Source organism: Lissotriton helveticus, chromosome 9 (assembly GCF_964261635.1).
Source record: "Lissotriton helveticus chromosome 9, aLisHel1.1, whole genome shotgun sequence".
In the NCBI taxonomy this organism is placed as follows: domain Eukaryota; kingdom Metazoa; phylum Chordata; class Amphibia; order Caudata; family Salamandridae; genus Lissotriton; species Lissotriton helveticus.
In genome coordinates, this window is record NC_136070.1 from 84,528,267 (window position 1) to 84,600,355 (window position 72,089).

A 72,089-nucleotide genomic window follows, 5' to 3' on the forward strand; every position below is an offset into this window, starting at 1 on the left:
CGCATTCCCTCGAGCCACATCATCCGTAACCTTCTTATGCGCACTACACTTTACTTTCGCAATTTGGGTCGGCAAAGTAAGTGATTCAAGAAGTTCACTCACTAATTGTCCATGCTGAATTTTCGTACCATGGGAAGTAAGAAATCTTCTCTCTTTCCACAAACGACCAAAGCTGTGAGCCACGCCAAATGCGTATTGGCTATCCATAAAAACATACACTCTCTTTCCTTTTGACAACACACACGCTCTAGTTAATGCTATCAACTCCGCTGCCTGCGCTGAATTCTGTGCAATACGTGCTGTTTCAACAATCGTGTGCAAAGTTGTGACAGCATATGCTGCAGTTGTCTCTCCATTCGGAAGCTTAAAGCACGAACCATCTACCCATAGGGTACCATCAGGATTCGAAAGAGGAGTATCTTTCAGATCAACTCTACCCTTCGTTTCCTCCTCTGTCCGGAGAAAACAGTCATGCTGTTCCTGAGCATCGGTCTCTACAAAAATTGGCAACAATGTAGCTGGATTCAATGTGTTGCACCGCTTGATGTGCACATGGCTAGCCAAAAACTTCAACTCATAACCTGATAAACGTGCACTGGTAAGATGTTGAGTCTTTGTTCTATTCAATAGGGTATCCACTGCATGTGGGACTCTCACAATCAATGTATTATCCAATACCAAACCAGCAGACTGTCGGATAGAAACAGCCGCTGCCGCTGTTGCTCTTAGACAACTAGGCAATGCCCTAGCTACCGGATCTAAAGTGGCTGAAAAATACGCACATGGGCGCTGCTTGTCTCCAAATTGTTGCGTCAATACTGACAACGCACAACCTTCTCTCTCGTGTACATAAAGTGTAAAAGGTTTTCTATAGTATGGGGTACCCAACACCGGAACAGAACACAATGTATCACACAATTCAGAAAAACTCTTCTGACATTCGTCAGACCAAGGAAGAGGGTGTGGTGTGTCCTTAAGAGTAAGTGCCAACAAAGGTTTCGCTAGCAAAGAAAAATTCAGAATCCACTGTCTACAATACGAGGTGATACCTAAGAAGGCACGCACCTCTCTCTGTGTGCATGGCACAGTCATTTGGGCAATCGCTTGAATACGCTCTGGGGTCAATCGTCTTCCCTCCTTCGACAAGAGATGACCTAAGTAGGTTACTTCTTGTCGGCAATATTGCAACATCGAAGGTGACACTTTATGATGAAGGTCAGACAGGTGTCGCAACAAAGAAAGAGTAACTTCTTTACAAATCTCTTCATCATCAGCAGCAACCAACAGATCATCAACATACTGGATAAGAGTAGCACCAGAAGGCAATGCAAAAGTATCAAGCTGAGTTTTCAAAGCCTGACTATAAATGGAGGGACTCTCACAATAACCTTGAGAAGCGCGTTTAAACCGGAAACTGCGGCCTCCTAAAGAGAAGCCAAAAATATCCCTACTTTCCTCAGCAATCGGAATACTGAAGAAAGCGTTCTTCAGATCTTTAACAGAAAACCAAGCAGCTGAGGCAGGGATCATAGTCAATAAAGCAGTAATGTCTGGGACAACAGGAAACTTTGGCACAACAATCTTATTGACCTCTCGAAGGTCGATCACAAACCGATACACAGGTGGCTGAGAAGAGTCAGTACGCTTAAGGACAGGCAGAACAAGACTATTACACACATTGCCTCTCGTTTCTTTAACCACACCTTTCTCAACCAAATCATAGATAATCGCTAAAAGAGCTCTTTCGCCATCACTGGAAATGTTGTATTGAGGAATGCGGGGTAATTTAGCATTCGACTTAAGGGTAACAACGTATCTGCAAAAGACCAACATCATTAGGACCTGTAGCCCAAAATGTATCAGGGAGAGAAGTGGAAGGCGATCCTTAGACAGATTCATCGGGGGAAATCACTTTCTTACGCACCGTAAGATGTACTCCCAAAGGAGAACAATATAATGTTGCATGCAATCTTTTCAACAAGTCCAAACCCAATAAATTCTCGCCATAGCCAGTCGTTAGAATAAGGGGAGCCTCCAATTCACAAGGACCAATAGAAAGGGGCAAAGGACAAGAAACCGGGTTACGAACTGGGGCGCCAGAAAATCCTACCGAAACATTAGTCAAGCCAGACAAGGGTGCGCCAGGGAGTTTAGAGTGCATGATAGAACTCTTTGCTGCACCAGTATCCAAAAGAAAAGGTTCTGCCACACCTGATGTAATCACTTCAACATAAGGTCCAGTCTGGTCTACTGGAACTGACACTACTCCCTCCCTTTGTCCATGGCTGTCCTAACTATCATTAAAACCAGCACTGTCACTTCCAACATAATATTCATCAGTGTAGTACTGAGTGGACTGGAGGGTCGGAACATTCTGTTGGTCAAAATAATTTATAGAATTCTGAGGGGAAAAGGAACGTTCATTCTGGGGAAACGTATCACGTCCCCTACCCCTAGGTACTTGTTGGAAACCACCATGACCTCTCAGACTAGACATACCATTCGTGCGCTGTAGCAAGATCGGGCAACTATTCTTGAAGTGACCTTCCTCTTTACAATAAGCACACTGATTAGGACCTAGCGGGAGTCGCGAAGCAAAAGACTCAGGCTTCTGCAACAGTTTCTGACACTGTGGGGGTTGCTGAAACTGACGCTGATTAGGCCGAGGCGGATAAGCCTGCTGCAGAAGAACTTTCGTTTTTAATTCTCTAGTCTTCTTCTCTACTTTATCCTTCTCATCTTTATCTCTATTCTCATAGTATTGTGCAGTAGCCAATATCTGGGCCGAAGAAGAAACAGCCCATGAAATCTCAGAATCCTTTAACTTATTAGAAAGTTCAGGATGTAAATTAAAAACAAACTTATCTACAAGCAACCTCTGACAACCTTCTGTACTCATGTCCTTCTGACCACTATGATCAATGAATGTTTCCTCAAACCTAGTGAAGAAATCAGACACACTCTCATCTTTCTTTTCTTTGCATGCTGCTAACTTGTCCCAATTCACCCGCAGAGGAGGCATCATAGTTTTCATTAAATTAATAATTCTACCCGGTAGTTCTGCAACTAAGGGTTCAGGTTTGGCACCTCCTACCTGCCGACCATCTGCAGCAGTAATATCAACCCACGTATCTCCTAACTGTGGCGCGTGATCCTCGTGACGGATCTTCGCCCACAAGGGTTGAGGAACTACATTACCCATCAACATATCTATGTCAGCTAAATTCATAACACATGCATCAACTGTCTGAGACAATTCCTTGTAATAACCAGCAGGATTTTTACGGGGGTCAGGCAAGGTCTGCTTAAGAGCCAGGACCTCAGCTCTCTTCCAAGGGACATGCACCCACACTCGCTGAAAATGAGCCGGTGCAGCCACAATACCATGAGCGGCATCAGCCACAACTGCCTCTCTCCATACAGGGGGAAACTCTCTCATAGGATACTGCTTCACTTTTCTCCTAACAGAAGGGTCAGGTTCGAACAATGACTGAGGTAGAAGTCTAGACCTAAAAGTGATTAGTGTCTCTACCGCTTCCTCAACATCGGAACCTACTATCGTTCCTTTAGCAAATTCAGACTGAACATTAATCAATTCCAGTGGAATTGAACCCAACTCATTATCTTCCCACTCATGACGAAGGAAGGTACACATGACATCAAAAACATACCTTTGTTTTGGTGCCTCCAACTGTAGGAAGATATCTATAACCACTTGTGGACCGTACTTGGAAGCATTCGAAACCCATCTACGAGCAAGGAGATCTAACACTGCCCGCTCCTCGGGACCAGGAAGCTGATACGTCTCTGCTTACGTTCAGAAACAGGGGTCATATTCAGTGACCCAAAGAAAGGAGACAAAAGACTAGTGTCAGTCTCAGTCATTCGTTGCCGAGCAGAAGGAGAAGAAGCTGACATGAGGACAGGAGACAAAGTGTTTTGAGGCAGGAGAGACGTAGGGACAGAAATAAGAGAAGTCGAAGATAAAGGAGTGTAAGGCAAAGGAGTTTGAGGCCAGGCTGGTGGCAAAGCTGGCGGCCCTGGAGGGAGCTGCGCCACGGAAGGAAGAACCACCTGTGAAGCAACAGGTGGCGGAACAACAACAGGGGGTTGAACGACAACAAGGGGTGCACAACTGGAGGTAACGGAGGTGCAGTAGCTCCCTGCACATAAGGGGGTGGTAATCTCAGTAAATGTGACATCAAAGGATCCTTTTCAGGGTCTTCAGTCACATCTGAAAGGGGAGGTGGCAAAGCCGGGTAACATTTGACAATAGCCATACAATGTTGTCTATCTAACACTTCAATCGCACGATCTTCTTCATCTTCCTTAAACTGCCTAGCAGCTTGCATAAACGACATATTCCTTTCCTTCCTATCTCTCTTAGCTTGCTTAATTTCTCGCTGTTTGGCTTCCTTACGCCAAAGGCGGAAAGAGTCAAACATCGCAGGCCGGGCTTTATTCTTAAATAGCGCAACTTCTAGGTTATCTAAAACATCTGATTCAAAACTACCATGTTGGGGCCATCGTAAAACACCATCTTTCCTTGTATAACGGACCCATACTTCATTAAAGGTAATGGGACCCACACCATGCTTTGAATAGAGCTCATAGGTTGGCGTTCCAACCGGAGGTATCGGACACGAGTCGTCCAATTGGGAATCCTTATTACAACTACAACAAAGCCATTTCCCAATTTTGCCAAAACCAGGCATCTTTAGCTCACTAGTCTTGCTTCAAACTTCAAGGGGTTATCAAAAATGATACACTCGTAAATATATACGAACCCCTCGGCTTCGACTATTGCAATGGCCGGATCAAAACCAAGAAACAAAACAAAGTTGTGGGAGCGACCCACTTATACTTAACCAAAATGTCTGTCACGCCACCAGAAGACCGTCTAACGTCTCGCCTTACAAATCATCACAAGAGGGTCCAAGACAGGGCGACAGTCAGGGCAGCAGTCCTTCGCAGCCGTCGGAAAGGGGAAGCCTCGCAGAAAAAAAACCTTTGGTCCACGTCGACATGCAGGGGTCAATGAAGTGGCGGCCGTCCTCCAGATTTTCCTCATGGGGCTCCTCACAATCTTCGGGCTTGGACCAGTACCGCTGAAGTCGCCCCACGTGGGCGCCAGTTGAAGAACCGGGGTTTAACCCAGCGGCGTCAGGGGCACGCCTAAGATCTTCGAGTTCACCTCTCTTGGTATTCAAAGACATGGAATACTTCTGGATGGCGTCAGAGACCAAGTTTATTAGCTGCCGCTAGTAACACTGATCCTAGAAATACATCACGGTGTAAATTCTCAGGAGACTGCTCATTTTACTAAGGCGAGACGTCTCCTTTTATATCCAATATTCACATTATAAATGTACACCCACTGCACAAAATTCTAACCAATAAGATACATTTTCAAACAAAGTATCACATAGCAAAAACTCAATTTACAGTATCCCAACCCAAAAGTTAATTATTAGGAATGTCCCAAATTCAATCTCCACAAGCCAGACAAACCTATAATTGAAAGCATAACCCATGTAATGAAGAAACATAAAAAAGAAACAGTAACAGATGCTGAACAAGATAAAACATGTGCAAGGAAACTAAAAAGTTAACGATGTCCTGAACATTGATTGGCAATCTCAGATAAAGATCGATCAGGGAAATTGGCTTTGCGAGGTCAGTTTCAGGTGAAGAGGTCAGTTTCTTACAGTTTATTTCAGAGTCAAAAAGAAACCTAGTTAATGTGTACATGAACTAAGAAGGCCAGGCCACTTCGTTCGCCAGGTTACCTTTACAGGCCAATGTGAGGGCAACACAAAATGGTGGCACAGAACAAAATGGAGTCAGACTCGAGAATTACAGAACCTCACTCTAGATCACGAAAGATCCCCATCAAGTGTGGAGTCACTCAGGTGTCCATACTGCCTCTTTTCATCAACATTTACATGGAGCCACTTGGTGCTTTACTCACATATAGCAACATCAAGATTACCATATATGCCAATGATACACAACTCTACTTAAAAGTCTCCTGTGGTACGGACATCCAACACCTCAAACACTGTTTGCACATCTTCCAGATCTGGATGTCCTGTGTCTACCTGAAGGTCCTCCTAACATTCCTATTAGTTGCCTGTAAAAACAAACTGGCTCAAAGACCTGAAGCTTGTCAGTTTCGAACCTCAACTACCACTGAACTATAAAACCACTTGGATTCACTCTGGACTCCAACCTCTCCCTCAAGGAACACACTGCCAAGAAACCAAAGACGACCTGGTACCAGCTCTCAGTGCTAAAGAAAATCAAACCATTTCTTCTAGAAAACAACTTCACAACAGCTGCTCAAGCATCTGGATGGTGACAAAGCATTACCCCATGGCCTCCCAGACTACATACTTTCACCCCTTTGCTGCATCCCACATCCCAAAGCACATCTCATCCAGGGTCCGAAAATAATAATCACCCTCATCCTCATGGAACTTCATTGACTTCTCTTAACGGCTCGACCCATCTTCAAAATCAGCCTCATCGTTTACAAAGCCATCACGGCCAGTATCCCCGCTTATCTTGCAAACACGCTCACCGTCTCTGGTGGTTCCTGGGCTTGGCACACCTGCAGCCAAGGCACCATCAGATTGCAGACTTTGGGCTAGATGTAGGTAAATGATATTTACTGATTCATAAATACCGAATTTTACCGATTCGGTATTTATGAATCGGTAAATATGAAGGGGGGAAATGTAGGTATTTCCAGATGTGGAAAAACCGAATCGTTGAAATTCGGTATTTACTGATTCGGTAAATACCGAATCGGTATTCCCTATTGATTCCTATGGGCTGTGAAGCCCATAGGAATCAATGGGAAATACCGATTCGGTAATTACCGAATCGGTAAATACCGATTTCAGCAAGGGTGCAGGGGGTGTCACTTTGACACCCTCTGGCACCCCAAAAATAGGCATGTGCGCCATGTGGCACACAGACATGCCATAAGGGCATGCCTGTCTGTCGCATGGCTAGGTGTGCATGCACACATGTGCATGCACACCTGGATTCGGTATTTTAACACCCAATTGAATTGGGTGGTAAAATACCAAATTTGTAGGGCCTTTGGGACTCAGAAGAGTCCCACCTACATCTGGGATTTACCGGATCGGTAAAAATACCGATTCGGTATTTTACAGAATCGGTAAATTTACCGATTCGGTAAATTTACCGATTCTGTAAAAGTATGCTCCTACATGCCGATTCTTAAATACCGGTCGGTAACGGCCGAAATCGGCCGTTACCGACCGGTATTTAGGCTCCTACATCTGGCCCTAAGAAGGGTAAAGAAGAAATAAACAAGACAATGGCCTTTTCCCTCTATGCACCGAGGATAGGAAACAACATTCCCGGAACCCTCAGGACCACGCCAAACCTGCTCCAATTGAGGAAAGAGTTGAAGGCTCACCTCTTCAAACAACACTATATCACAATGCATTAACCGTCCACAACTCAACTTCCCTCCCTATTATTCGCTGACTTTAAGCTTGACTTTGACAATGCACAGCGCTCCCCCGCCTTTTGCCTAGATTTGCGCTACAGAAATATCATATAGGTACAGATACATAAGCGTCTCCTGCCAGGTGTGCATGGTCACACCTCGAACAGACTTGCACTGAAATTAATTGCAATACCTGGGCAGTGAAATGGCATATTTGCATAACTGTTGCTCATTTACGCCTGTCGTCTGCTGAAAAAGTCATGGCGCGGCTCAGCGGCTGCTGTGGAAGCGACATCCCTCTGGCCCCATCACTTTGCATTGTTAGACGCCTCCTAGGGTGTCACCAGGAGCTCGCTGCTTTAGAAGATTTCATCCGCGTGTCTTTTTTTTCTTTCTCATTTATTCCCACTGAGCCTGCCCTGTCTGTTAATTCGGAATCACTTAACATGCTGACATTACCAAAACCATTTTAAAAATTGCTACTCTTTAATTGGATCCCTTGTTAACTCTGCGTCTCGGCTCCGCGAATCAATCAACTTATTTCTAATAAAACACGCAAGACTCGCTTTCAATTTAATGGCTCAGAGGTTCATGCATGCCAATATATGTTTAGAGATGGCGTCGATGCTCAAGAATGCACCCGGAGACGATAAGCGGCGATGTCTCTACATATCCCGCGCGCGCCCACGTGCACCCCGGCAGAATGTTCCCTCTGCTTCCCTGCTTCGTTTAACGTTTACGTCATTTACATCTTGCCGCGCACTTGATTACACACTTGAGAGCCGCTTATCATTGTAATATTCCATTTTCTCAAATGAACATGTTTTTTTTTAAGGCCCTTGACTGAAAAAATGTGCGGAAGTAAAGAGGGCAATCTCTCTAAAATCTCAGAGATTGGTAGTGGTGTAAAGGAATGCCTGCCATGCTGTTCTGGAGGGCACGGGGTGGTCTTTGTGCAAATTCAAATACAAGTGATCACCACCTCCTCATCTAATTCCTCACCGCATTCCCGTCCGTGGGGCGAGAGCTTATTATATCTGCAAAGTTTAACGAAGTTTCCAGTTGACCTTATCTTCACCCTTACTAAGGTCTCCTGCTCACTGCAATATCATTTTCATGGTATTGCTGGATAATTTTCACTACAATCGAACCCAGCCTAAATGGAAAAGTACATTATTTAAGGTGAGTTTTGCAGACATTTCCTGTTATCAGTGGCATGTCATATGCACAGTTTGTATCGCGAGATGATCTTTTGTTACAGATATTGCTGCAAAAGTAATGATTATCATGCAAATGAAAGTATACAAATATGTGATGGATGGAATGCTTGAATTAATATCAGCCTCTGGGAATTACTCAGGGCCCCATCCCAATCAATTGTTATTTTGCATACAATGTTACCTCAATTTGGTGCCAGCTATATGCAAATCAAACTTGACCCTGCTCCAATTGAAACAGTCCAGCCCAAACTGCCAAGCCAGGCCTTCCCTGAACCCGAAAAAAAGAAACTCAGGACTGGTTTTGCCCTACCTGTCGGCTCATCAGCCGGATACAGCTTAATTCCAGTGACACAGTGTGTACAGGACCCACATCTGGGCATATCTGTCCCACTTAGGGCAACAAACTAAATTATACAAAGAAGTACTGGATGGAAGCCTCGAATTAGTCTCAGCCTCTGGCATTTACTTGGGCCGCAATTCGATCCATCATTATTTTGCATACCATGTCACCTCAGTTTTGTCCCAGCTATATGTAAATCAGTCTTGACCCGGCTCCAAGCTGAACAGTCCAGCCCGATCTGCTAAGTTCCTCCCTGAACCGGAACACAAGCAACCCAGGACTGGTTTTACCCTAGTTATGGGCTCATCAGCCAGGTACAGCTTGGTTCCAGTGACACAGTATGCACGGGACCCACGCCTAAGCATATCTGTCCCACTTAGAGGGACACACTAAAGTCGACAAAAAAGACATGAATGAAGTGCTTGAACGAATGCGCCCATGATAAGAACTAAACTGGTCCTGAGTTGCTTGTGTTCCGGTTCAGGGAGGACCTGGCTTAGCAGGAGAGGTGGCCTCAAAGGTCTCTCCTGCCCTGGATTACCTAATGGAAATTACTATTATAAAATCATCATCCCTGTCCATAGGAAACGTAAAAGAAATAAAGAACAGTGCATAGTAACACGGCCAATTGAGTTGGGGCCTCTCATATCAATAACAAAAGCATCCAATTGATAGAAGCTGATACTGCTCCTAGATAGTGCACTCAGAGAGCATGAAAATTGGGCAAAATAAGTGTAGTAAACTCAGCAAACTGACTCTTGCCTTATATAGTAAAGTATAATTATATTGTAATATACATTTATTTGGCAATCCGATGCCTTGTCCAACAGACAGAAATAAAGAGTGCAGGGCAAGCACAGCTGATATGACATACCAATTGGGGCACATAAGGCAAGAAAGACTATTTTCAGCAGAGAAGTGGAGCTGTGTTAGGAACATAAGCAGTAACTAAGAAGCTAAAACAGCTTTGCAGCTGCTCTACAGAAAATCCCAGTCACACATTCTAAAACTCACAATAATAGTCAAACAATGGTACAAGTCAAATGGGATTAATTGATATGTTTAACATGTGGTTGCATAAATTCTTCTTCTCTCTACTTAGCCACATTTTGATATTACAAGTCTTTCTTTGCTCAATTTTGTTTTCATTTTGTAAGTGCAGAAGCCAATCACGATAAGGTTGGCAACTAGGTAACCACCAATGAGACATAAAAGTTATAATGTACGTATGCCAAGATATAATGGCAGGTAGTACAGACAGCATGCATCATTACATCCAATGACTGCAACGAAGAGGAGGGAGGGTTTTCCTTATGCTCAGCGTTAGCATATACATTTCAAATGTGCAATACAGCTAACTTAAACTTTAAATATTAATATACCATTAATGTGTTCCTTACTATCTGTGCATAAAATCAACATTTGTTTCCTCTCTGGACTGCATTCTTGCAATACTTCCCTTAGGGGGTCCTGTTCTAAAGATCTGGAAAAATGGGTGTAGAAGAATACCATTTTTACAATTTTCCCAATTTTAAACTCTGATCATGAAATCTCTTTATCAAACGAGGAAATCGACATTTGACCATGAGCGCCACAAAATCATCCAAAACCTATGGCTTAAACATGGCTGCAGGTTTCTGAATTGTCCTGATCTAAACATTCTTCTGTTTAAATTTTCTGGTTGACAAAAATCTCATATGGTGGCCTTCTGAGCCTATGATATCCAAATCAGAAAGAAACTCCAGGCTGGTCTTGGGCAATTTTTTTATTTTCATTACTTCTTCTTCATTAGAAAATATAATCCTTCAGTGAGCGAAGCCCAAACTTGTTTTTAACGCTTGAATAATTGATACTTGGTTACAGGGAGGTGCTATATAAAATTCCTTTTATTAACCTTTTAATTATTTTTCATGTTTTTTGCTTTTTTATTAGCTTGTTAATTAAACTTTTTCTTATTTTTTCAACGTTTTAATTTATTGTGGTTGTCACAGATTTTAAGGAGACATTGCTATAATTACATTTAATTGGTGTCCATTTCACTGTTTTTCTATATTTTGTTTTTCAAGTAATTTTTTAATGTATTTATTAATTTGGGGGAGTGTTTCCAACTATGATTGGTGCACCTTGATTCTCAATGTTAATTTTGTAGGTTTCATTGTATTTATTACGTTTTTTTTTACAATGCTCATACATTCGCCTGAAAACAGACTGGCAAGCAAAGTATTGAGAAATACAATCTTCCCACTTCAACTACCCCCTCCACCCACTTTACTCCTCTCACCTCACACACAAGTCAATTTTCAATGCAGACATAGAGTACTAGCTCTGCAACAACAACACAACAGGAACTTAATCATCTTCCTTCATGTATTCTTTCGGGGCTGAACCCTAGAGTCCTGGGGGCAATTGTGTAATTTTTATTTAGAGTACTCGGAACACTGTGAGATACCTGGCAGATGCAAGTTCCCTTTATTCTGCAGCCAGGTAAATGAAAAGTGAAACCAATCTCTGTAAAATGTCCAGCGTTTACTTGGTGACTAGGTGATCTTTTCACTTGTTAAGTTATTCTAAATATGGGTTATCCATTCTCTTCAAGATGCACCTCTAGTTTTGGACCATAGTCTGGAAATGCTAGGCTGCTCATTATAGGAGGCAGGTATAAGCAATTCTAGGTTGCTTCCCCTCCAACACAAATTTCCAGTGACCATTCAAACCTGTTAAACACCAAGTGGTTGGAGTGTCAAAGGCATAGTCTGAAACAAATTTAGACAGGAACCTTGATCCTTGGCAGGATAACAATTTTAAATACTTTGTCAGTCTATTATGAGACCATTCCCATGTGCCATTTCTGCAGATCTCTGAAAATGTCCATCATAAGTGGGGAATAATTTAGAGCTATGGCTTGTAAGCTCAATGAAACATCCTGCATCTTTAGGTAGGCAAGTGCCTTAGTCAACTATTTCAATAAGAAAGTCATATGAATCTGAGGGTATATCCAGTTGTCACAAGCTTGGTAATGTGACGTCAGGATGTTGAGGCCAATCCTCCACCTCCCCCTAGAGACTGACTCTCACCTTCCAATTTTACGTCAAGAAGTGTAATGAAGGCTAAAACCTGGGGGAAGAGGGGATGAGGAGGGGGAGGAAGCGAGAGAGAGAAGAGATACAATCCTGCAGGTTGGTATTTGAAAGATACAGACTGGGTTCCTTAGGCATAGTATTACGAGTAAAACATACCAGGAGGTAAGTATGGAAGACAAGCTAACAAAAAGGGTAAGAAGGCAGATAAAGAATCACACTAGGTGAGGGATAAGGAGGACAGCGGGGAACAGAACATGGAAAACAAAGTTGAAGGGATGAGTCCTGGGCTAATGCAAATAGCAAGCAGTCATAATAATCACAATTCCCAGATAAGTGAGCTCTCCTCCCACTATTGACTGAAGTGTGTCTGAGTGTTCTGGTCTGCTAGTGGCTGTGGCTGTGCTCTGAATCTGAAAAATGTTGTCTTAGGTATCAATTGTCATGTGTGACATGTCTTCCATGTTTCAGAGAAGAGGGTATGCAGTTCCTATGGGGGTAAGGGGACAAGGAGCGAGAGATACACACTAATTCCCGTGGAGACAGAACTGTCCCACAGAAAAGGGAGGGAGGGGGATTCCTCCCTTCGGAACTTGGGCCCTCACATACCCAGCCAGCTAGGTGTCATGCTTCATCATTGGGTCTGCTCCTCGTCGGGTCGGCACTGCAATACCCAACGGGCACCCAATGAGGGGCTCTTTAGTGAAGATCTTTTCTTCCTGCCATTTGGTGCAGTGAGGGTGAAGGGCCTAGAAAGTGTAGATGTGGGTAGTGGTGAGAGGAAGTGAATAAAACAGGTCAGTTAGTCCTAAAAATACCTTTATTCTGGTAGACTGACTGCCTGATTGAAACTGTGGAGGGGCGGCAAGAATGATGTTGACCTCTTGAGAGTAGAGCGCAGTTACTGAGACACATTGTTCTTAGATAGCCACCACTCAACACACCAATTCGAATATTGTGTGCCCGTTACTCACTGTGAGTGACCAAAAATATATGCATCTTATAATATAGAAAAAAGTAATGTATTTAAAATCTTTTTTTTGCCAGGGAAGGAATTCTGAAGTGCATCTTTATGGACAACTGGGTGCAACAGGATTCCAGTAAAATGGAGGAATTCATAACAAAACAGGGATAAAATATTAAAAATGTTCACTGTATCATCTTGAATCAAATGTTATTGTGGAAAGGTTTAACAGGGTGTTCAACCACAGTAAAATTGGGTGATCTAGTTAGAGTTAAAAAACCTCATATTGGTGGCAGGTTTAGATTTTCTAATCCCCTGAACGTGGTCAAATTGTTTCAGAATGCAGTCAAATTTAAGAAAAATCGAATATTGAATTTTAGTAGGATTATGGCATTTCAGCGTTGTTCACAAAATGAAGAGAATTGTTGGAAAGGTATGATTGAAAGTGTACCAGAGGAAAATCTTAATGAAGATAAAAGGTGTAGGCGAAGTGGAAGGACAAAATGAAAACCTAGTTTCATGGGAGATTATGTGTAATACACAGTAATTGATTTGTAGTATTTATATTTAGTACATTTGGTGGCTATTGTATTCTCATTTATTCTTGTTGGTACTATATTTGTTGTTTATTGTATTCTCATTTAATTTTGCTGGTGATGGGGAGATATGTGGGATAGCTTTTAGTGTTTTAGAATATGATCGGATTCTGTGTTGACATTGAGAGCTGACTTGAGGGATTTAGAATGTGCATGGTGGAAATGTAAATTTTCCCCACTGTGAACCTACCCTTATATTACATTCTTCCAATAAAATACCTATTCAGTTTAATGGGTTGCCTTCCATAAGCTAGGAGCAGAATATCAGACTCACATACGTTTACTTTGCTTAGCAGTTTCTCTAACTAGAACTTCCTTGGAATCAGAGAGATCTTGGCACCCGAGTCAAGCAAAATTCTTACAGCAGAACCATTACTCTGCACCCAATCAATGGGACTATTCTTGTTCTGATGTCCTACATCTCCACATAATAATTAATCTTACTAACAATCAGCTTCCACATCCATTTTCTTCACTGTCTTCAACTTTTCTTGAGACCTACAATGTTTTCTTACTAAAAATGTCCCATCTTCCCACAAACCCTGCACTTGACAGCCCAGGCAGGACAGGTTTTGTAGTTTGCTAAGGGCACTTAGGCGTCACAACAAAAACAATTCCCCTTTATTTTTTCTTCTGATTATCAACATTTTTTTCCTTGCTTTACTTCTTTGCACCAGGGAAAATTGGTTAATTTTCACACTCACTCCAATGGTGACCGTGCGAACGCGCAGCGTTGACGCGCAGCGGGCGCCCCGATTGTGCGCCGAAGGCGCGCCAAAGGTAAGCCCGTCTGCGCCCGTCCGCGACCGGATCGCGACCAGCGCCAGGAACCCTGGCCCCCACCGACGGAAGCCGACCCGACGAACCTACAACGCCGCCGACCTCACCGCACTCAACAACGGCCGCATCCCAGGATGCCATCGAGCCGCCCCGAAGCACACCCACGGACCCTTCAGCTGCCACGCCTGCAAGTTCACCTGCACCCGGACTCACCCTGCACCAGCACTCGCCAAGCCGACCATCAGCAACAACCACCTGAAGTGCATCCTGCTCAACACCCGCTCCGTCCACAGACACGCCGTAGAACTCTGGAACCTCCTCGACACCACCGCCCCTGACGTTGCCTTCCTCACCGAGACCTGGATGAACGCCTCCTCAGCCCCAGACATCGCCATCGCCATCCCGGAGGGCTACAAGATCATCCGGAGGGACCGCACCGCCAACCTGACGGGAGGAGGCATCGCCATCATCCACAGAGACACCATCCGCATCACGACCAACACCGACGACACCCTAACCACCGCTGAACACCTGCACTTCCAGATCCACACCAACCCGAAGACCACCCTCAGAGGCACCCTGATCTACCGACCCCCGGGTCCACGCACACGATTCAGCGAGGACATCGCCGACTTCGTCAGCCCGCATGCACTCCCCTCCGCCGACTACATCCTCCTGGGGGACCTCAACTTCCACCTGGAGAACAACAGCGACCGTAACACCATCAGCCTGCTCGACAACCTCGCCAACCTCGGACTCAAGCAACTGGTGACCACCCCCACCCACCTCGCCGGACACACACTCGACGCCGTCTTCTCATCCAGCAAAGACGTCACCTTCAGCCACGCCACTGGACTCCACTGGACGGACCACAGCTGCGTCCACTTCAGCTTCAAAAGAACGACGGTCCACCACCACCAGCAACAGGTTGCCCGAAGAAGCTGGAACAAGATCACAGCCGACCAGCTCTCCGCCTCCCTGAGCCAGCACCCCCCCGCCAGCTCAGCGAACCCCAGCCAGGCCGCCGACAACCTCACAAAGTGGATCAACAACGGCGCGGACGAACTCGCCCCTCTGAGAACCCCGCCCAGCAGACCCTGCAGCAGAAAAACACCATGGTTCACCGACGAACTCAAGAGCTCCAAGAAGAACTGTCGAGCCCTTGAGAAAGTCTGGAGAAGGGAACCAACTACGGACAACATGACCACCCTCAAGCTCGCCACCCGGAAACACCACCAACTGATCCGCGCCACCAAGAAAAATACATACAAGGACCGGCTGGACAACAACGCACACAACAGCAAGGAACTCTTCAACATCGTCAAAGAGCTCTCCAACCCCAACGCCGGAAACAATGACATCACCCCGTCGCAAGACCTCTGCAACTCCCTCGCCTCCTACTTCCACAACAAGATCGCGGACATACACAACAGCTTCAGCAACCAACCAACGCAAGCCACAACCACAACAACGCCACCCACCACCACCCTCCGCACCTGGACTCCGATCAGCACCGAAGACACCATCCGCACAATGAACTCCATCCACTCCGGATCTCCGACTGACCCCTGCCCTCACCACGTCTTCAACAAGGCCGACGCTGTCATCGCACCCCACCTGCGGGACATCATCAACACCTCCTTCGACACCGCCACCTTCCCCGAGAGCTGGAAGCACGCCGAACTCAGCGCTCTCCTCAAGAAACCCACAGCAGATCCCACCGACCTCAAGAACTACCGTCCCATCTCGCTCCTCCCGTTCCCGGCCAAAGTCATCGAGAAGACCGTCAACAAACAGCTGGCCGCCTTCCTCGAGACGAATGGATCCCTCGACCCCTCACAGTCTGGCTTCCGAGCGAACCACAGCACCGAGACCGCCCTCATCGCTGCCACCGATGACATACGAACTCTGATGGACAACGGAGAAACAGCGGCCCTCATCCTCCTGGACCTCTCCGCGGCTTTCGACACCGTCTGCCACCGCACCCTAGTACAGCGCCTCGGCAACATCGGAATCCAGGACAAGGCACTGGAATGGATCACCTCCTTCCTCGACGGAAGAACACAGAGAGTCCGCCTACCACCGTACAAGTCAGAGGCCACCAAAGTCATCTGCGGCGTCCCTCAAGGATCCTCACTGAGCCCCACCCTCTTCAACGTCTACATGAGCCCCCTCGCGGCCTTCGCACGCCATCACAACCTCAGCATAATCTCCTACGCCGACGACACCCAGCTGATCCTCTCCCTGACCAACGACCCCGCCACCGCCAGATCCAACCTACACGAAGGGTTGAGAGAGGTAGCCGAATGGATGACGACCAGCCGCCTGAAATTGAACTCGGACAAGACGGAGGTCCTCATCCTGGGCTCCTCGCCCTCCACCTGGGACGACTCCTGGTGGTCCCCCGCCCTGGGCACCGCACCCAAACCGACGGACCACGCACGCAACCTAGGCTTCATCCTGGACTCCTCCCTCTCCATGACCAGACAAGTAAACGCCGTCTCCTCGTCCTGCTTCAACATCCTGCGCATGCTACGTAAGATCTTCCGGTGGATCCCCACCGAGACGAGGAAGACGGTCACCCAGGCCCTCGTCACCAGCCGACTGGACTACGGCAACGCCCTCTACGCCGGAACCACCGCCAAGCTCCAGAAAAGACTCCAGCGGATCCAGAACGCCTCGGCCAGACTCATCCTCGACATCCCCCGACGCAGCCACATCTCCGGACACCTGAGAGACCTGCATTGGCTCCCGGTCAACAAGAGAATCACCTTCCGTCTCCTCACCCACGCGCACAAAGCCCTACACGACCAAGGCCCGAGCTACCTCAACAACCGGATCAACTTCTACACTCCCAAGCGCCTCCTCAGATCAACCAGCCACGCCCTCGCCGCCGTCCCCCGCATCCGAAGAGCGACAACAGGAGGAAGGTCCTTCTCCTACCTGGCCGCCAAGACCTGGAACTCACTCCCAACCGACCTGCGCCTGACCCAAGACCACCTCTCCTTCAGGAAGAAGCTCAAGACCTGGCTGTTCGAGCAGTAACGGCACCCCCCCCCCACCCCAGCGCCTTGAGACCCTACGGGTGAGTAGTGCGCTCTATAAATGACCTGATTGATTGATTGATTGAAGGTGCTCTACTTTTCTTTAGTCACACTCTGTATTCTTTCTGAAGATTCTCCTTTCTTATCATAATCCTTTTTTTATAACGTGCGCACACACTAACGAATGCTCAATTGTTTTCCAAATCAAATTAACCTCATTTAATTTAGAGTCATCCTTCTGCCATAATTTGTCCCTGACCTCTTTTTGATGTTCCACCTTAGCATGAGCTGATCATGGATGCATTCAGCAATTAAACCTTCAAATTTACATGAAGCACCCACCCATGAAGCTCCTACCAAAATGGTACTGCTCTAGTATTGTGCTCACTGTGGGTAGATAATGATTGTCCAATTTCTTAACACGCACTTCAAATGCATTTAAACCTTCAGTCCCTCCTGGCCAAGACAATGTAATATAAAAGCTGTTTTTCTTTTTTAATGTGGTCCCATATACTCTAGCATAATGTAGAAATACCCTTTTCCACTTTGCCCATTTGATTGTTGGCTCACCTGAGAAAGACAAGAAAAGCGGCAGAGGGGTAACATTCTGTATCATAACTTGCCTAACTTCATTCTGGTAGAAACCTCTTGTGCAACCCTAAATATGCAGTTTACATATTGACCATCTTTAAATAAACTGTTTATTTTTAACTGATTATCTGTCTTCAGAGTCAGTGCTAAAATAGAGGCCAGGAAAATAATAGATTAAATAATAACCAACTCTTCAAAGTCACTGCTCAAAAGAGGACAATAAAACAACAAATCAAAATAATAACCAAACTTGTAACACCGGTATGTAATACAATACTTGAGATTTTCCCTTGAAAGATTTTGCCACCTCAAACCCAACAGGAACTGACATACATCTATCCGATGTTCAATACAACACCTGAGTACCTGTTGATATTGAGGGATCGGACAAAAACTAACAAAAAATAAAATTTTGAAATGTGTTCCCAGCTGCTTGTCAGCCGATCATGGCTGAGGAAATCCAGCTGCTCATGCGTGTACTTGTGTGTATCCAGCAGTTCACACAAAGCAACTAGGAACATCACAAAATGAGTCCTTGAAGATGCACTGACATGCTGAGAAAGACGTGAAGATGAGCAGAAATCTTCGACATAGCCGACAGGTTGAAGTCCTCCGTGTTGACATTCTGGCACGCTGAGAGAGAAAGCTCTCCGATGCAGCAAGGCCATGTGACAGCGCTTGTTCAAGAGCACATGCTGTGTGACCCTGTGACAGCGCTCGCTCAAGAACACCCGCTATATGAATGACAGGTTGACACATGCAAGCACTTGTTAAATGCCGGGCAGCTCGTGCAATGAGTAACGGGCACACAAGTTATGTGCCACAAATTTGAAACAAATCACCTCACCCGTTGCAAACACTACATCTTAGCTCACCCCAGATGGGGGGATTCACAGCTAGGATTAAGAGCCTCAGCAAACTGGGTTCTGCTGTATTGAAGTAGATGTCTGTCCCCATTCGGATTCCAAAATCTCGGTTTCTAAGTCAACAAACCTCTGCTTTATAGTTTCAAAACACACTAAAAGGTTTCGAGAGGCCCTACATCTATGCCAAGAAAACTTACTGGAATTGGAAACCTCCAATGCAAACATTCCAGGGCTAAGAAGTTCTCATGTTCCTCCTGCATTTTCACAAGTGCTAGCCTTTATCTTAACGAAGCTTACGAAAGTCTCCGGGAGTACATTCAACAATCTCCTCACCAAAAACAAAGCAACTTTGAACGTGAATAACCCAAACAACTTGATGTAATCTGGGGGCATGTCTGTGTGCGCCAAAAGCTCAAACAAGACAGAGTCAGAATTCAAGATGACATGAGGGCATGTCCAAGCCAATAGTAAGAAATTCATAATACACAATGCACATTTGTACGCCACTGCCTATAGCATCACATACTTCATACTTCATCTGCCAATGTACAACACAATGCACATTTGTCCACCACTGCTTATAACACTGAACTCCGAGACCAAAAACATTTCGCATCTCTCTCTCTCTCTCTCTCTCTCTCTCTCTCTCTCTCTCTCTCTCTCTCTCTCTCTCTCTCTCTCTCTCTCTCTCATGCTTTCAAATGCACATCCCACATGTTCTGTTCCTGGCAAGGCTGTTCTACTCTGTGACAGCTCCCACTTTAAAACTGCAAGATGAAATCTTCAAGGAAAAAAAGGGCATATGCAAGACCTACATTCAAGCTAGGATAAAGTAAAACACCAAAAGTCAATAAAAATCATGGTAGTCAAAGGTCATCATGTGGTTTCAAAACATGTGAGTGCCTCTAGCACTAAAGATAGTAGTCTTTCCACAGCTGATGAATTTTCTGAAGAAGACAAAGTCACCTTTTGCCTCCTTCAGACGGTTCAGTACCTCTAATAATTTAGTTGGGGCATTAAGACTTTTAATATTAAAACAAAAGAACTTCAGCAGGTCAACATATTGAAAGAAAAAATCTCCTGCCTTGCATCACCAACCAAACCCTAACAATTAACTTATTCAATCCTTTGATGAGTAACAGACCCTCTGAGGTGATGGCTAGCCTTTTCCCACCTACCGCTCCCTTAGAAAAAGCTGATCAATCTTCATGAGACCAAAAGAGAAGGTTTAAAATCAAATTGTGCCTTGCCTGCATCAATATTAATTTACCCCACTCTAGAAAAACATTCATCTTTTCATCAGAGTTTTATTTTTAAGTCTGTCAACATTTAGGCTTCTTGAGTGTCCAAAGCCAGTGCCCATGTAATCTTATTACTATGCATCAGCCCCACTGACTTCTTTCATGTAATGAAAGACAGTTTTGGCCTTTTCAGAGTGGTGGTGGACAATTGTTTACTACTTCATGAGCGTTGGATCCTGTGCAAACTATATCTCTGCTGCTTCAACTTCACTTTACTTCAATTTGAATGCATCTGCCTTTCCCCATCATTGGTCATTCCCTCACTTAGGACATGGACCACATGTTTATTTACATTGGCAACTAAAATGGAAATGGAAAGGCTGAAAGGGCATATTATTTTTACATAGAAATGTATTGAAAAGTTTAAATATCCTCTTCTCTTCAAAGTTGTTCTCGCAGGTCCTTGAATAATTAGACAGTGTGGCCATCAAAGCTGATAAAGTGCTTAGCTTGTGCAATAGCCATGATTTCATTGTTCTCATTGTAACCATTTAGTCCTTTCAAGTCATCAGGTATGCTATTCCTCTTCAGTCAAAGCTGATAAAGTGCTTATCTCATGCTATATGAAACTAAGGAGTTAGGTCCTACAGGGAGTGGGCTGGACCCTTTTTAAACAGAAAAAAATACACGAGATGCCCACAACCCACTTGTTTTTGCAATGTTTGTTTTCAGAACAAGACCAAAAGAATTAATTTTAGTTTGTCCGGGTACCTTTATTTATACCCCTATGATTTTTCAATTCTTTTTATAGACTTTTTTAATCAAATTTTGTGAATGAAAAAGACACATATATACATTCAATACTATTTACAACACATATACATAATACATGACATAACTATTAATAGGAAAATAAATATAACATTAACATCTTACAAACACAATATCTCAATGTGTTTGTACTCAAATAAATTGGTATACAACAATCAATATTCAAAAGAATAGCTTTCAGACAAAGTAAAAAAAGGAGACTAATTCACCAAAAGGTGACCGAATTTATATCCAGCCAACGCTGGTTTACTCAATAAATGAGAATTTTCGCTCCTTAGATTTTGCCGACGCGTTTCGCATCCAAGTAAAAAAGTTCTTGGGTTCTCATCAGAGCTCTGTCATTCATCTGCAATAGGTGCAAACAACAATAAAGTTCTGTTTATTGATAGATTTCAACCTCTCTTATCACCAGACAAACTTCCCACACTGAGAAATTCCACATACCTACCTGCGTGATTCGGGATAACTGGGTAATCTTTACAATCGAATCTGTACAATGGCTGCTTGGTTGTGAATATTGTTCCTATAGACAAGGAGTTTATTATTCTAAGCTGGCTGAGCATTATTTTTAACTTTATTAAACTGAACAAGGTGTCCTCTCGGACTGGCAGGAATGATCGTACCTTATTTCTACGGTGAGCATATCGATGTGTTCAAGGCAGATTGTATCTTTCCTCGCGTGCTCTATCTTAATTCCTTTACATTTTTCCCGCATCTCATGTCTAGGGCTGGCGGTTAAAGAAAAAGGGAGGATTTTAGTTTACGTCGGAGGACATGCCTATTTCGTGCACCCCGTGTAAGCGGCAAGTACCTGTAAATCTCGGCGAGTTCACTGGTTGCGCTGTGACTGATTATCTCCGGGACCCACTCAGACCTCCGGTCACGTTTTTAAGCGAATCCTGAGGCATAAACACACTCGCATTAGGGATTTCGGCGAGCATAATTTTAAAATCATTACAGGGGGAAGGGAAAACATTACCTGCTCTCTTCCACCAACAGCCGTACCTATCCCGGTTGTATCCACAGTGGCGGCCATCTTCGAATATTCCATTTTATATGTCAATGTGGCCAAGGGAATCCTGGTACTTGTGGTTCCTCTGCTAAGCCTGATTGCCATTGGGTGCTCGCCTCCATCTCTCAATACTCATAAGAGTCAGTGGTAGCCCTCTATGTGTATGCATCGTCAATATGTTCAGTCCAAGTCAGTTCCATATTATGCTCATAATGCCTAACAGGAGCAATTTTTCTATTAAAAAATACAAGTTCATAGTAAACGAGAGTACTCACACCATTTTTATATCCTAGAAATTTCTGACAGTAATACCTTATCGACATCTGCGTCCGGCAGACGTCGATAAGGTATTACTGCAGAAAGAGGCGTACTTGATTCTAAAATTCAACAGTACTCAAACTGGCCTTAATAATTTGTCAGAGATTTCTAGGATATAAAAATGGTGTGAGTACTCTCGTTTACTATGAACTTGTATTTTTTTATCAAAAAATTGTTCCCCCACTGGGACAAATTCAACCATCTACCACATTTCAGTTAAAACATATTGTTTTTTTACAATTCAGATTAGTTGCATCTTTAATTGTATTTGAAATATAAATATGAAAGTATTTAATACCAGGTGGAGTCCACAATATATCAGTAGTGCTCAGCATATCTGCAGTGTTGTAATAATTAAGAGGAAAAAAACAGTTTTGTTAATATTTAATGTATATTCTGATACTGATGCATATTAATAATAATTATTATAACAAGAATGGTTTGTATAGGGTGAGAAATATATAACAAAATGTCATCTGCATAACCTGACAATGTAAAGACCATATACTGAATAGTGATGCCTTTGTTATCTTCTGAATTACTGATAAGACATAACAAATGCTCAATCATTAGTAAAGACAGTAAAGTAGATGAGGAGTGACCTTGTTTCATACCTCTGTGTAGTGAAAAAGGAGGTGGGGTAATGCCATTTACATATATGGATGCAGACGTGTATGAAAATAATGTTTTATTCGTTAAAATAAAGTTAGAATCAAAATGAAATGATTCCAAAGCATTAACAGTATATAAAGCTGACAAACCAATCAGATGTTTAATTTTATTTAGAAAACTCAAAAAGTAGTTGGTATTGCAAGACGATAATCTGCTTTTTATGAATCCTGTCTGATCTGGATGAATAATAGACCCCATAAAAGGAGATAGTCTGGTGCCAACATCTTTACATAAATCTTACAGGTTCAGTAAATTAGCAAAAATGGGTGATAGATACCAATTACTGTGTGATCTTTATCATATTTGGAAAGACAGTCATTGTTGCCTTTTTAAAGGAACCTTCAACTGAAGGATTATGAGCGAATTTGTTAAACAGTGAGAGGATGACCGGCCGTGTCGAGGCCATCGGTATCAAACACAAGGCCAAGGACCTCATAGCTTCCTTCCTGGCCGACCGCAAACAGGCAGTGAAGATGGGTCCATTCACCTCACCAACATTCAAACTCCCTTGCGGTGTCCCTCAGGGCTCCTCGCTAAGTCCGACCCTTTTTAACATTTATGTGTCGGACTTGGCGAGGGTAATAAAAGCGCATAACATCAACCTGACTACATACGCCGACGATACCCAGCTGGTATTATCTATTCACAAAAACAGATCGACGATAGCGGCCAACTTTAAGGACGGTATGCGAGCCATTAGCAGTTGGATGGCCTCCAACTGCTTAAAACTGAACTCTGCTAAGACCGAGGTAATGCTGTTCGGCAAGGTCCAGCCTGCCTGGTCCCCACTGTGGTGGCCGGAAGAGATGGGCACTCCACCTGAACCGGTTGGCAAAGTGAGGAACATGGGAGTTACATTCGATGATAAACTCCTTTTTCATCACCATGTGAATTCTGTTGTTTCATCGTCATTTAACATCCTGCGAAAAATTAAGAAGCTTTTGCCATACCTCCCCACCACAACAGGCAAAACTCTTATTTCAACTTTGGTGTTTTCTCGCACCGATTACTGTAACGCCCTTTTCCTTAATGCGCAGGAAAAAGTCATTTCCAAATTACAAATGATCCAGAATGCTTCTGCTAGAGTTCTACTTGGCATTCCAAAATTTGCCTCTGTTACAAAACATTTGGCCCAACTACACTGGCTCCCGGTCAGAAGCCGTACCAAGTTTAAGTCCTTGTGTATTGTGTACGAGGCAATACACAATATGGGACCCAAATTTCTTAGAAACTCCTTAAAGCCCCTCCCATCTCGTAGAATGCTTCGTTCCAACACGACCCACATGCTTCAAACCCCCAGAACAAGGAAAGTAAACTGGGGAGACAGACGCTTCAGTGTTGCAGCAGCAAGATTATGGAACTCCCTTCCTCTCATCATAAAATCTAGCCCCACATTGCTCACTTTCAGAAAGCAACTTAAGACATGGTTGTTTTCTCAATGAGCCCTCAGTCTTTTAGACTCAGAACTTACTTGTCCTTAAGATACTGGTATTATACATAGCTCTTAGCGCCGAGACACCCACGGGTAATTGTAGCGCTTTAAAAGTCACATAAATAAATAAAAAGATAAATGACCGGAGATAACTGTGTATTAAAAGATTTGTAAAATTCTGCAGGAATATCATCTGGACCTAGAGTTTTCTTACTGTTCAAGGACTGAATTGCTGCAGTCCTATTAGGGACTTCCAAGTTATCTCTTTATCTCTTTCAGCCTGAGACAGAGATGGTAATCTACAATTAAGTAAACAGTTATTAATGGTAACATGTTGAATATCGCGTTGTTTACTTTGAAAGCAGGGTTCCACACAGATTCTCTCTCAGCCCCACTCTTATATATATATATATATATATAAATAAATATATATATATATATATATATATATATATATATATATATATATATATATATATATATATATATATATATATATATATATATATATATATACTAGCAGCCCGTCCCGACGTTGTCCGGGTAATAAAAGTAATGTGTTCAAAGTTTGTAATCTTATAATAGAAATCATTCAACAGACTAAAGGTTTGATGAACTTTAACAGTATGCGTGCAGTATACAAAGAAAGTAGTGTCCTGTGTCAGAGTAATGTTTGTAGAATGTTCCGCCGAGTGAAATCAGCGCTGTCGAAATCGGCATCCCTTTTTTGATGCGAGCCCCCTCCTTGAACGTGCTTGTTTCACAAATGAGTAAATGTATGTTTTATTTATATCCGCAAGTACTGGTTTTGGTAGTGTGAGAACGGCTTTGTCCACAAGTGCGAAAATATGTCCTCGGTATGTGAAGTCATTTGTGTGACTGTTGCGAGTAATGTTTCTCCGGCGAGTGAATTCGTTGCTTCCCAAGGCCGCGCCTCTTTTTTTTCAGCCAGCCCCCTCTGACAACGTGCGTCTTTGTTAGACAAATGATGAAAGGTTTGTGAGACTTACCGCCGCAAGCAGTGTGGCAGTTGTGAGTAACGTGGCGTCATTGGGCATTTGGGATAATCCGCGCCCCTTTCTTGAAGGCTGCTCCTTGTGACACCGAACGCCTAGTGAAGTGTGCGTCAATGTATTTTCTTCTTAGCCGCGCCCCTTTCTTTCGTTAATGTCCTGGCGAGTGAATTCTATGTTTCAGAAGGCCGTGCTTCTTTTTCCTCGGCGACGGCAAGCCCCTTCTGACAACGTGCGTGTCTGACAAATGATGAAAGGTTTGTTACACGTTTCGCCTCAAGTAGCGTTCCAGTTATAGGTAATGTAGCGTGATTGTGCGGTGCGCTTGTGAAATCCACGCCCGTTTGTTGAAGCCTGCCCTCTCTGCCAACGAACGCCTAGTGAAGTGTGCATCGATGTATTTGTTTAAAAGATGCTCCCCTTTGTTTATGGCAGCAGCGGCCCCTCTGACAACGTTTACGCGGCCAAAAGTGTAAATGTAGCGCTGAATGAGTCTGTGGCTATGTATTCTTGTTTGTATTGGTGGCTATGTTTTCTTGTTTGTATTTGTGGGCCATGCCTCTCTGAGAATGTTGACGCCCACATGTTTACTTTCACACACCCACGCTACTTTGACCTGCCCATCACTGAGAGTAGAACAACACCCACAAGGGACTACTTTACCCCTAAGGTTGTTTGACCTTCGTAATGTATATGGTGGCCAGATGTTTAGCCTATGTTCATCTGCTGCAACTCCTCTTTACAATGCTGTATTGGGTGTTGTGATTGGTGCTGTACTTCTTGAATTTACCCGCCTCAAAGGTTTCAGCTCTCTCTTTATAATAGTAGTATAGATATATACTAGCAGCCCGCCCCGACATTGTCCGGGGCAATCAGGCTTCGCGCAGGCAGTCCGCCAAACTTTACCGCTCCTCCCCGTGCTCCAAACGGCCCGCTCCAGTCCGCCAAAGTTTACCGCTCCTCCCCTTGCTTGACCCTTCGGGGGCAATTAGGCATCGCGCAGGCAGTCCGCCAAACTTTACCGCTCCTCCCCACGCTCCAAACGGCCCGCTCCAGTCCGCCAAAGTTTACCGCTCCTCCCCTTGCTTGACCCTCCGGGGGCAATCAGGCATCGTGCAGGCAGTCCGCCAAAGTTTACCGCTCCTCCCCGCTCTTCTAAGTTAACCGCTCCTCCCCTTGCTTGACCTACCTCAGCCCGCTCCAGTCCGCCAAAGTTCACCGCTCCTCCCCGCGCTCCTGTCGCCACTCCTCCAAGCGCTCCTGATGATGTCAGCACGCACGTCCTTAGCCCACACGGCCGGCGCTACTTCCAAGGGACTACTTTTTTTTGGAACGTATATTTTTTAAGGAACCTTTTTTTTTTTTGTGGTATATAGCCTATGTCACTCTGCAGACCCTGACAATTCCAATGATGTATTGGGTGTTTGGATTGGCGCTGTGGTTCCCGAGTTTACCCGCCTCAAAGATTCACAGTTCTCGCTTTATAATAGTATATATATATATATATATATATATATATATATATATATATATATATATATATATATATATATACATCACTGATCTGGCTCCTCTGATCGAATCCTTTGGGTTCTCCCTTACATCCTATGCAGATGATACGCAAATTGTGTTATCAGACTCAAACGATGCCAATCATACGTGTCTTCACATCCATAATTGCATGAAATCTATCTATGGCTGGATGAACAAACACTGCCTTAAGCTCAATGCTGATAAAACCAAGGTGATTTTACTCGGCAATAACCCCAAATTCTGGACTGCTCCTTGCTGGCCAGCTGACATGGGCCCCCTTCCTGGTCCCATAAGGAAAGCCAAGAGTTTAGGTGTCTTGATTGACGAACGTTTACTCCTAGGCAATCAAATCAATGCAGTGGTCTCCTCAACTTATAATACCTTAAGAATTCTTTAAAAAATATCAATCTTCCTGCCCATTTCAGTCAGGAAATCAGTTATTTCCACCCTGGTATTGTCCAAGATCTACTACTGCAGTGGCCTCTGCATTGGCCTACAAGCTCAATATCTGAACAAATTGCAAATTTAAAAACAATTGGCAGCCAGACTCCTATTAGATTTGCCTAGGCACCACTCTGTTTCTTCTGATCTTAAGGAGCTTCACTGGTTTAGAATCAAAAACAGAATAAAGTTTAAAGCCCTCTGTCTGACATATAAAGCCCTCCACGACCCAGGACCTTCCTTTTTGAAGAAAGCATCATGGTACAGTCTACCAAGAAACCTAAGATCAGCAGGCTCCTTCAGAATAAATCCTATCAGATTTAAAAAAAAAATCTAAATTGGGTGGCAGGAGCTTTGCGGTCAGAGCAGCCCCATCCTGGAATCTCCTTCCACAGAATCTTAGGTCAGCACCTTCCCTGCCCCAGTTCATGAAGCATTTGAAGACTTGGCTGTTCAATCAGAAGGTCCTCTTTTCTGCCCATCGTTGCTAATAAATTCAGCACCAAGACACCTTCGGGTATACGCTGTGCTTTACAAATAGTTTAACATAGCGTAACTTAAAAATCCCTGAATTCCATAGCTATTTCAGTAATAGAAAGAATCAGTTGGCCATTTGGATGCCTTGAAGCATCTGTATGTTTTGTATCTCTTTTAATATAGAGGTAATTTACAAAGATATTACCAGATTTATTAGCATTGAATTGAAAGTGTATTTTTTGTTCGTTAATAATAAGACCAGCTCTTTTACCAAGAGGAGTGGTATATTCATAACATACTCATATTTTAAGTTGTGTTTTGAAAGTAATATCTGAAGAAGAGATGAACAATTTCTAGTTTTAATAATGTATTCATGCAAAGAACTAGATTAGGCATAAAAATGCTATATTACCATGTTCCATAATGGAAATAGTGTCCCCCTCTAATAAAGGCTTTATAAGCATTACCAAAATTAATTTTGGAAGCATCCTCTGGTGGATTGTTAATAAAAATAATCATTCATTAAAGGTAGTTTTTTATTTCTATTGTCAGGCGATAATGCAGTCTCATTATTCAATCTCCATCAATGAGTGAATTTTGAAATATCATCTAGTGTAAATTAGAATTACATGAGGGCAAGGTATGATAAACAGTGAGTCATATAGTGGGTTGAGAGATCAAATGACATACATTTCTAGATGATAATAAATAGTCAACTCAGAAGTATGTGGAGCAAGCACTTGTGAAGAAGATACATTCTTTAGAAGTGGATTGTGTATGTCTCCAATGGTCAATAATTTTTGTATTAGCAAAAAATACCTTAAGTAAAAATATGATTTATAGGGATTAAAACTGGCTTTATAAATCATATCTAGTAAATCGGAGACCATATTGAAATATCCACCAATGATCATAGGAACATTAACAATATTTTGAGCATGTGATAATAATATTGTCTGCCAAACGTTGGGGTCATCCTGGTTAGGAGCGTACATGTTGATTAAATGGAGGATACATTTATCGATTTATTTATTTTGAAGGTTTTGTATAGCGTGTACAAGACCCTTGCGGGTATCAGAGAGCTTTACAGGGCATATATAGGTGATAGAAACATGCATAAAATAATATAGGTTAAACTAATACAAAAGTAGTAACTATTACAGAGTCGTAAATATATACACGGATGTATAAAAAGTTCAAGTAAATTTGGCCAAGAGAATCGATTTGATTTGAAAGTGAACATGTGGAAAATGACCTTCGGAATCATTATTTCGGTTCAAAATGTTGAAATGTAATTTACAGGAGAATACCATTTTGTCTTCCTTTTGCTGGAGAAGAAACCACTGTGCCAACCCAAGATCTTGTAATATGAGCTAAAATAGTATTAACTATATGTGTTACTTGGATGAAACAGATATCCACTTTACATTTTTAAAAATGATCTATAATGTTACGCCTTAAGAATCGGATGACGTAAACCTTTAACATTTAAGGAGGCAATGTTTCAATAGTATTGATTAGCCATAACAGAGAGTATATGAATGTTGAACAAACAATCAAATAGTCAATAAACATGAACAAACAAGTCAAGCAGCACAGACAAGACATAGAAATACCCTAAAAGGTAAGTTCATTAAGTAGAGTAGTGGGATAACAGAGGTACAATCTGACCAATGGGAAAGTATGGTAAGACGACCTCCTAGAAAGTAATAAAACATTAATACCAATGCAACCATTTAAGAGACTATTGGCTTGCCCTTTTGGGGCAATTGTCGGTTGCATAAAATTAAGGAGCTGTATACGTTTTGCACATTAAGGCACATCAGCACTTTACTTCTGCTTTCTGGCAACACCAATTCCCAAGGTGGCCCATTACACATGAGCCACCACAAAAGGGAGGAACAGCAGAAGCACTTTCTGTAACATAACAAGCCAAAAGACACAAAAAAACTGAAAATAGTCAACTACCATGCTAGGGTTGGACTAAGGACTGCATCCAGGAAGATCAGGACTCAGAGTAATGAAGATTACCGGTAAGCAACCAGGGCATTACCTCCTTGTCCATCTTCCTGGATGCAGTCCTTACGCGTGAGACAATACACAAGCAAACCGGTGGCTAGACACAAATGCTGGAAGAAAACACACCAGTGAAGCACCAAGGGTGCTGAAGTAAACTAAGCCATTTAAGACATTAAAGGAGCAGCACTCTCCGCCACAGACAGGACATGTTCCTCAAAGAAGGAGGAAAAAAGGCTACCCAACTCCAAATCATAGTGTGACAGAAAAATGTTCTGAGAACTCGAAGTAGCCGTAACACGCACATCCCGCAAAGAGGCACCCCAAAAGACCACCCAAGAGGTAGCCATCCCCTGCATCGAAAGAACTTGCAGCCCGCAGGAGAGGTAAATACCCAGACACCTGGTAAGCCCTCATGATAGCCGACTTAATCCAGCAGGAAATGAAGTCAGTAGATGGAAGTGAACCCCTATTGGGAAGACCAAATGTAACAAAATGGGACTCATCCTTACAGAAAGAAGACGAACGCTCTAAATAAATTGAAAAAGCCTGACAAAGATCCAGAGAATGTAAATGAACCTCCTCCTCACCTGAAGAAGGGTCGGGAAACAAAAACAGAAGGACAATAGTCTCCGAACAATAAAACTGATAAGGAACCTTAGGAAGGAAGAACAACTTTATCCATAAAGAAACAGATAAACGAAGAAACCAACATCAATGCACCAATTTCTCCCACCCTTCTCCCTGAACAGCCAGGAACTAAAAACACTCCTTTTTCCATCAGAAAATTGAAAGAAACCACACCCAAAGACTCAAGAGCAGGACCAGTGTGTGCCCAGAGCACCAGAGGCAAATCCCAGGGAGTAACTAGAGAATGGGAAACTGGCCTTTGCAAAAAAAAACTGCGAGTTCATCCCCACGAAAGACCCAAAGGTCCGCCAACTGGGACCTAAGGGTAGAAACAGCCAAACCCAAAGCAAAGCCAGCCTACAAGGAATCTAAAATCCGCAAAGGAGGACAAGAGGAGAAAACCAATCCCTTTGAATGACACCACTTAGCAAAGTGACCCCAATGGTGACTGTTGGACTTGCGAGTTGACGGCTTTTAGGACAACTGGATGGAGGTGGCCACAGCCTCAGAACAACCCAGAGCTAACCAGCACTTTACTAATAACAAAAGGTAATAGTTTGAGGTAAAGATGGTCGTAAATACAGCAGTCCTACGTTGAACAATTCGGCCAGTGCTGCTATTGGCTGTTATTGGGAAAGTATATGATCTAACTATATGTAAAAAACTGATGATATTGGAATACAAGCAGATGTTCTTGAGATGTATGCATGAAATCGATTGCTGTAAGTTAGATTTGGAAGTTTTAATTGCCGAAATTTGTAAAGATATTTATTATGTTATGTGTGATGATGCATATTTTATTGTATTCACCGGGTTATACAATACACTTTCTATTGTATTACTACTAGTACCAATGCAGCAAAATAAAAAGTTCATCCAATACTTGTAGAAGCCTGCAATTCCATAGCAACAAGAGCATGCTGGTCTAAGTCAGCAATTAAGTCTGAAGGTGAAGTGAATGACTTGGAGCACTCATTTTCCCAAACCCTCATAGGAGTTGGATCATAAAGGGCATTAGGTATAGCCAGCCTCTCTGAGTCTAGGTTGCAAGGCAGACAATTGTTCACGTGTGTTTATGGTTTCCTTGGCAGCGTCTTGAGAATAAATATCTTATAGCCTTCAATCATCAAAAATGGCACCTTTCTGACTGCCTTACGAACAAGTAATAGATGATGATGTTGTAATGCTTTGAAAAATACATGCCTCAATTTTGAATGGTCATGTTTGCAATGTGAGGGCACGTGATAAGCTAAATCAATTTAAATTTGTTCTGGAAATTTCATTTTTAGCAGTGAAGGTTGCAAGTTTTACGGAAAACCTCTACAATATTGACCTTCAATATTTTCTTGAAGATTAAAGATGCACTAGTTGTACTGATGGTGTCTGTTTTCCAATTCATGTAACATTTTCCTCATAGGTGGTATTTCAGACACCTGAGGAGTAAATTGTTCAATTGCTGCTTTATTATCTCTGATTTTAATTTCATTTTGAGATACTTTCATATTAAGACCAGCTATATCTCTACGGAGATGCTTAATATCAGAGCATATTGTTCAGTATTAAGGCAAATAACTTGAATATATTTTACTATTTTAGCTATTGATGGAGCTTTTGATTCCATAGCTTTGGCCTTGACTGAAGGCTGAGATGGAATCTGCTTTCTTTTATTAGAGGATTGTGAGGATTTCACAGCAAAAAGCAAAATTGGCACCAGGTATTTTAAATTATTAATAGTGACAGAGGTCACTAAAAACATCACCATTGAAACAAGAAATAAATACCACTAGTTATTATAAATAATTCACAAATGTGAGAGCCTCAGAGTTCATAGAAGATATTGTAACAGGTTCTTATGAAAGTATTATTAAATAATCTTTTCCTCCTTCATAATACATCGAGTAATAACAGTCAGAAGAAATGTGCCTTCATGTGATAAACTGCAACTGTCTTTAGGAAATGTGAAAGTAGCCAAAGCCTCATATAGAGCTTAGAAAAACAAGTCACCTTATAGCAATTTGCTTGACATATAGCCGCGCCAGGAAATGAAGAGCAGTGCATGAAACTCCTATAAGTGATGCAGCACACCAGGCACCTCCACATATCGGTAAAAGCTGTCAACACACTAACATGCATAGTGTATAGCTGAGAAAAGACCTGAGAAGAGACGGTGATCTAATGTTATTCGCAATCTGGTTAAAGAGCCATGTAGACAACTGTCTTAAAACGTTAGCACAAATGTCCATAAAAGGATGCAGTGTGTCAAAAGAAGGAAAATGGCAAAAGTGAAGTGCCTGGAATTATCAATGTCTCTCTGTAGGAAATCTTCTCATAGAATAAAATGGTAACTGCAGAATCAAGCTAGGTACATTATCCTCATGCAGCCTTATGCCATAAGCACTACCATACCCCTCTAAGGTAATGTCATCCGGAGGTGCCAGAGCAATCTAGTTGCAGAGCAACAGTGACCCAAGAACAAAATCCAGTGATGGCCAATCAACAGGAGATGGTATACAGAAGAAGGGAGCATTCAGAAGGGAAAATAATGGACATAACGACAGTGAAAGGGCACAGGAGAGAAAGGGCAAAGGGGAGAGAGAGAAATGGAGAGAGAGCGACCATCTCAAAATAGACTGCAATTACTTGCAAGTATTTACAAAATCAAAATGTGTGTGGCCTTTTAAAGTCTACAGAGTTTGATGTAGATTATCCTTTCTTTATTCACAGCTTTGTAGTTAAGTAGCACAATAAACACTTTATTTTTTGTTTGTCCAACTCACTGGTGCTCTTATTTTCTTCCTTAGAGAATGACAAGCTGAGTTAGGAATAACACGATTTAAACTTGTTACTTTGTAGTTACTCACATGTTGTGGTGGTGGAAGCAGTACCTTCAGGACATAGTTAGGTCCACATTACAAATTGGACAGACTTTGGTCCATCAATAGGAAGATGTGTGTGGTGGGGGGCAGAATTCATATTTTTTTTGTAAAAACAATTTTTATTGGCATTTCAGAGTAGAGCATTGCAGTGTAATAAACAATACATATATTTATATCTGAAAGTGTGGAATAACAGTTCCTCTCTGAGTATATGCCTTTTATGATAACAATCCCACAACCAGTCCCCCCCCGTATCCCACCCCCCTCGTCGTCAGTGCGCCAGTGTCCTCTCTCTCATCAGCCACTAATCAACAATCTGTCCCTCCCTCAAAACAGTCGATAGGAGGAGGCAGGTGATGCATTCCATCGGGGGACCTAAACTCCCAGAACCTCCGTCGGTGCTCGTGTTAGTTGTGTACCGTACCGGGAATGGGGAACCTCCCAGCCAAAACACCCTACGGCGTCGCCGCCTCACCATCCTCGCTTTGGTCACCCTCAGGCAGTTGCAGCTTGGTCACAAGGGCCTCCCACGCCCTGGCCGTTTCTAGCGCCCTGTCATTATCTAGTCGCCTGGCCTGTTGCAGCCGCAACGCGCTCTCTGCTTTCGCCCAACGCTCCAATGTAGATCTCCAGCGTGAGTAGCTGGGGCCCCGGCTGGATTTCCAATGCATGGGGATTTCCCGTTTGGCCAATATCAGGCCCAAGTCGTAAAATTTGCCGGTGATGCGAGTGCGGGGGGTGTGAGGGAACCACAATAATAAACAAACGCCCATATCCGCTTCAATTTGCGGATCCGTGACAGCATTCAGGCAGGCCACCACCGCCTCCCAATAATCAGTTAGCTTCACACAAGACCACAACATATGGGCAAAATCCGCACCTTCCATTCCACATCTAGGGCAGAGTGAAGACGCGCCCTCAAAATACTGCGAGATCTTAACCGGCGTCAAGTAAGCTCGGTGGAGAGAGAAAAATTGGACCATCTGGAACCTGGCATTCCTAGTGCCTTTCCATGCTCGCCGCAAAAGCTGCGGCCAAGTCGAATCAGGGATCGGTCGCCCGATATCCCCTTCCCATTTGGTTTTCAACCCGTCCAGGGGCTGCAGCGTTTCCGTCGACAGCCTCCGATAGAGACAGGTGACGGCCTTGTAGGTACCAGCCGCCATAACCACATACTGACAGCTCTCAGACGTCGGTGGTTCAGAAAGGCCCTTCTTCCAGTGATTCTGGATACTAGCCACTAGCGAGGCGTGCAACAGGTAATCCCCCCTCGGGAGGCCGTAAACTTCGCGCAGCTCCTGAAACGAAAACAGCGATCCCTCCTTATACAAATCACCGACCATTTGCAGGCCTAGTTCTTCCCAAGTCGCCAACGCCGACCAATCCCCCCCATGCGGGAAGGCGGTGCACATCCCTAGTGGGATCTCGGGGGCATATGGGCGAGCGACGCCAGATCGCCTATGGCACCGCAGCCAGCAGTTGCGAATCGTCCGGTCTTCCCCCGTGAGCAGGGAAAGGTCCAATTTCTGGGCCAGAATTATAAAAGACATGATGTGTCTCGGAAGGAGTCCGCCTGCAGTCCCCTCCGGGCCTCTGAATTCTAAAGCCACCACTTGGGTAAGCCACTGTAACTGGGCCGCTATATAGTACCATTCGAAATCAGGGGCAGCTAGTCCCCCGTCCGATCTGGGGCGCATCAAAGTGGCCAGCGCCACTCGCCTCCTGCCCGTTCCCCAAATGAACTCGGTGAGCAAGGAGCGTAGCCTGGTGAACACCGATGCCGGGATCCAGACCGGTAGCGTGCGAAACAAGTACAGTAGGCGGGGCAGCGCCACCATTTTTAGTAACGCCACTCGCCCTGCGACCGACAGCGGTAGCGTCCGCCAGAACCCCATGCAGCCACGCAGGCTTCGAATCGCTCTCTCGATGTTACCCTCCAGGAGGTCCAACGGTGACCGGTATATGTGCGTGCCTAGATAAGGGAGACAATGATATTCCCACCGCAGCTCATCCTCCGGCTGGGAGTCGTCTGTTCCTGGCGCCAACGGGAAGAGGCAGAACTTCCCCCAGTTGACCCTCAATCCCGAGAAGCGGCCAAAATGTAACAGCAGGCGTCTAGCCCCGCGCAGGGCGACGTCCGCGTCAGCCAAAAACAGTAGGCAATCGTCGGCATAAAGGGATATGTAGTGGGTGTCGCCTCTCAGTTGAAGGCCCTCGTATGCATGGCCCAGGCGGGCGTGAGCCGCCAGGGGCTCTATAGCTAACGCAAATAGGAGGGGGGACAGGGAGCATCCCTGCCTGGTCCCTCGCCCTACCCTATATGGGGCTGAGATAGTAGCCCCGGTTTTGACTCGGGCCGTGGCCGCGGCATAAAGCAAAGCGGTCCACTTCACAAACCGCTCGCCCAGGCCGAAGGTCTCCAGCACGCGAAGCAAATACGGCCACTCAACGCTGTCGAACGCTTTCTCAATATCGGTCGACAGGACAGCGGCACCAGGTAGACCATCAACACAGCCCCCCATGATCCGAAGCAGTCGACGCACACAGGTGGCAGTAGTGCGTTGGGGGATAAACCCTGCTTGGTCTGGATGCACTAAGGCGCGCATGTGGGTCAGCAGCCGCGTCGCCAGAACCCTGCTCAAGATCTTATAGTCCGTCGTAAGCATGGACAGTGGTCGGTAGGCTGAGCGCGAGGTAGCGTCGCCATCCCGCTTCAGTAAGGGGATTACCAAGGCTTCTCGGGTAGTCGCAGGGAGGGTCCCAGTTTCCCAGGCCTCTCGGTATACCGCAGGCAATCGCTGTACCAATATATCTGCATAGGGTGCATAAAATTCGATCGGCAGCCCATCTGTGCCAGGAGTCTTGCGGCGCGCCATCTGGTTAATGGCCACCCGAACCTCACCCTCAGAGATGTCCCCGCCCAAGCGAGCCACGTGCTCAGGGTCAAGCCGGGGGAGCCGCGCCACCCGGAGGAACTCATCCAACTCCTCTGGCACACACGGCATCGCGCTCCAATAGAGGTGCGCGTAATACGTGAAAAATTGGCCATTGATCTCCGATTGAGTGTAAACCTCGTTCCCGTCTGGAGTAGTTAGAGCTACAATCGGGGTGCCGCGGGCTCCCGGAGCGGCCAGCCAGGCTAAGAGTGAGCCCACTTTGTCGCGTTCAGCATGAGCCCGAACCAGGAACTCCTTATAATCGAAGCAGCGCAACTTTTCCGTTGCCGCCGCCACTTCCTCCCGCGCCGCCGAAACCACCTCGCGAGCTTCCGGGGTCGCGTGGTAACGCCTCTCCTCCTCGCGTAAGCGATCCTCATTCCGCGTAAGGTCCTGTAGGAGAGTCCTGCGGACTCCCGCAGTGGCTGAAATGCAGACTCCCCGAACCACTGCCTTAAAGGCGTCCCATTCCATTGCCCTACTGGAAGCCGTGCCCGCGTTAGCACCAAAATAGCCATCCACCCCATTGCCTACCTCGGCCCTAAACACCGCGTCCTCCAGTGCCAGCGGGTTCAATCGCCACGTCGGTATAGCTTGGCGTTGCCGCGTCCATTAGACCGCCACCAGGCAAGGGTTATGGTCAGAAATTGTCTTAGCCAGGTATTCACTGTGGCGGACCAAGCATTGAACATCCGGCGTGCATAGAATGCTGTCAAGGCGAACATGAAGCTCGTGCGGAGGGGAATAGAACGAGAAATCTTTCTCCGTTGGGTGTTGGGTTCGCCATGCATCAACCAGGCCCCATCCACTCTGCCATTCTTGCCTGCTCTGCGCTAGCCTGTGTGCCGCTGCTTGCGCCAGTGGAGGGTGAGACCTATCCAACCCTACATCAAGTACAGAATTAAAGTCCCCCCCCAGTAAGACCGTGTTGGCTAGCACTGATGCCAGTTTCCCCGACAGGCGTGCAAAAAAGGCAGGTTGGTCCACATTGGGGGCGTAGATGCTGCAAAGTGTCACATCCCTCCCGTCCAGGCGGCCCTGTACTGCTACGTACCTCCCCTCTGGGTCGAGCACTGTCTGCAATGGTTGAAAGGGGACCCCCGCCCGCACCCAGATCAAGACCCCCCTCGCAAAGGCCGAATAGCTCGTGTGGAATAGCTGACCCCGCCATCTGCGCTGCAAAGCCCGCCCTTCACGTTGGTCAATATGTGTCTCCTGTAGAAAGGCTATTTGTATCCCCCTTATGGAAACCTGGCTCATAGCCGGCTCAGAACCAGACATAATTCAATCTCTTCCACCGGAATACCTCATAAAATTCCACAACAGACCCGTAGGTATCGGTGGAGGAATAGCGGTCTTATATCGAGACTACCTCTCCTGTCAATTCAAAGATAGCCCCATTTTAGACTGCGAGAACGTCGTCTTCTCCATCCACCGGCAACCCTCGACCACCCTCTCAGGATTGCTAGTGTACCGGCCACCGGGTCCGGTACGACGCTTCAATGACTCTCTAATTGACTCCATCTCCTCCCTCGCCTGCCTATCCCCGAACTTTACGCTCCTGGGAGATTTAAACCTCCACTTCGACGACTCATCCAGCAAACCAGCTGAGGACCTCAAAGCAGACTTGGGCTCCCTTAATCTCGTACTATTAAACAACCTACCCACTCACATCAAGGGACATTTGTTGGATCCCGTATTTTCCAACCTCCCGAGATTAACAACTCAACCTCCCATCCCCCTTCCCTGGTCAGACCACTTCCTGGTCCCTTTCAAACTACATCTAGCGATTAAGGCCCCCGACAGACTCCCGCCCCAACCACCCTCTCGACCCTGGAACAAACTGGACATAAATTGCTGGGCCCAAGCCCTATCCTCCTCTACACCCATACTTGACCAAGACCCTTCTAAAGCAGATGCCCAACTTCAGGAGTGGATCAACCAATCCCTTGAAACTATCTTGCCACCCAAACACCTCCCCAGCATCAGGAAAACGGCTAAATCACCATGGTTCACCCAAGAACTACGAAACCATAAAAAGACATGCAAAAAACTTGAACGCATCTGGAGAAAAACTTGGTCGCCGGAATCCAAAAATGAGTACAGAGCAGCCATCAAGCTCTATAAAAATGCCATAAAAATAACACAGGCTACCTTCTTTGAAGGAAAGATAGCAGCAGCAGCAAACTCGGCGAAGGAAACCTACCGTATTGTACGTCTCCTTACGAAAATCCAAGACCCCCTTCCCCCCCCGGACCCAGAGGGCGTCAGATGTAATCAGATGGCCGATTTTTTCTCTGCGAAAATCGAGAAAATCCTGACCTCACTCCCTAACCCCACCTTCCCTCACTCTGATATTTCACCACCCCTCCCTCCAGAGGCTCCACACCTACGAGCCTTCACTCCGATCACTACGGAGACTTTCTTAGCCACCCTGCGAACTGTGAAAAGTGGCTCTCCAACTGACCCAGCTCCCATCAGTAAGTTAAAACTGGTAGCCCCCACTGTAGCCCCTACCATCACCAACCTTATCAATACCTCCTTTAAAGAGGGCTCCGTCCCAGCTAACTGGAAGAAAGCTACCGTCAAAGCTCTCCTGAAAAAGCCCCACCTAGACCCAACGGACCCCTCCAACTTCAGACCCATCTTGCTCCTCCCCGGGATCAGCAAAGTGGCCGAACGGATAGCAAACCAACAACTTTCCAATTTTCTGGAGACGAATCACCTACTACGCGACTCTCAGACCGGTTTCAGACCAGGGCAAGGCACCGACACTGCCTTACTGGCAGTGGTCGAGGAGGCGAGAGGCATCATAGACGCAGGAGGATCAGTGGCAGTGATCCTCCTCGACTTGAGCGCCGCCTTTGACACGGTGGACCATTCTATTCTGGTCCACCGGCTAAGCTTAGTTGGAATCACCGACGCTGCCCTTGCCTGGATTAAATCCTTCATGGAGGAAAGAACCTTTCGGGTGTCAGATGGCACCGCCACGTCCAAGGCTCTACCCATGCAGTGTGGGGTTCCTCAGGGCTCCTCCCTGAGCCCCACACTGTTTAACGTCTATATGTCCCCCCTTGAGGACATCATCACCCCCTTCGGCGTCAAAACAGTAATGTACGCTGACGACACTCAGCTGGTGGTCTCCATCAACCAATCAAACACCAGCTTAGAAAATCTCTCCAGGTGTCTAGAAAGAGTCTCCCAATGGATGTATGATTCCCGACTGAAATTGAATGGAGACAAATCGGAGATCCTCCTCCTAGGTAACCCTAACAAACTTCCTACTAACCTCTCTTGGCCACCCTGTATGGGCACTCACCCAACCCCCAAAACTGAGGTCAAAAGTCTAGGCATCTGGCTCGACCAGGACCTTAATTTTAAGACCCAGGCCAGAAAAACTTCAGGGACCTGCTTTGGCCTTATCCGCATGTCCCGAAAGGTTCTCCACCTGATCCCCTTCCAGTCCAGGAAGCTTCTGATGCAGGGGTTGGTCAACTCCAGGTTAGACTATGGGAACGTCTTGTACCTGGGAGCCCCGGCATCAGTCGTTCAAAGACTACAGGTGGCTCAGAATGCGGCAGCCAGAATCCTAACCGGAACCAAAGCAAGATGCTCGGCGAGACCAGCTCTCAAAAACCTCCACTGGCTTCCAGTTAAGGAGCGAATCACTTTCAAAACGCTGTGCATCTCCCACAAGATAATGCACGACAAAGGCCCCCCAATCCTCAGACCTCTGATGAAACCCCACCAGTCCTTCAGAAACCTGAGATCTGACTCTCTAGCCCTTGCCAGCATCCCTAGAATAAAAAAGTCAAGATCCGGCGGCCGCTTGTTTGCTTACAACGCCCCAAAGCTATGGAACACCCTCCCAGTAGCCATGAGGAGAGAACATAATCTCCTCTCCTTTCGGAAACAATTAAAAACCTGGCTCTTCCCCTAAACCCTCTGCTTTTCTCCCCTCCCCCTTTTTTGGAATACCTGGTCTTGTTAGCGCTGGGATGCCCGAGGGTAGCTATGCGCTCTACAAATCCCTACTCAAACTCAAACTCAAACAAGATAGGCATGCACCTTGTGGCGCTTCAGCATAGAGTTCAGTCCCCGCACATTCCAGGTTAAACACTTTAGGTCAGGTATGGTCCCCATTCACAGTAACAATTGCAGTCCTGACGAAAGATAAAAGTCTAGGCACACTGACAACCCCCCAGAACCATCCCTTGAAGACCCCCCAACAACCCCATGTCCCACCCACCCCCAGAATAGGCCCAAAACAGCTGAGACCCATCCAAAAGTCAATAACCTTAGTACAACAGTCTCCGGTAACTACCAGAGTCCCACAATAGGTGTGAGAAAGGGGGGGGCGGCCTGTCGCTACACCCAGCAGGTCTCGAACTAACCATGCTACCAGGTCGGCCCTCCTTCGTGCGCCCTAGTTGCCCCACATCCCCACCCCCGCAAAGGCATAAACCATCAGCAGCGGAAGGGAACCCCTCCGCAACCCCGCATCACTCTGCACACCCCAGTCAAATGCCTCCGCCCCAGGCCCAAACAAGGGACCAGCTGTAAATACAATACCAGCACGACGGGTTCTGAGGGTCATTCGTCCAATAAGCCATCAGCTGTCCCAGGCGTGACATGAGGCGGTCCCGTACCACCCGCGCCCGACTCCTCTGACACTGCCTCCTCCGAGCCCTCCCGGGAGCCCGTCTCCGCTGCTGACATTGCTGTCACCACCTTGGAAATAGTAGAGACCGCCCGAAGGGCCTCCTTGCATTCTAGCTCGGTCTGCGAGACAGAGGGTGTCCCAGCCTTCGGCGGTCACCTCCTGGGTCTTCTGAGCCGCTTGGACTTCTGTGTATTCCTCTGCTGTTCCTCAGTCGCAGGGCGAGCATCCGTTCCAGCCTTATAGAGCTCCAGCCAATCCCACACTTCGTCCGGAGAATTGTAGAAGAAAGATTTACCATCCAACATGATCCGCAGGCGTGCAGGGAAAAGAAGTGAATAGCGGATTCCCTCCTCCCGTAGTGCCCTCTTGACTGCTAGAAAGGTGGAGCGCTGCCTCTGTACTTCGAAAGAGTAATCCGGGTAAATGGAGACCTGAGCATTGTCCACCCGGTAGGGCCCTAGTGCCCTCGCTCTCTGGAGGATAAAGTCACGGTCTTTGTAGTGCAGCAAGCGCGCTACCACTGGTCGTGGAGGCCGGCCCTCAGCCGGAGGCCGAGCCGGCACCCGGTGAGCGCGCTCCAAAGTGTAGAACGGGGTCAGACCCTCCGGTGCCACCACGTCGCGCAGCCAAGGCTCCAGGTAGCCCAGCATGTCCGCCCCTTCAATTTTCTCGGGCAGGCCAACCACGTGGATGTTGTTGCGGCGGTTGCGCCCCTCCGCATCCTCCGCTCTCTGTTCCAGTAGGTGCACCCTGTGCTGCAGCTCCCCCATCGCAGCCTCATTCGCCTTGGTCGTCGGTTCCAGTGAGTCCAGTCGAATCACCGCCTGCTTGACCCGGTCCGTTAACTTGCCGTGGTCCGCCCGCAGGAGCCCCAGGCCCATGGACACCTGGCCGATGTCCAGTCGAAGTGCTTCCCTGGTGTCGGCGATGGCCTGTAAAATCTGTTCCAGTTGGCCTTGCGGAAGGCCCGGTTTTGAGCCTTCGTCCATTGTAGAACCCTGGCTGCACGCTGTCCCCTCCTCCGCATCTGTTGGGGGCTTTTGGCGACGTCCCATGGTGGCAGCCGACCCCAGGCGTAAGGCGTCTCCTCAATCACCGCGGCTCGGAGGATGCAAAGTGTGTAGAAGGGCCCCCAGTCCCAGGGCCACCTCCCACGAGTCTCTCACTGCAGTGCAGGGGGGCTCCGGGCCCAGCACCCCACAGCCAGGAATCCGGCAGTCGATAGCGCGTGTGCCCCTCTAATGGGACGGGTCCCTGTCCCTGGGGGAGGGGGTCAAATCCAGCGCGTGTCCGACCAGCACTAGTCCCGGGGGTTGGAGCTCACAGTCCAGAGGCCTCCTCAGTACAGCAGCGCCTAGGCCGGCAGTGCCCAGCAGAGTGCCCCAGGTCTCAAGCACCTCGGTGGTCCCCCCTTTGCCGCGTCCTCGGGGCTCCCACTGCCAGGGATCTGATTAAAGTAGGCAGGAGGGAAGGGGAAGGGGGGGGGCACCCACCGCCAGACGTCTTCTCCCGGGAGTGTGCTGTGTGTCACCGGGTCCGGGCTCCAGAAGCCCCCGCCGCCACCTGTGCCGGCCCGGTCTCCCTGTTAATGGGCCCCGTCAGCTGTTCTTGCCCCAGCGCCTCCGCGGGGCGGCCCGTCCTCCGCCACCGAGGCTCCGGTCTCACCATCGCCGATCCGGGTCACGTGGTGATCGGTGGCCGGGCAGCTCGCACTGCGGGTCGGCCTCCCGCTCACGCAAGGCCGGGGATCCCACCGAACGCCCAGGCCGCTCAAAATGGCCGGCGCCGCGCCGGAGACCCCAGGGCCAGCACTAGTCCCGGGGGTTGGAGCTCACAGTCCAGAGGCCTCCTCAGTACAGCAGCGCCTAGGCCGGCAGTGCCCAGCAGAGTGCCCCAGGTCTCAAGCACATCGGTGGTCCCCCCTTTCCGCGTCCTCGGGGCTCCCACTGCCAGGGATCTGATTAAAGTAGGCAGGAGGGAAGGGGAAGGGGGGGGGCACCCACCGCCAGACGTCTTCTCCCGGGAGTGTGCTGTGTGTCACCGGGTCCGGGCTCCAGAAGCCCCCGCCGCCACCCGTGCCGGCCCGGTCTCCCTGTTGATGGGCCCCGTCAGCTGTTCCTGCCCCAGCGCCTCCGCGGGGCGGCCCGTCCTCCGCCACCGAGGCTCCGGTCTCACCATCGCCGATCCGGGTCACGTGGTGATCGGTGGCCGGGCAGCTCGCACCGCGGGTCGGCCTCCCGCTCACGCAAGGCCGGGGATCCCACCGAACGCCCAGGCCGCTCAAAATGGCCGGCGCCGCGCCGGAGACCCCAGGGCCAGCGCGTCTCTCTGCTGTCACCGGGAGCGCTCCTCCGTCCCAACGAGGAGCGATGGTGCGCGGGTGGAGATGTGGTCCAGCCCCTGCCAGCGGAGTCCGCGGAGGGGATTCAGAACAGGATAATTGGGAAGGCCGGTGAGGAGCGCAGAGCTTACGCGTCCATTCCTCGCAGCGGCCAAGCCACGCCCCCCCAAGGGGTGCAGAATTCATATGACCATTTTTCCGAAATAAGGAATTACCATTGGCACCTAGAAATAGTCAGCAGTTTGTCACCAGTTTGAAGTAAAAAAACAATGGCACTCCTTGCTTGCTCTGTGCAGTCTCAAAGTTTCAGATGGCGTACCAGAAAGGGGGGGAGCGAGGGCGATGAAAAGGGGCAGGCGTCCAGGGAATGATTTTGTCTCTCTGTGTGGAGCATTGTCTGTTACCCAATTGCGTAAGAGGGCTGCCGGGAGGCTAGGAAATGATGCTGGCTGCAGTGCAGAGCTTCGGGCCAGATAATTCTGGGCCCGGACGCACTTGTAATGGTGACTTATTGCTCCGGTTGACCTCATACAACCTGTAATGAGGGCATAAATCGCAACATAAAGTCTTTAACACAATGAGCTATCATACCATTATCATATTGAGAATAACACTTGTCACAACACATTTAAAATGAACATTAATGTTTGTTGATGATACATAGAAAATACAATGTATTTTACTATGTATTTTATCAGTTTACAAACACGTGTCTTTGCAACTGCAAAATACCTCTCATGCCCTAAGTATTTCCAAGATTGTAGAGTAAAATTATCTAAGTGTTCGCACCTCTCCCAAAAACCAGGAACTGGGCACATAATATTTGTGTGTACATAGTATGTAACTAAATCAATTAATCTACGGTGTTTTATTCGATTTTCTCTCAACAAAACAAATTCATTTTTGATAACCCATCATGATATCAAAGTTCAAAGTTTAATTGATTGTTTGATAATATAATTTCATCATCAAAAAATCATAAAATACATTGTCAAATATATAAACATATCGATAAATGACAGATAAAACACCAGAATACTCACATATTTACAAATAATACAGTAAAAGAATTGGTAAAAAAAACTGGTGGAAGCAAGGGAAAAACCCAATGTACATTAATAAATTCAGATTGAAGTAACAGCTTTTGCCTGGTGAGCCAAATTTAGGACTTCATCTGCTCTAGGAGTAATTTTTTGGAAAAGAAACATCTATTGTAGCTGCCCACAGAATTATTAAGTTTATTCATTGTGGGCAGCAGCTTTCTCCTGAAATCAGAGTGGCACCATTGGAGCCGCATTGGCTTGAATAGATGAAGGATCTTTACAAAGCCAAGCTAAGCCAAGATCATAACAAGCTTTTTTTACATAGGCATCTTCGAAGATGATTGCAGTTTTATAATTTCCCCCAGCCCATCTCGGTAATGGTGTAATTCACTAGCGGCTCAAATCCTAATTCTATAACAGAGTTAACATCTAGGCCCAATAATAAGGGCACCAAGGGCGTACTGCTCCCTGACTCATTTAGGGCTTGTATAAACTTGTTTTTGGCAATGCCCACAGAGCACACATTGCAATGGCCCCAGAGCTCAGAGCCGTACAGTGCTGCGCTCCTGCCTTGCATATTGTAAATTTCAATAGAATGGAAGATTGAGAACCAAGAAGCCCTTTTGCAAACCTAAGGATAGGCCCACCACTATCATATGTGAACTTTTACGGATCTGTGGGGCCAAAAACCCAGAGTTCACCAGCCGAAATCCTAGGTAAGCGATCTCCCCAATCATTTCCAAGGCCGCTGTTCCAATATTAACAGAATCTTCCACCCTTTTTTCCTAGTTTAAGGTAGTTTTGTAGGCATTGATTACAAGACCATACCCAGAGGTTAAAGTTATCCACAAGATTTTAAAGGCCCCTTCAGTAAATGGGTGTCGTCAGCAAAACGAGGGCTGGAACTTTCTGTCCTGCTAACTTGGGTGACTGGTTAACATAGTTAAACAAATACTTTAAACAGTTGTTGATATACAAAAAAGGGTAGGTCGCAGGACACAGTCCTGGTGCACACCCTTGTCAATACAAAATGCCTTGGTTAACTCCCCTCTTGTGCCACACGAGACCCTAGCATAATTTTCCTCAGAGGGATGCATGATTAAATTTAGCAAGGAATTACCATCCCATGTAGGACATCCTATAGTTTCTTTTTAGGGACCAGATAAAAGGCAGCACGACGATCACTGAATGTTGCAGAACAATCTCCCCCTCCTATATCTGCAGTCTTCGACTTGACCAAAAGAAAGCGGTAGACCTGGTCTAGTGAACTAGTTTTGGGCCTAAAGTCTGACTTCTGCAGATTATCTATGGGGTTAATTGAACGTCAATTTGAAGATTGCCGGTCTACACCTTCTTGAAATTAATACAGTGTTTTCAAAAGTATAATATTCTCATTTCCACCCATTTTACACGTAAGCAGAGGCAAATATATTCCTGCTTATTCCACTTGCATAATATATCTACTAGAGAAAGAACATTTATGCCCAGTTTACAACTTCAGGCTTCTATCACTTTAGGTAAAAACTCCATTTGGTGCTTGAAATAGGATAACATTATTGGTGCAAGTTGTACTGAAGATGAAGTTTGCCCATGCAATTTTCAGCAGTTAAAACTTGGTGCAAATTTCAGATCCAATTTGCATATAATTTTGGATTCTGCATCCTGGGCCAGGGGAAATCAAGCACAATTTGCAAATAGTAGTTCCACACATGCTGTGGTAATTCCTGGGTGTGCAATTTGCATCCTCATTATGTTCAACAGTGGTGAGCAGTCCCAGTGAGACATCATCATACAAGCATTTAATAACCACAGGTAACTCCTTAGGAAATAGAGATCTTGCTCTAATGGATTTTTACAAAATATATAGTACATAAGTGAATGAAACCACCACCACACTGCCCTTCATCAGCAAGACGTGTGTTTTGATCTCTTTCAGCTTTGGTGCCTTGGGGTTTTGAAGGAAAAAACCAACATCGAATTGGTTAGGCCTTCACCATTTGCCCAACATTTTCTATGGCTGCCTCAATATTGTCTGCCTGAATCACAAAAGTAAACTTACACATTTGAATAAGTTTACACTTTTTCAGTATTCACAAAACTACATTTTAATAGTAAGTTGATGAGTCATAGCGGAGAACTCTACATATAAAAATATAGGAGAGAATTAGACAATTGAGTGGATTACGCTGATACTTCCATTCTGTTTAAGCTCTTGAGATTTGCATTACGTGGGCACCAAAAGGGCTCTGTGAAGTGAGTTGTCTTGCACAGTGAGTTGTTATATGTGGATTGCAATGGTGTATTGATGTTCTCCTGCGGTGTGTGGTTTAGAGTGAGTTAATTGTTCTGCGGCAAAGTGCAAAACGCATTGCAGTAGCATTCCGACCGTGTTGCACATACTTGAGAATTTGCTCTGCATTGTAATGTTTTGCTCAAATTGCTGAAAATGTATAAAGGTGTCACGTAAGGTTATAGGTTAATGTCCTAACAACTAGACTAGTTGTGCATGAACTAGTTAGGGTTGTGAAGTTCAAATTTTGTGCACAGAAATAGACCCACTCACCCAAAAGTGGGTTACTGCTGGTCGAGAATCTATCCTGGTGTGATTGAAAGCACCTTAAGTGCTGAGGTTTTCCCTTTCTGTAATGAGCCTTTACAGGCAGATAAGTATTTGGTTTGTTTTTGCATTGCATTTCAAGTCTTGTATTGAAATTGTATTGTGGTTGAATTGGTTTTATTTCTGTTGTGAGTTACGTTGAGATTGCAGTGAGTGCGCATTTGAATAAGTATGCGATTTCTGCTAATGTAGGCGATGACCAATTGGTACCCCTGCACATGAATTGCTCATGCATCACGTATTGCATTAACATCTATGGCTCAAAGAATGGAATTGAATTACTGCTGACAGTAAAAGCTACATTTTGCTATGTTTAGTACATTTGAAGAGAAAAGATTGAGAACTTGAGCTTTGCCGTGTTTGAGATGAATACCAGTATAGTTTGAAGCTTTGAATGAGTGAGTCTACGTGGCGAATGAGAGTGCACATAGGAAAATGATGAAAGGACAAATTGGAGAGTCTGTTAACCATTGGATGGATCTGATACTGTGTTTACAAAGCATCGAGACAAGAAATGCTAGAATCTATAGGTGTTTTCCCCTGTGATTACTGCGGAAACAGACAAAAAGAAAACACAAGATGACAAAAATAAGAACATGAAAGCGATGGAAAATAATGAGAGTGATTGGGAGGGAATGAGTTGATGGACATAATGTTGACTAAAGCAAGACTACCTGCGTCTTATGAAGCTCATGTACAAGCACATGTGGAAGAGATGGGAACAGAAGAGCCGAGCGTCCGGAAAGATGAGGGGGTGCTTAGTTCACCTTCATATGGTGAAAGCGAAAGTGCTGAAAATCAATACTTTTAATAGTATACCGCATACACATGGTTACTAAATTAAATACTACTAGTGGGGGCGGAAATACTTATTGTGCCACCCACTTAAGTAGCCCCTTAAAATATGTCTCAGATTGTCATTGAAGCCTGGTGGCGGTTTTGAACTCCCAAATCGACTTAGCAAAATAACCCTGATGCCAAGCCTTAAACTCCCTTTTTATTACATATATGTCACCCCTAAAGAAGTCCCTAGACAGACCATATGACAACGTGCATTGTCAATAAAATGTTGGACATGTACTTTTAAGTTTTTCATGTCCCGGAAATAAAAAAACTCACAAATTTGTGTTCCACTACTGTGGGACTACCTCTCCCATTAGATAACATTGGGTAACCATATTACATATCATAAGTGATAATCTTTGATTGGGAGCACGTGGGTAATTCACGTTTGGAGAAAGTATAATTAAAGAAGGTTTTTAATAGTAAAGTTGGATTTTGAGTCGCAATTTTGAAATTAAAATGTTTCCATTTTCCTGTCCCACCTATTTGGTGCCTGCAGCCTATTTCTGGGTAGCACAGCAGTGTCGACCTAATTTTACTGCAGCTCCCGCTACATTGTTCTCTTCAACAAGTCTTCATTTTGTGCCTTTTAGTGTTGCTCATATAAGAGTTATCCGGCCTCATGGAGCCTTCCTTGGCTACAGCTTGCAGGTTCATCCTGCTGGAGATTTTCGACTTCCAAAAAAGAGACTATGTCCAAATGAGGGATTCTTCACCCAAAAAATACAGCCAGCTGCTCCCTAATGACGACAATGCTTGCTGCCATGCCCTACTGAACTTTACTTTCTCAGGCATGTCTCTTCAGAATTTATTTGAAGTCTGAACTTAATCGTAAACCAGGGCCAATCCAATTATTGTGTTTGACCCTCACTCCATCGGGGTCAGCCATAACGTTTGACTTTGGCCTGGTCGTCCACAACTGGATGTAGGAAGTTGCCACTTTGATCTTTTAGGTGCTAGATTTCATTTTAAACTTTAAATAGTCATAACTCTGGTTCTACTGATTGGATGTTTGTTGCTTTGGTGTCCAATAATGTATTAACATTTGCTTTATTTTTACAAATTGGTGGGAGATTTCTCTTGTGTTGGGTTTTCATTTTATTACCGGTTATGTGCTATGTAAGTACTTTAAACATTGTTTCTAAGTTAGGCCTTACTGGTTTTATGCTGAGCTACTAGTGTGTTAAGCACAGGTTTATTTAGGTGCTTTTAGTGGTTCACCCTGGCATGTACTGTGGCTGTTTCTTAAGCTGGGGTACAATCTCCTCAACCAACAACCCATTTTCTCACTAGAGGCTTGTTTGCATGTGTCATTGACAGGAAGCAAACTTTTTACATTCACAACAAACTTTCCGAAGTTTAAAGAGGAACCAGAGAAGTATTTTAAAAAAGTGGTTAGAATAGTAACTAAGTGCTTTGGATGGATTCAAATATGCTATTCGAAATCATTATCCCAATATATTTATGGAATGAGTGTAAGTCAGTTGTAAATTGGCTAATTTAAGAACCTCTGAGAAAAGTGGCTCAAAATAAACCGTCTCTGATTGTTCTGCAAATGTATAGAGTTTATTAGGCATTTGAAACAAAGATTCCCCAGAAATAGATACATTATTTCAAGATCATCAGAGGCAACACAAGATCCAAATGAATTAGTGCATGCACATTAGAGATTGGCATATTTATAGACAGTGTTGCAGACGTCAATATCCTGAGAAAAAGAGTGTTTCTGGATTCGTTTTGGCTTTTGTGTTGGGATTGCATACATAAATTAGTTTGCATATTCAGCAAAGTGTTACAATGGCAGGCCAAGGTTTTGGTGAGATTCTGGTTTATGTCAAGTATTGCAGTGATTATTGCAAGAGAAATTGATGGTGGCTCAAACCACATTTTCCAAAAAAGATAGTAGTGTAGTCAGTTCAGTTCAGTTCGAATCTTTATTCGACTATCAAAAGAGATAGCCATAAAAGTACAATCATACTGAATTTAAAAAGGCAAGTTAAAAAGGCAGATACAATCTTAATTGGTAAAAATCACTTTTGCCCACATGCATCAAAGTCAATTGCATTAGCAAACGGTGCGAATCGCAATTTTCGGACGTTTGCGAATGCAATTGACTAATTTGGAATGCATCATGCATTTCACAATTTTAGGAATCGCAACCATGTTGCGATTTCTAAAATTGCGATTGCATTTAAGAAATCACAATTTCAGATTTCTTAAATGCAATGCATGATCATTTTTTAATTGCGAATTCGCAATTTGGAAGTGGTAAATTAGCATGAAGTTGAACTTCATGGTAATTTATCGAAAACTTTTAAATATGCACAAATTGCTTTTTTGAAAGTTTTAATTTACACACACACATGCCCTTGAGGCATGTGTGTGTTTAAATTGCATTTAAAGTTACATTTCAGGGGTGCAGTGAGGGGTTCTTTGGACCCCCCCTGCACCCTTGAAATTGCATTCACATTTTGCAAATCGCAATTTGAAATTCGCAAAATGTGAATGCCTTCCCATTCATTCCTATGGGCCTTTTGGCACATAGGAAACAATGGGAAGGGTTTTCCTTAATCGCGATTTGCAAATTGTGAATCGCAAATAAGGAAAAATACCGAATCTCAAAAATAAATGCGAATTGTTCATGCATTGCAGTTTACGATTTCTAAATTGCGATTCCTTAATTTTCGCAATTTAGGAATCGCAAACGGGTGCAATGATGCATGTGGCCGTTTGTTTCTTATATCAAGAGACCTTCTCATATTAATGGCTTCAGAATAAACACAGCATTATTCTTGCATAGAGGAAAAGCAACTACAGGTTTCATAATATCATTTCAGTTCTTTTGCAATAAATTCTGATATTTTTCTCAAGTTAATTGCTTTCAAAGTGAAAAGGGCAACACTATAACATATCAAGGGGTCACTTAATGTCAACAGGAATTTCATAGCCATTTTGTGTGACCTAAACAGATCTGTTCCTGAGGCTCAGCCGGGAACACGCACGCTTGTGGCTGGATATATTTTAATGTTTTATTTAACAGTGTGATTAGCAACTACTGTTTGAAATTTTTACTTTTGGGGTACAGTGTGTTAAAAAGCTACTGCCTAATTCCCTTTTGCCTACAGCAAGTGTTTCTATAGCCCTACCTGACTCTGCACTGTAGTTTTGATGCTGCTTGCAGCACGGCCGCCATCTTGGGTGGTAATTAGGTCAGCACACTAGTGTTTAGCGTCCTGTGACCTACTTTCTCCTCCCTATTTATTTAGAATGCCCCCAAAGACGTGCAGCGGACGAGTGCAGTGGGCACGCCTAATGCGTGCCAAAGGTAAGCCCGTCTGCGCCCGTCCGCATCCCGGAGGCGCCTGGGCCAGGTCCAACAAATGGATCTCAAGTAGGAACGTCAGACATCTTGCATAAATATGATTCCAAATTTTTAATTAGCTTAAGGGGAAATATTGGTTGCGACTGTCTCGAGTTCCCTACTACCTCCTCGGATGTCTTAAGCTGCGCATGTTGCGGCTGGACATCTCAGATTACATTTGTTAGCAATGACACGGCGTGCGTTGCAGACTCCTCAGATCTGGTGAAGATCAGGGGAAACTATCAAAACAACTATCCCTGCATGCTACTTAATACTCGGTCCTTGGGCAAACATGCTCTTGATCTTTTTAATCTACTAACCGACTGTAAGCCGGCGTGCCTTTTTTTGACAGAGACCTGGCTTGTTGATTTTTCAAGTCCAGACATCTCTAATGCTCTTCCCCTAAACTACTACATGGTGAGGAAAGATCGAGCTATAGGTAGGGGAGGGGGAGTTGCCATCGTGGTGGATAGGCGTTATTCCTGTTCAGTGGTTATGACTGAGGATATCTCTGGAGTGGAATCACTTGGTTTTTGTTTGTCTTCTTCCCCTCATTACTCGTGTGCTGGCCTGTTGCTCTACAGACCACCTGGCCATGCGGGCTCCTTTTATGATGAACTGCATATAGCGGTTTCCCCATTAATCATGAAATTTAAGCTCTGTCTACTCTTAGGGGATTTTAATATCCATATGAATGATGTAGATGCAATTGATACCTTGAAACTTCAGAATGTAACTAGTACATTTGGTTTGTCTCCTTATATTTCTTCTGCTACTCATAACAAGGGTCATATTCGTGATCAAATTTTTTCTTCAATCCCCATTACCTCTTTCCCTCCGCTACCCCTGATTTGGACCGATCACTACCTGCTGAACTTTGACATTCTGGGCATTTCTAAAGCAGCCAGTGTTAGCACAGGCGCACAGTCCTTGGCCTCCCGCCCCTATCATCGTGTCACGGCGGGCATGTTGGAGCAATCTCTCGCTACGCACCCTTGCCAGTTCACGGGTGATTTGGCAAATGACTTAGCTCTTTTCCCGTCTTGGCTCATGCAGCGTCTTGATGAGATAGCGCCCCTTTCCACTCAGTCAAAAAAAGACCCGCGTGCTTCGGCCCCCTGGTTCACTCCAGCGCTCCATGAGACCAGAAGGCACTGTAAGAAAGCCGAAAGAACGTGGCACAAAAGCTATGGTGCTCCATTAAAAGAGACATATGAGGATCTCATTAAGGGATATCATAGGGCTATTGTTATAGAGAAAAAATCGTACTTCTCTAATAGAATAGATTCGGCAGCTAATATTAGCAAAGAGATTTTTAAAATAGTCAAGGAATTCACCTCCCCCACCTCTTTAATGTCTACATTTTCTCCTACAGAGCTTTGGGTCAAACAATTGGCTAGTTTTTTTGCTAACAAGATCATAAGTTTTAAGGCCTCTTTTGTGCCTATCGACTGTACAAGAGATTCCGGCTTAAATCTCTCCATAATTCGTTCCCTTCCCGAGAGTCACACGCTCTCACTTTTTCCTCCGTTATCCCCACAAACGTCACTTGATTTATTATCGAAACTAAAGTCCGGCTCTCCGTCAGATCCCTGCCCTGCTAAATTCCTGGCCAGGATGGCACATATCATCAATCCCATCATTAATTCGCTCCTTAATGCCTCTCTCGAAACCGGCACTGTTTCCAGTGCCTGGAAAAGGGCGCACATCCTTCCGTTATTAAAAAAACCCAACTTGGACCCCCTAGATCATTCTAACTACAGACCGATCTCGCTGCTCCCTGCTTTTGCCAAAATTGTGGAAAAACATGTCCACTCCACTCTTTCGAACTTCCTTGAAACCCGAGATATTCTTCATCATACTCAATCCGGTTTCCGCTCAAACCTGAGCACAGAAACTGCACTTTTGGAAGTCACAGAGTCAATTAAGGAGGTTCTGGATAGTGGAGGGAAGGCGATGTTGGTTCTACTCGATTTGTCGGCGGCCTTCGATACCGTCCCTCACAGACGTCTTCTCGCAAGACTCCAGGAGATTGGACTGAGAGGGACGGTATTCAATTGGTTCGAGTCTTTCTTGTCAGGTCGCCAACAATCAATTTGGGCCCCCCCCTTTCTTGGCTCTTGTTCCCCCTTTGGAGGTGGGAGTCCCACAGGGTTCGGTGTTGAGCCCCACTCTTTTTAATATTTATCTGTCTCCCTTGGCTGATTTGGTGGAATCTCATGGAGCCCGGGTTGTGTCTTACCCCGACGATACGCAGCTTCTTTTTACCTGCGATAAGAACGCAGATTTCGCCGGCGATACCATCAGGAGCTGCCTCGAGGCTGTTTTTTCTTGGTTTCAACTGAACCAGCTAAGATGCAATTCGGATAAATCTGAGATTCTTTTCTTTGGTTGCCCCCATGACGCCCATTGGAAATTGTGGTGGCCTACCGATATGTTTCCCCCATCATCGGCCACTTCTCTGGCAAAAAATCTGGGTGTAAAAATCGATAAAGGCCTAACTCTTAAACCCCAGATTCTTAGTGTAGTCGGCCAGTGTTTTGGCTTGTTACGAACCCTCAGGAAATTTCTTCCCTTTCTTTCTCAAGGCCATAGGAGGATTACGGTTCAGGCGTTGATCGGCTCTAGGTTGGACTACGCCAATGTACTTTATTTGAGCCTCCCGGAATATCTTCTCACACGCTTCCTATCTGTACAAAATTCAGAGGCAAGGGCAATTTTTGGCCTCAGCCGTAGGGCTCATACTTCGGCTCTTTTGAATTTGCTTCATTGGCTGCCGGTGCGCAAACGTATTCACTTTAAGACTCTCACCATGGCCTTTAAATCTCTGCACGGCATCGGTGCTGTCTACCTAAGGAAAAGAGTGTGGTTCTATTTTCGCTCTAGATCTCTTCGCTCTGCCTCTCAAGCACTGGCTGCTGTACCTGCAACTAAACGAGTGGCATTGGAGGTCTTTCATACAGATTGCTGGCCCCCAACTTTGGAACAAACTGCCCCTGTTGTCCTTTAGAAAGGGGCTTACGACTTGGCTGTTTGGACAATAATTCTGCCTGTGTTTTTTCTGGTCACTCCTCTACAGATCTGTATAGCGCCGGGACACTCTGCCCGAGTAGCCGAGCGCTCTATAAGACCCCCAATAACATAATAAATTACGGGTGATAAACAATGGTTTGAAATAAAAATATCAAAAATTCTGATAAAAATTACAAAACAACATAAAGTGCAATGTGCTCTGTTTACTTTTGTTATCGCAGGGGCATAGTACCTCATCAGACGGATGAGTCCTCTTTTTTGGAAAGGCTACAAGGTGATGAACGATGCCACATCTCAATAAACAAGACAGTGCTGGGCATAGATCACATTTGACAAATAATTATTGGCACACGCCTCAAGGCTATAAGATATGTACAAGGCAACAATAGATTTATTCCTCTCAGCCTTAGATCTCAGATCCAGCCTACATTGTAGATAGGTGTCTCTGATCTCCTTCTTTGTGTGAAACATTTTCTTTGATATTTCTGACCATACTGATATGTTGTATAGATTTTCTAAAGAGGAATTGATGTATAGTAGCTACAGAATTTTAATGCATCGTGCAGTTTAAGACAATCTAAAATAATCAATTAAGTAATAACTGTTTCTTCCCTTTTCCAAATTGAGTCCCACAATAACAGTGGTCTGGCCAATATGAGGTCTTCTAAAAACTGAAGACATGTCTCACAATGTGCCTTAGTCGTTGAAGCAGATGGCGGTAAATATAACAAGCATTTCAGGAAAGAATTGTATTGCGTTTGCAGGTCCTTGCTTTTTGCATGGCCCCAAAGCCCTGCCCTACTCGTTTTAGCTCTGGTATTCAAAATATTTTGAGACCAAGAGCTGTTATCCTTGAATAAAATACCAAGATAGCAAAAGGAAGTAATGGTATTAATAGGACTTTTCTCAATAAAGAAAGTTTTGAGGGGTTTAGGTTTGAGCCCACATATCATAGTATATGTTTTAGATGTATTTATTACCATTTTCCTTTGTATCATGAAAACTGAGAATGCATCCATTAATCTCTGGAGAACTACCGAATTTCTTGCTAGGAGAAAAGCGTTGCCCGCGTATAGTGAAATGGGTATCTGATGACCTGCCACCATGGGGGCATCGGTCTGTACTGTCTGTAAAAAATTATCTATCCCATTGATAAATAGGAAGAATAATACTAGTGCTAACACACATCCTTGCCATATCCCCTGCCCCACTTTGAATTTGGATGAACCTTCCCACTGTGAGCCAAAACGAACTTGGCTAGTTAGGTTCTCGTACAAAGAAACCCAACACTCGCCCTTGGTGCTCCCATTGAGATTAGGGTTGGCCAGAGCAAATTATGGTCCACCAGGTCAAATGGTAGTGTTGTCATTGTCAAGGTGGTTTCCAGGTTTTGGTCTTAGTTTTTGTTATGGTGCTGGTACTGGTTTTAACATGAAATGCATTAATGCCCCATAACATTGTGTGAAATTTGTAGAGGTAGCGGTTTTGTTTTGTTTTGTTCCTAGTCAAAATGTTAATTAATGCACAGATGAAAAATTACTGCTTCACATCTGTGATACACACTGAAAATGAGATTGTAGGTTTAACCCAAATAGCTTTACCAATGAGTTCCAAATGGTTCCCCAAATGCAGCACAGTAAGAATCAGATGGCACTAAATAGGATGATTCAGTCTGCAGCCCCAACCTGACCAGCTTATGTGTCCAATATGCATATTCAAAGACAGTTTAATGGGAATAATATTCCTTTAGCTCCAGGTATTCAAGAACCTATGCAAAATGATATGCAGGATTTTAAAAACAGTTTCAGATTTCAGCAAAGACATTCAGTGATTAATGGTGAATTTTCACAATTTGCAGGTACACTTTGAGCTCCCACAGGACTGAGTTCAGCGCAACAATGGTACTCGAGAAGGAAAGAGGATTACATGCTGCTTGGTGCTGTCCCAGAGGTGGAAAAGAATGGCTTTTTTGGATAAGTAAATGGCCATCCAGTATAATTTCTGATTAACACAGTTGCTACTGATTCCACAATTCTATCTCTCTCGGAAGAAGTCCAAATTGTAGTCATTTCTAACAAACCAGTGACCAATAAGGTCTCAGGTAATGTGCCGGTAAAAAGTAGCCCAATAATGAATAACACTGAGTTCATAATAATTGAGACAAGTCCAGTTGATCTGTTAGAATGTGATCTTCGTACTCTGTACACTGGACAGTGTTGGAATTCAGGCAAATGATGAAGTCTCTGATTTTAAAATAAAATAATAGGAGTCAATAGTTAAAATGTTCCCATTTTTTACTGCAGAAGATTTTGCTCTAGGTTTAAAACATACAGGGCCCGATTCACAGAATGAACTTAAGACTAAATCCTAAACTTACTACTATTTGGTATTCACAGAATGCACTTACTACTTTCGGGATTCACAGAGTGAACTTACTACTTTCGGGATTCACAGAATAAACTTACTACTTTCGGTATTCACAGAATAGATTTAAAACTACTAACTCTAAGTCCGAAATCGGGGAGTAAATTCCGGCCCGAGGCGGAGCTTCCGGCTTGGGGGCGGAGCTTGCGGCCCGGAGGCGGAGCTTCCGGCCCGGAGGCGGAGCTTCCGGCCCGGAGTCGGAGCTTGCGGCCCAGAGTTGGAGATTTCAGCATGGCAAAAATCCCCACCTCCGAGCCGGAAGCGCCGCCTCCGGGCCGGAAGCTCCGCCTCCGGGCCGCAAGCTCCGCCCCCAAGCCGGAAGCTCCACCTCCGGGCCGGAATTTACTCCCCGATTTCGGACTTAGAGTTAGTAGTCTTAAATCTATTCTGTGAATACCGAAAGTAGTAAGTTTATTCTGTGAATCCCGAAAGTAGTAAGTTCACTCTGTGAATCCCGAAAGTAGTAAGTGCATTCTGTGAATACCAAATAGTAGTAAGTTTAGGATTTAGTCTTAAGTTCATTCTGTGAATTGGGCCCTGAGTGAACAAGGAGGTTTGAGATTTTACAAGAAAAGAAATTTGATTGATCAAACTTGCAGAGGCAGTGCAAATCACAGTAAAACGGAATGCAGTGTATACCCGTAGCTCCCAGTACAAACTTATTTGGGAAGCAGAGGAGGAGATTGCACCTGTTATTGATAAAAAATGTTTGCACAGCGCATTGTAAAAGACGTTTTAGGTAGTCCATGTAATTCTCATATCATGGAAAGAAAAAAGCCAAGAGGAAAATAAAGGATAGTACAGAATGGAGTGAGGAAGGTACCCAAGCAATCCATTTCTGTGACTATGAAAATCCACCCACTAACAGAGGGAGAAAAGAGAGAATGTTTTGTGGGATGGCTGACTACTGTCCTCAGTGGATACCAAACATTTTCCTGATAGCAAAGTCTTTACAGAGGCTGATTGACAGTGATGTGAGGGAAGAGGTGCCTTGGCACTATGAATGTTTGCAAGCTTTTCTTGAGCTCAAACACAGCTTGTGCAGCACCCCTGCTCTAGAATGGCAAATTACAACAACAATTGTTCTTTATTCTGCCATAAAAGTGAAGGGTGAGCACTTTCCCTTTCAGTCCCCACACACTCACACAAGGTGGCAAAGCAGCCCATTGAATATTTCTCTATTGCTCTAGATGCCTGTGCTGCCTACGTGCCTAAAAAGTGTTACATCTTTTTTGGGCAATTGTGCATAGCGAATACATTGTGATGGGACACTTATTGTATAGGTTCCACATTCAATTGATACATTTTGATTAATTGACATAATCATCATATTACAAATAGATGCTTGACTAAGTATGAGCAGATTATATTTGCAGTAGGAAATATTTCAGTTAAACGCTACAGTACACTGAATCCCTCAACAGTTTTGCCAAAATAACAAAAGAAAGAGCTCAATGTTGTGACTAATAAATGTGAACAAAAAAAGAAAGGGAAAGAGTTCAATGATGAAAGTGATAAGTGTGTCCACAATTTTATCGATGTCTTCAGAATTGTGTACCAAGCCAAAACTGGAAATGTAAAATATACCACATAATTTTTCTGATTTGATTTTATTTGCTGATGGTTCTTGCCTGAGAGAAAGTCATGAAACTCTTTAAGCAGTGTGTAGAATCTGCACACTGTAATGCACTGTGGAAGCATCATACTTGTCTAATATAACCTCAGTACAAATGTCAGAATTGATTGCAATTCCAAGAGCATGCTGCACAGCCAATAAGTGTAATGTCACAATATATACAGATTGCCAATACACTTTTGGAGTGAGCCACGTTTTCGGACAACTATGGTCACTCACAAAGGCATTTCTTGATATTTGCTGGCACACCCATTAGAAATGTGCCACACATTTTAGATATGCAAGAGGCTTTGCAGGGGTGTTATGTGTCTCACACAAAACTTGAGATGATATGATTTCAATTGGGAATCATTTTGCTGCTCTTTTAGCAAATAATTATTCTTTCTGATAAATTAGAAACAATTGAAAATTCCGAATATGAAGAAGAAAATGTAAATAGTTTTTTGCCAAAGTCAGCTCCATCACTTGAAGAGTTGAGAAAACTTAAAAATGAGAGGATTAAAAGAAAGGATGGAAAAAAGCAAATTGTTTAAAAGATGATTATGAAATCTGGTTCTCAAGTGATCAGAGAATTACACTACCTAATTATATGTTATTACAAATAGCAATACACTTACATGAACCTACACATTTTGGGCGTAATGCAATGGTTAGGACATTTAAAACATTTTGGTTGAATCCTTGTTTTAGATTGATTGCAGGAAATATTTGCCAAAGGTGTATAACTTAACAACAGTTAAATGTCAGCAAGAGAAATAATGTGACTATGAGTCACATAGGTAAATTAGAAGACCCTTCACAGGGTGAAAGATAGATTTTGTAGGAATGCCACCATGTAGTATTGTTTGTGACTGTATGCCTTTGCAGTATGTGGGTAGAAGCCTACCTAATCAGAGGAAGTGATGCACTCACAAGCTTTTACTGCGGGAATGGAGCCCTAGATTAAGATTTGCTAGCTACTTTGGAGTCAGATAGAGGAGCTACATTTAGGAATGAGGTTATGAGGTATTCTTTGCATGGCACTTGCAGTGAATTAGAAGTTCCATTGTGTATGTCACCCAGTAATATTAGGAATTATAGACAGAGCCAATGGTAGCTAGAAAGCCAAGCTCATCAAAGGCAATGACATGGTCAAGTTCCTTTCTCTTGATGTTGTTAAGCATAAGGGGCATGCCCAACAAGACAAAGGGATTTTCTCCTCATGAGATTCTTATGGGCTGCGCTGTGAGACTTCCTGGCATTGCTCTAGCTGCAAATGTAAACATGACTGTTGAACTAGTTCTGGATTACTGCTAGAGTTTACCCGAGATGTTCTATCTCCTTCCAGATTCATTTTGCTTCACCTTTAACATTGGAAGAACCCTGCCATTAGAACCAGGAGACGAAGTTGGGGTGAGGAAATCATGTATGGACCCTTGTTGGAAGGGATCCTACCATATGAGGTTGGTGCTGTTAAATGTGGGTATTGCCAAATTGGATCCCTGCATTTCACAGCAAGGGAGTGAAGACTGCAGAAAAAAATTTGATGATATAAACCAATAGTTCTGAGTCAAGCTTGAATTCACCATGTGGATCCAAAGGGGGAGAACAGAGTGAACAAAAAGTACACAGAGTTCAAGAGCTACAATATCAACATGAACAACAAAAACATGAAATCTCAAAAATTGGATAACTGAAAACTCCAAAGAGTTCTGGTCGCAAGTTCTCCAAATCATTTGAGGCAGATGAAGATGAAACTGAGGCAAATGGGACTGAAGATGAAATCTTGATTTGTGCTGATTGGTCTGAAGATGTGAGAAAAGGAAGACGGGTGTTGCAAACATTACCAGTTCTGAATGATAAAGATTTTGAAAAGTCTTAGATAAGAAGATCAACAAGAATAAGTTGCCAAACAAGAACTTTCCAGCAACTGAATAAACATACTTATTGAAGGTTGAACCAGAAGCAAAAAACATTTTCACAGCTATTGATTTCTGTTGGAAGAACCTTCATGATTAAATGTGAAGTGAGAATGATTGTGATCTACAGTGAATATGTTTGTGCTGGATAATAAACTTAATTTTTGAATCGCTGAGAAAATGTTTTGCAGATTTTGTTTTTTCATTGTGTCCCTGCAGTGCTCTCATAGACTAGAGGGTGGCTACTTATGACAAATTGTGCTTGGCTCTAAAAATATTTCTTACAATTTGTATTTGTTTAATTGCCATCTTAGTGAGTTTATAAAATGCTGTTGGGTATGCTCTGAAAATAATATTCACATATCATTGTAATATGCAAAAGATAGTAGATGGGAACATAGAGAGAAATTTAAAAGAGAATATTCATGTTAATGTGCTTTCTGAGTGTAGGAAAATCATGAATATGAACAGCTGTTGCATTTGTACATACATATTTGGTTATTTTGCAGAGGGGATTAACTACTTTCCTCTTCTGTTGAGCTACGCTTTGTCATGCAGAATATTTTTGTCAGTATTATTGGAACAGGATTTGTTGATAGAGTTCGAAACAGATTATAAATTATTGTTTGAAAAATTACCTGAGTTTAGTATTTAATAACTATAATAATTGACCCATTATTGCTATACCATGAATCTGAAGAGAAAGTGCAAACTAAAGTGAGGTGGAGCGTAATTTTATCAAGGAATTTAATGAAAGGAGAGTGAAGATCAGTGTAAATACTAAAGAGTCAGGAGAGATTCAATTACAAGAATAAGCGGAAGATGGACTTAGAAGTTCAAAGATGCATTCAAGACTTCAAATTAATCAGAAGAAAGGAGAGTTTTGCATGGTGCCTGAGAAACATGATGATTTGAAATATTCATAAATTATCGGAATGAGTTAATGTGATTATAGTTATTTCGTTAGTAGACAATATATGTTGGGACATGATCCTCTATTTAGAGGCATTTATCATGTCTGTGGTAAAACAGCTTATTTTAGCATTTCAAGTTACTGGGAAGAATCATGCTATTTAGCATTAGTTTTCTGAGAGTGTATTGTGTGAGAGAAATTCATTAGATGATTTAAATCAGTCCTAGAAGAGTGAGAAATGTGTTTATACAAAGGATTATTACCACCAACCTGTATACATTGTCTAACCTTGTGCAGCAGCTTCATGAGTGATCTGGATGATAACCCACAGCACAGTTCTAGTTCAACCCTAGCTTGGGGTCTGGCATTAACAGTAGTTATGACCACAGTCTCAAAAGTATAACCACAGCTGCCTCATAGTGCGAACATGGAGCATGGAGACATTTAATTAGACTACGTGCCATCCCAAATTAAAACTCATCTTCCTTCTGTGCAAACCCTTGAAGGGGGAGCAGATGTTATTATATATGGTGTGTTGAGGGGGAAAAACTATAAGTTATGATTTTACTACTAATTTGTGGGAAATAGGTGGGCTGATTTATGATTTTACAAAACGTATGAATTATTTACAATTGATGGAACATTTTGCACATTCCTGAAAAGAATAAAAGCTGTTGTATAAGGTGGAGCTCTATTGTGTGAAAAAGACTGTGGATTCAGCTGAAACACATCACAGCAGACTCTATGAAAAATAAAAAAAGAATCAAATACAGCTCACAGTATTGATATATTTTGTGAGACGAGTCGGGAAGATTTGCAGATAGCCAAAGATGCCTTCATCACTTATTACATCTGACTTTTGGGAATCATCATATTTTGTCTTTGCTCTGCACATAGGAAGACCATTGTAAGAAAGATGGGTATTAGTTGAGGCAGATGGAAGCCCCACTCAGGAAACAGCCACAGTCCTCATAGAGGCAATGTGTAAAGTATTTATTCAGCACTCAAACAGTAATAAGTGAAAACACAACACAAGAAAATCCCAAACCAATTTAACAAAATAGATTAAAATGTAATAAAAAAAATTATATCAGAACAACATTCTGATATCTGAATAAAGTTTTAGGCAGATATTGCACCTAAAATCACAATACCCAATTGTGGCAATTTGGTTGTACCAGACCGGGGAAATATCACACGTTCAAGCAGACCGTGATGCAGCGCGGACCGAATACAGGGACCAAGTTAGTCTTGCTGAAATAGTTACGTTCTTGAAATCTGATGCAAAGAGTTCCATTGGTAGTGAAGGAAACCACGAGGAGCAGGGAAAGTGTTGTGGATGGTCGCCACTGTAGCGCAAAGAGCATGCCTGGCATCGCAGACTATCATAGCTGTAGCACGAATATGCAGTCAGTTGTCACAGTCATTGCTCGAGCTTTAGGTTGTCTGTCACTGTGTGCTGTTATAGCTTTAGCATGAAATGCAGATCTTTGCCGATGTCAACTGATGATCGATGTAGCATGAAATGTTGGATTTAGAGGGGCTTTGTATTGGCAGTTATCACGGGCAGCAAAGTTTCAGTGCAAACAGTCCCGTTTGCGTCGCGAAGCGCCCAAAATGTCAGGCTTTCAACACTTTTCACAGGAAGAGCTAAAATGAGACCAGACAAAAGGCCCAGGACTTGGAGAGGCACCTCTTAGGTATTAGGGAGTCATTCTAACAGAGGCCAGAAGGACTCAGGCAGAGCCAGTTGCAGGTCTATGCATGTCTAGTGCCGTAGGTCAGTTGCAGGCAGGCCTCTGGCTCTTGTGTTTCTGTAGCACAGACTGCAGTTCAGGCAACTTGCCCTTGGAGTGACTCAGGTAGCCTGGAATGAAGGGAGCAGGTCCAGTCTTTCTTCTCAGAGAGCAGGAAAGAGCTCAAGAAACAGAATAGGCCTCTGGGGGTCAAGGAAGCCCTCAAGTAGTAGGACAGTCTTCTGGGGAACAAGGCAGTCCTTCTTCTGTAATGTCCACATGTTCAAGAGAGTACTGATGAGTGATTCTGGAGATCTAGCATTTATACCTGGTGACAGTCTTTGAACAGGGGGGATTCCCTATACTACTCCTAAATCTGGTTCTGAAAAGTTCTTCCCCTTCCTGTCAAGGCTCCAAGAAGTCTTGGGTGACAAAGGACTAGTGTCAGATTCCTTTGTGTGCAGTAGGAAAAGCCTTTTGAAATTTAAGTGAGGCTGCCTAGGGCTCCATCCTAACCATCCTGGCAGGATGGCCTATCCTGTCAACACCTAATCTCCCTTTGTCTCACTGTCTGAGAGGAAAACACAAAGTCCAACAGCAGAGCCATTCACAGTCATGTGACATAGGATACTGACTGAAAGCATAAATGGTTGGGGCAAGAAAATGCCAACTTTGTAAAAGTGGTGTTTTGAGAATTGGGACTCAAAATCTGACTTTACTATTAATGCGGATTTTAAATTACAATTAATTTGAGTCTAAACAGCATATCTTCATCTGCTCCCAATACACATTTACCTCTTATTAAGAATAATAAGATCACCCAGTCTAAGTCAGTGAAAGAGATATGCCTTGCTCACAGTGAGAAACGAATTTAGGAGTTCTTCACTGTTAGGACATGTACAATTTAAACCCACATGGCCAACTTTAGAAATACAATGCAGCATGCCCTATGAACCTTTAAGGCCTACCTTAGGGTTGACCTTTTTGTATTAAAAAGAAAGATTTAGACCTGGCAAAAGGTGTTTAATGCCAGGCATAAATGGTAGTTTAAAACTGCACTACAGGCTGCAGTGGCAGGCATGAGGCAGGTTTTAAAACGCTGTTTAGTGAGTGGCGTAATGGGTGCGGCACGCTCACTGGTAGCACTTATTTTACAGGCCCTGGGTACATATATTGCAATTTACTATGGACTTACAAGTAAATTGAATGTGCCAATTAGGTGTAAGCCAATGTTAACATGTTTAAAGGAAAGAGAACAATAATTTTAGCACCGAAAGCCAACAAAACACAAATTCAACAAACAAGAGGAGTAAACTGAAACGTTTGGGGCAATACTATGCCAAGGATAGTCTCGCTATCATTCAGAAAAATTAGCACTTTAGGCTTGTGTCTTGTTGGCTTTTAGTGGATGGCATTGCAGTTCATACCTACAGATTTAAAGATAGCATCCACTTTAGTGGGGAGACAATTGAGACAAGTGAGTGAGATCAGGGCAGGTTTTATGCCAGCTGCATTCTGAACCATATGCAAATAGTAAATTCCTATAGACCGGTCTGGTAGAACTTCTGCTTACAACAGTGCAGAGATTATTATTTAAAAACTAATGTTTTAATCTTACAGTAAAGATAACTGGAACAGCTCACCTTTCACAGAATTCCTATGGTGTTAGCTGTGATGTACCTAGGGGGCTAAGATGAACTCCCAAGCATTGTACTGGAACCAAGAGTGGCTATGGTTTGTTTTGGTATAAGAGTCGTGTACCATTTCCAGTAACTTAGTGTGAAGAGCAAGACTGATAATAAGAACAACAAATGGAAAACCCTGGCACTCATAAATTTTCACATTAACTTAAATATGGTACATTGTTTTACACCAACTAGCACCAGGATGCCGAAAGATTCCCCCTATTTCAGAAACCCACAAAAAATATATTCCATAAATCATTCATTAATAGGTTTATTCATAGTAACATAGAAGGGAAGCCAAGAACTGGCATATGGATTTTACACAAATACATTCATATAAAAGATTTTTGTGTGAAATGCATAGTAGTCCAGTCCTTGTCGTGAAGGAAACCGATCACAGCCAACGTGTGTTTCGTCACCACCATGACTTTCTCAAGGCTTCATGGTTAGGCGAATAAATGTCGGAAAGTTCAGTGGCTCTGTAGTCACAAAGACGAATCTTCTTGGAAAGGCATACAGTAGTTAAAAGATGTAGGTTTGTGTCCTCCTGCCTATTCAAACCCGAGATACGAAATTTAGTCTCATGAAGAATTCTGAAGACATGTACTCAGTCACTTGAATGATTCCTTGTCATGTAGTCAGACAGTAATCGTATTCGGAATAGTTATCCGTAGTTTAGACATAAGGCAAAGGGCCATATGTAGGTAAAACTGAAATACTGAGTTCTTAATAGCGAATTTTACCGATTCGTAATGAAAGAACTTGGTATTCCAGATGTAGATAAAAAATGGGTAAAATTTAGCGATTCGGTAAAAATCGCAAAAAAAATTACCGATTCCTCATTACTGAATCGGTATTACCGATTCCATAATACCGATTCGGTAATTAGCGAATCCGGTATTTTGAAAACTCGCAAATTTGTGAATCAGCCAATCCTGTGCTTCTTGATGACCTCACAACCAGGAAGTGGCCACACCCATGCAGCTGCACTGATCCTGAAGCTGTTGGAGAGGCAGGGATCACAGCATACAACACAGGAGCAGCTTTGCAAAGTTCTTGCTGACACCCCAGACCAGTAATGGACAACCAGGAGAAGGAAAAGGAGGCAGGAGAGCACAAAAGAAAACACAAATTCAGCAAGAGGGAGCTGGAGGTGCTGATAGAGGAGGTGACAAAGGACCATGATACGCTGTTTGGCAAAAATTCCCTGCATGTCCCTGAATCACAAAAGAGGCAGATATGGCTGGTTATCCAAGAAAGGATAAATGCCATTGGCATAACCCAGCGCTCAATTGAAGAACCTAAAAAACACTGGTATGACCTCAGAAAACGTGCAAAAGAGAGGTTGGCTGATAGACTCAAGCAAGCCAAGCAGACAGGTGGTGGGAGATCCACAGCGCCTGTACCAACTGTCCTGGATCCTTTGGTGGAGTCCACCCTCCAGCTGGAGAGCGTGAGTGGGATTGGAGATGCAGACAGCTCAGCCAGAGCTGGCAATAGGCAAGGTAAGATACATGCACAGCATATTGTGCCCCCCACTCCCTAACCCCAATTCACAATCCCCAATGAGGCAGTATGTTTCCCATTCCAGTACCTCTTTCCTAAAAACCAGCAATGCATTATGAGAGATGTAGTCAGAAGTAACACATATCATAACAGTCAGTCCACTGAACCGAAAGGCATGTGACACACATTACCAATTAGCAAGCAGAGGACAATCAGTTTGATTGGCAGTCATGAAATGTATTATTACGCCAATGCTGCCAGACAAGTGAGCAAATGTACATTCTGTCTCCACAGGCGAGCCATCGCGCAAGGCTGCTGAAGGGGACACAAGAAAGGCACCCAGGAGCGACAACACAGGAGGAGGAGGTGTTGTCACCTACAGAGCACACACCACCACCACCAGCACCATCACCACCATCACCACCACCACGAGAGTCAGGAGGCATACAGTGGCTAGCCTCCAGCAGTTGGATGTGTCTGAGGAGGACAGCATGGGAGGCCAAAATTACACGCTGGTAGAGGATGAGTGGAACAGTGCAGGCACACAGTCCCCCACCGAGAGCGCCCAAACAGGTGTCAGACGCCGCAGAGCAAGGGAAGCCAGTCCTGTTGCACTGGGCGAGGATTCAAGCATATTCGCCGGTCTCGAGGGGCATATGCTCAAGGTACAGCACCTGCCAGGCAAAGCAATTAGATCAGTGCAACGGCAGATGGTCCACATGAACAGACACATGCTGGAAATTAAGGAGGGCATAAACAGCATGAACTCTACTGTGGCTGAGGGCATAAGGGACATGTCAGAAACAGTGAGGCTTCTGTGCAGCAAACTAGATGAGGATCGTTTGGCGAGGCGCAGTTCCCGGCAGAAATTGGACTGCTACACTAAGGCAGTGAACCGTTTCTCCACGGCCACCTCTGTGCTCTGCAGGCCCCCCATTGGCCATGCAGTAGGAGATAGCCCACTGCAGCCTTGACATTGCAAGGGAGTTGGTCACAGTTACCAGTGCACTTGAAGTGCTCCAAACCAACCAAATAGCCACCACAGGTGCAGGAGATTGGGGGATAGTGAGGCGGCAACTAGCCGCAGCAGCATCACACGCCCGATAACTGAGTCCATGAGGCGCAGAGAAAGGCACATCGCTACCACAGGACAGACGGCCGGGGAGGACAGTGTGCCCAGGGAACGCGGCAATGCTGCGCATGGGCGCAGGAAATAATGCCAGCCATCACCTGGCATTGAGAGATGGGCGATGTAACCCATTTCACCTTTGGACTGTCCATAGAATATTGGCATGGCATGTTGAGGCCTTCATGTTGTGATGGTGTGCTATGCTATTGCTTGAGTTAAGGTTAATTAAAACACCGTCACGCAATTACAGTTACTGGCTGTGTCTCATTACTTACTCAGAAATAGTTGCAAGTGATCTCAGCCCACCTGTGTCTCCCATCTGGTGCTGCTGTCACACCTGCTGCACTGTGCTCTGGCTGTGGACAATCCTCACCCTCATCCTTGTAGTCAGTTAGTTCCACTGCTGTTCCTTATTTTGTGGCAAGGTTATGCAGCATGGCACATGTTGCTATTATTTTACAGCAGATGATGGGGCGGTACTGACGTGCACCTCCACTTTTGTGAAGGCAACGGAACCTGCTTTTTTTATGTGCCACATTGTATCTTCTCTCACTTGGGGTAGATGGTTTGAGATAAGGAGTCAGGATAAATGCCCGCACGGCATATGATCTATCACCTGAGTGAGAAAGGAAGTGTCATTAATAACAGTCACCAACACATTCATCCAAGGTATACATCAGGGTGTGTCACATTGATTTACCTAGCAGGTATCCTTCTCCAAATTCGCCCCCAGCCAGACGTGTGTAGATCCCACTGTTCCTGAATATGTAGGAGTCATGGGTGCTCCCTGGAAATTTGTCTATGAAGTCGGTGATAATGTGGTTCGCATCGCAAATTACCTGCACGTTGATGGAATGTGTAGATTTGCGGTTCCGATATATCTACTCTTTAGCTACAGGTGGGCAGATTGGTATGTGTGTCCCATCAATGCACCCTATTACATGTGGGAACTATGCCTTTTGATAAAAATCCATCTTGGTTTTCTGCAGTTCCGCCTGTGTGCTGGGGAAGCGTATGTAGTGAAGCATTCTTTGCTTTATGACATCCAGGAAAGTGTTGAAAAAATGGGACAGGCAACTCTGTGCCATAGCTATCACCCCCTTGTAATTACCTGATGCAAGTAGGTGCAGGATACAGAGCACCTGTACATGTGTTGGTGTAGCGTGCGCCCTTGGTGTCTGGTGCTCTAGGAGTGAGTACAGGTCCCGTATCAGGTCTAGGATGGTTTGGGGTGTAGCTGTACCTCTCTCGGATTTCAGCCTCAGTCAGTTGGAACAATGTAATGCGCAGTCTGTACACGTGTTTCTCCCATCTCCAGATCCTCAGTCCTGCTGCTTGCATCCAAAGCCACCTTGCAATGCCATAGGGATTTAGAGAGGTTGATTTGAGCTTGAATGAAAATTGCTTTGGCAGTAAGAAAGTCCAGTTTATCATATTTTCTCAGAAACTTATTTTTTTATTAGCAATATAGTGAACTATGGCTGACTTGGTTTGCTTCATTTGGTTTTAGTTGTAGGGGGCAATCATATTAACTGTTGTATGAATTACATCATATAAACTTTTGCTGACAGACAGCACATTTGGATTAGATGGAATTACGTTCTAAAGAGCAGGTTTCGTCAGGTTTTTCAAGAGTGAATCCTGGTTTTTATATAGAGATTGTTGCAAGAAAAACATGGATTGTTGATCAATGTGTGGAACAGTGTGGTTTCAGTATAATCAGTGATTCATTATAATCCATTTCAATTGGATGCAAGCAACTTCCTTTTTGGTGCACCATAGTGTATCTTTGTGCATCTCGCCGCCCAGACCTCTCCTGACAGATTGGCTTTCCTTGCATTGCCTGACCAGCACTAACCTGTGAGAAATAGCAAAAGCAAGTTGAGATTGCAGAGGGTAGAGAGCTAGGCTTGGGAGGAATGCTGAGATATACATAAAGAGGTGCATAGAGAGAGTAGAAAGGACGTGAAATGGAATGTGGTGATAGAAGAGATTAGGAGAAAGTGTAGCCACAGAATTGGAGAACTGAAGTATGTGGAGAGAGACATTGGCATGCAGTGATGCTTCAATAGGCACAGACAAAAGGGGCGGTGGGACTTCATGAAATGATTCAAAATAGTAAGAGGTTCTTTTCAGACTCCTTCAGGAACCTAAAACTGAAGGTCAATTGTCACGAATGTAACAATGCATGTTGGATGCAGCAAGCCCGGGTGCATTGAATGCATCACTTCGAACTCACCCTAAATCACTTACTTGGCCATGCAGAAATCCACTTGAAAAAGACATACAAATAGAAAATGACAGTGACCAATTTGCAACTAATATATAATAATTTTTGTAAAAAAAAACAAGCTGGTAGCGTTTTTGGACTGTGCAGATCAATTAGGCACGCTGTTCTTTTGTCACTTAACAAAGAAGCATTGAAAGGTATTGACCTGAAGAATATTTTTGCATTCCATCTGCTTTTCCTAGCACTCTTTCCAATACTTTAAATTATTTTATTTTCAACTTATGTTCTGTTTGTTGGAGGCAGTTTTTTATTTAAGTGTGATAACACCGTCTTCCACAAGAAGATCTTTTGAAAATATTACTTCACAAAAACATCTTTTACATTATCATTGTTTTCCCCTTAACATCTTAGACTAAATGAGTCTTTTGGGGCAATGTATATACATTTTAGGGATTGCGATTTCTTCATTGCAATTCTTTGTAAATTGCAATTAGAAAATTGCAGTCCCTACACCCTAAACATGCCCCTTCCAAATACCGAATTCCTAAACACAAATTGTGATTCATTACTGAATCACAATTTGTATTTTGTACATATCCCAAAACATTTTTGTGATCGGAAACGGCCTGATTCTCCGAATTGGGCCATTATGGCAGCAAAAATGCTTTCATACATTTGCCCCTTCATTCCATGGCTCAAAAAAAAAAATTAGTTTAGACATGTTTATATGTAATTTGGAAATACACTTTCACATCTAATTTGATTAATGATTTACTGAGTTCCCCGGGTTCCAGTCATGATTAAGTGGGGTTCCTTTCATAAACTTTATTCGACAATTAAGTCATAAAAGCAGGAAATAAAATACACATTTCCCAATATATAAAATACCATTAAAATGTATACAATAAATATTTAAAAAGAGATTAAACTACAAAGGACTTTTGTCGAATGTCGTATATACTTAAATTCATAGAATCCATAAAACTCATCATATATACAGTCCAGGGTGATGTTACACAAAGCTCAATTAACTGATACATCCCCTATATTTACAGCTAAATTAGGTAGATGGATATTAGATTCTCATTTCACTGCCGTAATTGTTTTGCCCGAATTACCCATGCCCATTTTAAAAACTTGGCTATAGCAATTGGGGGCTGGGGTCTGTACATAGAATTCTTAATGCCTCTTCGTGTCTGCGGGTGCCAATCATTTTACAAATAGGTTTCACCGACATCGATCTAGGAGCAACATAAAGGGGACAAAAAAAGAGAAGATGACTTATAGACTCTTGTTCGTCCGTGCACCTAGGGCATTTATCATTGTCGTTTTCTCCTGCCCATTTGGCTGTAAATGACCTTGTTGGAAGGGAGCCTACTCTAAGTTGGAAATAGAGTTTACAGTCATACTGCTTCTCTATGGCATCCCAATATAATTTCAGCTTCGGTTGAGCCTTAAATTCCAGAAAACGACCTGTTAGATGTAAAGAAAGACCCTTTATACATGCTTTTAGATTACCATCTCCCAATACTTGGCCTTCAGAATTTTTTTAGAGGGGAATACAGCATTTGCAGGGTCGTCCCAGAGGTCCCCCATTCCCAGGCTGAATAACAAGGACCTAATGGCCTTCAGCCAGTGTATTTTGTGGGAGGAATCTTTGGCAATTATTTCCTTTAGACCCCCCGCATAATGCTGTAATTCTTCTGTGGTCCATAACCTACGCCAATAAAGTAACGGACGTAGGGAAGCAAGATCTTGGACAGATTTTTTTCCAAGATCCCACATTAATGGTGTCAGCGGGGTACTTAGCGGAACGCTGGTGGCTTTTCTCAAAAATTCGTTTTCCGCTAGCGTCAAATTTCTTAGATTTTCAAACCCCCAAAGTTCTGCTCCGTAAAGGGCCGAACTTAGCACCTTCATTCCGTATATCTCTAATAATGGGCTAATGGGTTTTGATACTGAGGAGTTAAACCTTTTGAGAAGAATACCTGCCTGCTGGTGATGTTTTAGCACTGCTAGGTCTAATTGGCTAGTCCATCCCAGATCTCTCTGGAGGGTAACCCCCAGATAATTAAAGGCATCAACCCGCTCTAGCGGGGATTTATTCATATATATCTTCCCTCTAAAGGATTTAGCAGAACTTTCGTTGTATTTATTTCAAGGTTAGTCCCAGCGCGGCTGCGGCGGCTTCTGTGGCGTTTTGTTCCTGCGGCAGTGGAACAAAAAGTGTCTCCGCTCCTTCCTTGCTGCCCAAATTGACTCTTGGCAGTGGCAGCAAACTCCAAGAACTCCCCCGCTCCATGAGGGCTGGTCCCGTTAAATGCGCCTCCTGGTGCGATGTTGCGGCATCAGTTACGCTGCGCCACTGGGGCTCCTGGGAAGTGCAGTCCCAGCGCAGCTGCGGCGGCTTCTGTGGCGTTTTGTTCCTGCGGCAGTGGAACAAAAAGTTTCCCCTCTCCTTCCTTGCTGCCCAAATTGACTCTTGGCAGTGGCGGCAAACTCCAAGAACACCCCCGCTCCACCGAGGGCTGGTCCCGTTAAATGCGCCTCCTGGCGCGATGTTGCGGCGTCAGGTATGCCGCGCCGCTGGGGCTGCTGGGAAGTGTAGTCCCAGCGTGGCTGCGGCGACTTCTGTGGCG

General features: G+C 44.4%; 1 long non-coding RNA gene across 1 annotated transcript; it reads left to right on the forward strand.

Annotated features, from left to right (window-relative positions):
* Positions 1-8,312: 8,312 nt before the first annotated feature.
* LOC144782633 (uncharacterized) lies at positions 8,313-60,291 on the forward strand. Its single transcript, XR_013601182.1, has 3 exons — positions 8,313-8,668; positions 56,152-56,243; positions 59,681-60,291. It is a non-coding gene; the product is annotated as an uncharacterized LOC144782633 (long non-coding RNA).
* The last annotated feature ends 11,798 nt before the right edge of the window (positions 60,292-72,089 follow it).